General features: G+C 38.8%; 1 long non-coding RNA gene across 1 annotated transcript; it reads left to right on the top strand.

Annotated features, from left to right (window-relative positions):
* Positions 1 to 33700: 33700 nt before the first annotated feature.
* LOC140502062 (uncharacterized) lies at positions 33701 to 54846 on the top strand. Its single transcript, XR_011966512.1, has 4 exons — positions 33701 to 33789; positions 34215 to 34283; positions 46646 to 46723; positions 52275 to 54846. It is a non-coding gene; the product is annotated as an uncharacterized lncRNA (long non-coding RNA).
* Positions 54847 to 72089: the final 17243 nt, after the last annotated feature.

Genomic DNA, 72089 nt, shown 5'->3' with positions numbered 1-72089 from the left:
AAGTCTTCTATTTCATTAAAGGTTCATTTTTTTTTTCCCTGTAGGACTTTACTCACTTTTTCTGGGTGCGTTAGTCTTGGTTGTAAGCCTATATCTTTTGCCTATATTCTCTGTTTCTTTTTAAAAAAAAAAATTTTTTTTCTGAACTCAAGAAATAAAACAAGTATTTCCATAACAGAATGGGATAGAAAAACTGAGGATTGCACCCGAAACTGCAGATCCATTATGTACAATTTGCTATTCCTTTCAAATATACAACAAATTTACCATGCAACCTTTTTCCTCCCCCCCACAAAAAAAAAACCCTTTAAGATGGCTACTAATACATACAGATCTGTATATGTGTATTTTATTTTTCTGGATTCAAATAGCATCTTCCTTCATATGATCTTTGTGATTAATTTGGATATTTATAATAGAATGACTTGGTTGCTCAAAGTTGTTCTTACGACTACTGTTGCTGCATACAATATTCTCTTGGTTCTTCTCATATCGCTCTTCATTAGAAGGTCTCTCTATGCTTTTCTAAAATCACTGAGCTCATCATTTCTTATAGCAGAGTAACAGTCCATCATGAATATATATCACAATTTGTTTAGCCATTTCCCAATTGATGGGAATTTCCATCCTGCAACCCTGCAATTTCCAGTTTTTTGCCACTATAATGAGAGCTGCTATAAACATCTTAGAACATATAGGTTCTTCCCCTTTTTCCATAATCATCTTGGGAAACAGACCCAATAGTAGAATTTCAGGGTCAAAGGGTATAGGTGGTTTAATAACTCTTTGGGCATTAATTCCAACTATCTCTCCAAAATGGTTGGATCAACTCACAGATCCACTAAAAATGAGTTAAGGTCCCAATTTTTCCATATTCCCTCCAATATTTGTTACCTTCCTCTTCTCTTATTTTAGCCAATCTCATAGGTATAAAATGGTATCTCAAAGTTGTTTTAATTTACATTTCTCTAATCAATAATGATTTAGAGCATTTTCTTTTCATATGACTATAAATTGTTATGGTTGCTTCATAGGAAAACTGCCTGTTCATATCCTTTGACAATTTATCAATTGGGGAATAACACATTCTTATAGATTTGACAAAGTTGTTTATGTATTTGAGATATGAGACCTTTGTCTGAGGAACTGTCTATAAAATCTTTTCCCCCAGTTTTCTGTTTTCCTTCTGGTCTTGGCTACATTTGTTTTATTTGTACTAATCCTTTTTAATTTAATGTAATCAAAATTGTGCATTTTACATCTCACAGTGCTGTCTCTTGTTTATTCATAAATTGTCCACCTATCCATAAATCTGATAGGTAATAAGTTCCATGTTCTTCAAATTTTCTTGTAACATCTCCCTTTATATCTGGGCATGAATCCATTTCGAACTTATCTTGGTAAATGGTTAAGATCTTTTGGTCTATACTCAATTTCTGCCAGACTGCTTTCCAGCTTTTCCAACAATTTTTACCAAATAATGGATTTTTATCCCCAAAACTTAAGTCTTTACACTTGTTGAACATTAGGTTACTGTATTTGTTTGCTGCTATAGACTGTATGTCTACTCTTTTTCACTGATCTAATTTCTATTTCTTAGTTAGTACCAGATAGTTTTGACAATTACTGCCTTATAATATAGTGTAAGATCTGGTCCTGCTAAACCTCCTTCCTTTACATTTTTTTCATTGATTCTTTTGATATTCTTGACCTTTTGTTCTTCCAAATAACTTTTGTTATTATTTTTTTCTAGCTCAGTAAAATAAATTTTTGGTAATTTAATTGGGATGGCATTCAATATATAATTTTGGTAAAATTGTCGTTTTTGTTATATTTACCCTGTCTACCCATGAACAATGAATATTTCTCCATTTATTTAAATCCAATTTTATTTGTATACAAAGTTTTTTTATGTTTTCTTCATATAGATGTTGGGTTGGTTTTGGTAGGTGTATTTCCAGGTATTTTATACTGTCTAGAGTTATTTTAAGTGGGATATCTCTAGCTTCCTGCAGGAACCCATTGGTGATGTGTATGAGTGTTAGTGATGTCTATGGGTTTACTTTATATCCTGCTACTTTACAAGTATTTCAATTAATTGTTTAGTTAAGTCATTAGGATTTTCCAAGTATATCATCATATCATCTGCAAAAAGAGAGTTTTATTGCCTCATTCCTTATTCTGATTCCTTATATTTCTTTTTCTTCTCTTATTGCAAAGATTTCCAATATGATGTTGAATAATATTGGTAACAGTAGGCACCCTTGTTTCACACCTCATCTTACTGGGAAGGCTTCTAGTTTATCCTCATTACAAGTAATGCTGACGGTTTTAGGTAAATACTTCTTATCAATTTCAGGGTCCATTTATGCCTGTACGTTCAAGTGTTTTCAACAGAAATAAGTGTTGTACTTTATCAAATGCTTTTTCTGCATGTATTGATATTATCATGTGATTTTTGTTACTTTTTAAAAATTTTTTTTGTTTTTCATTTTTCATTTTTAACACAGTTCATATCACACAAAACAATTCCAACTTTTGGTCAGGTGATAATTCTCTTAAAGCATTTACAATATAGACCACAAATGAACTTTTTTTTTAACATTAACCAACCGAGACACAAATAATGCCAACTTCACAGGCCCTTGACCTGATTGTCTCCATAGTATTACTAAGAATTAAAGGACCCTAACTTATTGTTGTTGGTCTAAAGTCCTAAGCCTAATAGCTTAATTTTAGACTTAACATCGGATGTTCCCATACCAAGAATCTATAATTTTATGGGTCTGGTATTAAGCTTATAAACCTTTAGACTATAGGAAATTGCCACTAAGAGTAGGGACATTCCAGGGGACCAATATCTCCCCAACTTCAGGTCAATTTCAGGCAGGATTAGATTGTCCACTTGCATTCAGTCAGGCTTAAAGTCTGCCAGGTGTCAGTAGGGAAACTGAGTCAGGAGAATCCCACCTCAGCCCAGGCTGAAGAGCCACTCTCTTACCCTTCCCATGAGATCACATTTTGCCGTTCACACCAGCATCTCACAGGCTTACTGGCATCATGGATTGGAGGCTCAGACCACCTTTCTTGCTACCCATACCTGGAGTTAGACTCAGGAGAACAGTCACTTAATAGTCCCACAGCATTTCAAAATAGCAAGTTCCAATAATCAGGTTTCAAATATGACTATAATTTCACATTGGCTAAGGAACATCTTTTGAGGCAAGTCTTAAGTGGCTTACATGCCTTTCTATACCTGCTCTAGTTCCTGCTTAAATAGCAATCATAAAATCAAAATTACCATTAAAACCTTAACTTTTCCATCAATGACAAATTTTACCCAAGGTTCCCTGCCTCTAGGACACTTAGACTAAAATTCTTTTCCCCATACTAAAGATGTCTCTGATTTAGTCTCAGTAATTAATTGAATCAATTGTTTTAATACTAATTGCTTTTACATCACTATGTAACATGTCCTATTTTTCTCCCCATCTCATTTTTCTTCCCTCCTCCCACCCCCTAATACTTTATATTCTGATTACCCCTTCCCTAATGTATTCTCCCTTCTCTTACATCTCACCCAAATTTAGTGAGCATTTATTCCCTCCTTAAGCCATATGTGGAGAGAGTAGCTTCACTATTCCCCTCTCCCCTTCTCCCTTTTCTCCTCCATTGAACAAGATTCTTCTTATCTCTTTTATGAGTTATAGCCTACCCCATTCCATTTCTCCCTTTCTCCTCACAGTATTTTCCTCCCTTACCCCTTAATTTTTATTTTATTTATTTATTTGTGGATATTATCTCTTCTGATTCAACACAACCTGTGCTCTCTGTCTATATGTGTGTGTGTGTGTATGTGTGTGTATGTACAATCCCTCCCCATACCCTAATACTGAGAAAAGTCTCAAGAGTTACAAATATTTTCTTTCCATGCAGAAATGTAAACAGTTCAGCTTTAGAAAGTCTTTTATGATTTCTATATCCTGTTTACCTTTTCATGCTTCTCTTGATTCTTGTATTTGAAAGTCAAATTTTCTATTCAGTTCTGGTCTTTTCATCATGAATGCTTGAAAGTCCTCTATATCATTGAATGACCATTTATTCCCTTGAAGTATTATACTCAGTTTTGCTTGGTAGGTGATTCTTGGTTTTAATCCCAGTTCCTTTGACTTCTGGAATATCCTATTCTAAGCTCTTCAATCCCTTTATGTTGAAACTGCTAGATCCTATTTTATCCTGATTGTATTTCTACAATACTTGAATTGTGTCTCCGTAGCTGCTTGCAGTATTTTCTCCTTGACCTGAAAACTCTGAAATTTGGCTGCAATATTCCTAGGAGTTTCTCTTTTCAGATGTCTTTCAGGAGGTGATCAGTGAATTCTTTCAATATTTATTTTGCCCTCTGGTTCTAGAATATCAAGACAGTTTTCCTTCATAACTTCATGGAAGATAATGTCTAGGCTCTTTTTTTGATCATGGCTTTCAGGTAGTCCCAAAGTTTTTAAATTGTCTCTCCTGGATCTAATTTCCAGGTCAGTTGTTTTTCCAATGAGATGTTTCACATTATCTTCCGTTTTTTCAAATTTTTGGTTTTGTTTTTTAACTGCTTGGTTTATCTCATAGTCATTAGCTTCCCTGAACTCAATTCTCTCTTTCAAAGAACGATTTTGTTCAGTAAAGCTTTTGAAACTTCTCTTTCATTTGGCTGATTCTGATTTTTAAAGCCTCCTTCTCCTCATTGGCTTTTTGGACCTCTTTTTCCAATTGAGTTAGCCTCTTTTTAAAGGTGTTATTTTCCTCAGCATTTTTTTGGTTCTCCTTTAGCAAGCTCCTAACTTGTTTTTCAAACTCTTCTATTGCTTGAGCCCAGTTTAAATTCACTTTGGAGGCCCTGGAAGCAGGGGCCTTGACTTCTTGTGACAGCCTTGTCCTTCCTCATCTGAAAGGATGGGAGGAGACACCTGTTCACCAAGAAAGTAACCTTGTATGGTCTTATTTTTTTCCCCTTTTTTGGGCATTTTCCCAGCCAGTTACTTGACTTCTGAATCCTTTGTCAGGAGTATGGTCCTATTGCCCCTCCTCTCCCCAGTATTGCATTCAAGGCTGAGATTCCACTCAGCCTCTCGATTTCCCTGGGACTTTGGGTAGGGGTGGGGCCATCACTCAGGACTGAGGTTTAGATCAGCTGTTCCCTATGACCAGAGGCTTTAAGCTGAGTGGCCTGGATAGTGGATCCAGGTTGCTTCCCTGACACCATAGCTGCCTGCAGTCGGCTGCTGCTGTTGCTGCCATTGCCTGGGGCTATTGCCAGATGAACCCTATTCCCCTCACACCCAGTTGGGAAAGCCCTCCCACGCTGACCTTTTGAGCTTTCTTTGTGGCTTTTGGGTTGAGAGATCTGGGACCCTCACTGCTGAGAACTCTGCCCTGGAGGTCTTTTCAGGTCCTGTTCCTCCTAGTGCAGCACTGCTCAGCATCCCATGAGATAGACCTTTCCTGTCAGCCTGCTAGGTTACCTTTGCCTGGAAACCTCTTTCTCACTGCTGTCCTGTGGCTTCTGCAGCTCTAGTATTTGTTGAGAGTCATTTTTTACAGGTATTTTGTAGGCTGTGGGGGAAACGCTAAAATATATGCGTCCTTCTCCTCTGCCATCTTGGCTCTGCCCCCTTGTTACTTTTTTAATAACAGAAATATTAATAGTTTTCCTTACATTAAACCATCCCTGTATTCCTGGTGTGAAGCTTGCTTGATCATGACGTATAATCTTTGTAATATGTTGTTGTAGTCTTTTCGCTAATATTTTATTTGGGATTGTTGCATCTGTATTCATTAATGAAACTGTTCTATAATTTTCTTTTGCTGTTTTTACTTTTCCTGGTTTAGGTATTTATTTCATAAAAGGAGTTAGGTGGGACCCCTTCTTTGCTATTATTCCAAATAATTTATTTAATATTGGAATTATTTGGTCTTTAAATATTTGATAGAAGTCAGTTGTAAATTCATTTGGTCTTGGGGTTTTTCTTAGGAAGCTCATTTATGGCTTGTTCAATTTCTTTTTCTAATATAGGTCTATTTAGATATTCTATTACCTCTTCTGCTAAGCTAGGCAGTTTGTATTTTTGTAAATATTCTTCCATTTCATTTAAGTTGCTAAATTTTTTGGCATATAATTGGGCAAAATAAATTTATATTTGCTTAGATTTCATCTTCTTTAATTGAATTTATGCCTAAGCTGTATTCTTCTTTGAGTCTTTACCTGTAGATGTTTTAGAGTTGTTCTCCTGGATTTGTGACAAGTGCCTCTGTCACCATAACAGATTTTTATGGTGCGATTTTTGTTGTTACTTGACCATTCTTCTAGCCTACTTCCTGACTAAACTTGAGGTATATTTACCCTTTTAATTTTTGATACTAGTAATTTGGTTTTCTTCTGTCTTTTAAAAAATCATATTCACCAATGGTTTATCATTTTTTAAATCATTTTACCATATTTTTCATAATACCAACTCCTAGTTTTATTTATTAATTCAGCGGTTATCTTGAACTCAATTTTATGAATTTCACCTTTAATTTTTAGGATTTCCAATTTAGTGTTTAACTGGGGTGTTTTAAATTTGCTCTTTTTCTAGTATTTTTAATTGCATGCCCAATTCATTGGTCTGTCCTCTTTTTTGTTGATATAAGCACTTAGATATATGATTTTTTCTCTGACTACTGCTTTTGCTGTATTCTATAGGTTTTGATATGTGTAACTGTCAGATGTGTATTATTTTCACTTCCTTTAGTAGAATTACTGATTGTTTCTATTATTTACTCTTTATCCCATACATTCTTTAAGATTAGGTTGTTTAGGCTCCAATTAATTTGTTCTGTTTCCATGGTCCCTTGAAAATAATTTTTATTACATTGTAGTCTGTAAATGAAGCATTTAATATTTCTGCTTTTAGTTATAAAAATTTTTGTGTTCTAACATATGGTTAGCCTTTGTAAAGGTACCATGTAAAGGTATAAAGATGCATCCCTTTCTGTTTCCACAGAATTCTTTCCAGTTATCTATTATGTCTAACTTATCTAAAATTCAATTCACTTCCTTACCATATTTATTTTTCTGATTCATTTTTTGGTTAGATTTATCTAGATTTGAGAGGGGAAGATTAAAGTCCCCCACTATTACTGTACTACTATTTATTTCCACCTATAATTCATTTAACTTTTCTTATAAAAATTTAGATGCTATGATATTTGGTGTATATAAATTTAGTACTGATATTGCTTCATTATCTATGGTATGTTTTATCATAATGTAATTTCCCTGTTTATCTCTTTTAATTAAATCTATTTTAGCTTTCACTTCATCTTATATCATAATTTCTACCCCTGCATTTTTGCATCAGCTGACACATAATACTCTTGTTCTTTAACTCTGTGTGTGTCTATCATTTTTAAATGTGTTTCTTGTAAGCAGCCAATTGTTGGATTCTGATTTTTAATCCATTTCTGTTTTATGGGTGAATTCATCCCATTCATATTCAAAATTATAATTATGATTTCTGTATTTCCCTCCATCCTATTTTTCCTCACTGTTGTCCTTCTCTGCCTGTTTTTACCCATCCCTTCTCTAGTTTAGGCTAGATGGCTCAGCGTATAGAGCACCAGTGCAGGAGTCAGGAGGACCTGAGTTCAAATCTCACCTCAGACACTTGACACTCACTAGCTGTGTGACCTTGGGGAAGTCACTTAACCCCAATTGCCTCATCCTGGGCCATCTCCAGTCATCCTGAGGAATATCAGGTTACTGGATTCAGATGGCTCTGGAGGAGAAGTGAGGCTGGTGACCTGTTCAGCCCTCTCACACTCAAAACAAAGTCAAGTGCAAGTCATGTCATCATTTCTCTGATGGCATGGTCTTCTTTGGCAACGAAAGGTAACACACAGAACCACTACCTCCCTATTCCACATTCTTTTAAAGAATCTTTCCTTTATCCTCTTCCCTAATCCTCTTATTCCTTATTTGAACCCCTCCTCTAAGGGTCCCTCCCTTTTCCTCTCCCCCTGTCCTCCTAAATCTTAATCTACACACCCTTCTAACCCCTCTCCTCCTCTTGTTCCCTTACTCTTATTTCTTCATAAAATTAGAAGACTTTTATATTCTTCCAGATGTTTGTATTATTCCCTCTTTAACCCAGATCTGATGAGAGTGGAGTTCCAGCACTACCAGTTCTCCACCCTTACCTGACTTCTCTACATTGGTTCTTCCTCTTGTGCCTCATCTATATAATTGCTCTACATTCATCCTGAGGTGCTATTTTGCCTTGTTTGTGGAAGAAATTTGGAGAGCTTGGAATTTTCTGACTTACTTCTTTGTCATCTTCCCTCCATTTCTTTATAATGGTGGCTGCTAAATCTTGTTTGATAGTGATTGTGACTCTTTGCTATGTGGATTCTCTCTTTCTGGCTGCTTGTAGTGTTTTTTTCTTTGACCTGGAAATGCTGGATTCTACTCATAATATTCTCAGGAGATTTCATTTTGAAATTTCTTTCAAAAAATGACTGATAGATTCTATTTCCACTTTGCCCTCTGATTCTAAGAGATTGGAGCAGTTATCTTTTATGATTCACTGAAATATGATGTCTAGGCTCTTTTTTTTTTATTTATAGCTTTAAGTTATCCAATGATTCTTAAATTCTCTCTTTAATCTGTTTTCTAAGTCAGTTGTTTGTGCCATGAGATACCTTAGTGCCATCTTCCTGAGACTGCCCCAACTTACCCTGCTTCTATTACGCTTGTACATAGTTGTCTGTATGTTCCCTCCATTATTAGCCTGTGAGTACTTTGAGAAAAGGGACTCATTTTGGATTTGTTTTTGGCATTTATTTTTATTTCCAGTTATTATCACAGTGCCTAGCTGCTAGCACATAGTGGTGCACAATAAACATTACTTGATGGTCACATTTTCTTCTCTTTTTTTCTAGTCTTTTGGCTTTGTCTTAATATTTCTAGTTGTCTCATGGAGTCTTTTGGTCCATTCTATTTTTCAGGGAGTTTGCTATTTGAACAAGGTTTTGTAACTCTTGTGTAAAGCTGTTAAACTCTCTTTCCAATTCTTTCTTCAGTAGCTTTCACTTTGTTTCTGAATTTTCTGCTAGTGCTCTCATTTCATTTATCTCTTCCAGGAATTTTAGTTGAATTTATGCCTAAGCTGTATTCTTCTTTGAGTCTTTACCTGTAGATGTTTTAGAGTCGTTCTCCTGGATTTGTGATAAGTGCCTCTGTCACCGTAACAGATTTTTATGGTGGGATTTTTGTTGTTAATTGACCATTCTTCTAGCCTACTTCCTGACTAAACTTGAGGTTAATATCTGGCTCTGTACAGAATTATGGAGGTAACGTCTAGGTTGGTCTTGCTGCTGATATCTTGGGAATATTGATTGTTGTGTTATCCCTGCACTTCAGAGACAGCTCAGCTGGAGACCTACAGGCTTTCAGTGCTCCCCAAATGGTCTGATGCAGGGCAAAGTCTGATCACTGACCCCTGGTTAGAGATATGCAAATTTCTAACCTAAATTTAGATTTGAGCAGTAGGCCTGCAGGCTTGCTCTGTTTGGAAATTCAGTATCCTGTTCCTAGACTCAGACAGTATAACCCAGCTGGAAAGCTCTTCTGGTCCAGAGTGATAGAACTTTAAGCTTCCCATTTATTTAGGAATCTCACTGGTTATTCTCCTGTAGGCTTCAGATTGGATTTGGGGCTAGAACTGAGTCGTTATTCTGCTCCTGAGGTTTGAGTCACCCTGCTGCTATTTACTTCGAAACTTTTTACTTCTGCATTACAAAACCTAGAACCCTCAACTAATTCCTAAACCCCTCAATTCCTAACCCTTGGATGTGACACCTAGATGGAGGTCCCCTTTATCTGTGAACTGGAATAAAAGAGCTGCCAGTTGTCACCTGTTCCTACAGTCCCTATGTAGACTGCCCTATGATGAATTTGGGACCTCTACTGACTCTGGTACACTGCCTCTACCTGTGCCAGAATATTCTGTGGCCTGTACTCCTTGCTAGATTCTATCCCCAGTGTCCACAGACCTCCCTGGCTGCTTCTTTATGCCAACCTGGTCAGGAAAAATGACTCAAGACTTTTTCTTGGACTTCCCAATCAAGATTCAGTTTGGTACTTTTTCTAAATCTGTTTGTGGGAACTGGGGAGGGAGAAGAATTTGCTGTATTCTTTTTGTTACCCTACCATCTTGACCCTACTTCTTTGCTGATTAATTTTAGCACACTCACTTTCAGGGATTTTGGAATATTTTGTAAATTCTTTAAGGCTGAGCACTTTCTCATGTCATAAGCAAGTCCATCCTGAACAGTAGAAAGATGTCTGTGCTTGTTATAGTTATTCTCAGAAGATATGGCAGTCAATTGAATAAAAATCCAGTAGGAGGAAAGTTTCAATCAATCAATCAAAAAAATAATTTATTCACTACTAACCATATGAGAGGCACCATGGTATAGTAGGTAGCACGTGCATCTTCACGTTACACCTCTATCAGATTAACTTTTACAAAGATATTTACTCCAAAGATATTACAAAAACAAGCATACAATTATTTCTTCCATCACTTAGGGAATGCAATTCCCCCGTAGATCGCCTCTATCTATATATGGCGGTGGAAGGATTAGGCTTACAATTTAATTTACCTCCTATATAGCACTGTTCCCAATAAGTCCAAGTCCAAAGTCATCATCATTTCTTCTCCTGCTGCTACACCTGGCCTGGCTTCCTAGATTCTCAGATTTCTGCGGCTCATGCTCTGGGCAGAGATTAGATATTTCACTGCCTGTACCTAGAGTGGAAAAGAATGAACAAGAAGGCCAAAGCCTCAGACCTGTTTCTCAGGGAACCATGTGACAAGGAAGAGGAGGAAGAAGACCCTCAGGCCCTTTCCCCTTTATCACAACGAGTGAGTGAAGGAGTCACCTTTTCCCTCAGATGAGGATGATCAGGTAGAAAGGAGTGCTTGAGGCAGGACATGAGATGTGAGATAAGATGCAGGATGTGACCAGCCAGAAAAGTGATCAAAGACTGCTCTTGCTCCCCTTCCCCCATTCTGTAAAAAATGTATTTAAACTAGGCATTTAACCTGGCTAATGGCTCTGTCTCTCTCACAGGGAAGCAAGGTCCACTGGGTGTGTTTCTCCAATAAATACCTTTCTTTAACTTGGAGACTGTCCCAGTGAATTCTTTCAGGACACTAAGACCCACCTGTCTATTCTTCATCAAGAATGCAGCAAAACCCATGGCCAGGGTAGAGTCAGGCCATTTTAAAGACATGGACAGTTTTAACTATTCAGCCTGTCATAAAAGGCTCCTTCTAATCCTATGGTAGGCCAATGCAGAATGTCTCTACATTCTATAGGTCTCCACTTTCCTGGAAACAGTTCCTAGTTTCTCCCATATGGATGATGTTGTCTTATGAGATACGGGCATGAGCTGAAACCCCCATTGCACAATGTAAAGCAGAGTAAACATTTTGGTCCATAGCCCACTTCACCTTTTTTTGAGCCAGCACCTTGGCCATTTTCAGTTGTTGTTATTTTGGCAACCAGTTCCAACCTCCAGAAGAAAACCTGGCATGAGTCTCAACGAAGCCAGATTTTTCCAAGAACATTTGTAAGTCATATGTAATGGGTGGCCTACATACACATTGCTTCTACTGCAATCATGTGGAAACTTTTCTGGCTCAGAGTGACTGGTAATAAAAATATTAAAGAAATGTGTACCCCAGAGTTAAGGTCATTAAAGATCATTCAATTTGCTTCTGAGGTACATATTCCCTTAATATTTCTGTTATAGGAGAGACCTCTGGCCTCTTGTATTCAGCTGAGTCTCTGACTTTTTTGAAGGTATAAAATGTTTTCCTTTACATCTGAAAGGCCTTCTTTTTAATTTCAATCTCAGTGTTTTCACCTTCCAGCTTTCAGAAAATGGGGCACAGCATTCCCTTACACATAAGATTATAGATTAAGAATTACCTGGTCCAGTCCCTTCATTTTGCAGATGAGGAAACTGAGACCTAGGAAGGCTGAATATATTGGAAATGGCCATTGAGTTTTTAACCTACCCTTTCACTCTAAATCTAATGATGTGGATACAAATGGTACACCCTAAGAGTAAATAGTAAAGATTACATTCCCAGGCCCCCTGATGGTGTTTGAGGCTCATTCCATAACCTGTCTTGCAACTTGAGATCCTCTTAATGCCCTTTTCCTCTTATCTTGAAATACCATACAACCTGTACCCAAAGAATTGCCTTTTTTCTCCTTATTCTGTGTTCCCTATCCTGTCATTCATCTTCCTCATCCTGTGTCATGACAGTTTTTTCTCATCTTGCAAGCAACCATCTTCCTCATCTGTTTTTTGTTTTGTTTTCAAATAGCAGTTTTTAATCACATTCTTCTAAAAGCTCAATTCATAATTTAACAGCATAAAGTTTAAAACAATTATTGTTTTAACAGCATTTCTGATACAATGGTTTTCCAAATGTCACAGTATAAGAGAATTTAGAAATCCAATAACAAAATATACAATATCGCGTATTTAAAATATGGAACAAAACTTATTAACAGTCAGAGGATGTCAATTGTGCTGAATGCATTTCTAAATTATCTTACATAGAAAATCATTTACCTTTGACATTTATATTAATCACATCTAAAGCCTGGTATACAATTACATTCAGTTAATAACCATGGTCAACATTTACAAAGTACTTACCATATGCTAATCAGTATGCAAAGCACTTCACATTTTTTAAAAAAAATTTAATTCATTTATTTTTCAGTTCTCAACATTCACTTCCACAAGAATTTAAATTCAAAATTTTCTCTCCATTTCTCTCCCCCCAGGATAGCATGCACCCCATCCATCCCTTCTTCCAGTCTCTCCTCCCTTTTATTACTCACCCTTCTTCCATCCCCCTTCCCCTCAATTTTCCTATAAGGCAAAATAGATTTCTATACTCCATTGCCTATATAGCTTAATTTCCAGTTGCATGCTAAAACTATTTTTAACATTCATTATCAAAGCTTTTATTTACATAATTGCTCCCTCCCCACCTACCCTCCCTCATTGAGAAAACAAACAATTCAATATAGGTCATACGTGTGCAAGAATGCAAAGCACTTCCATAATAGTTATGTTGTAAAAGACTAACCTTATTTCCCTCTGTCCTATCCTGCCCTTCATTCATTCCATTCTTTCCCTTGACCTGTCCTCCCACAATAATCCCTTCTGATTATCCCTTTCTCCAATTTGCTGTCCCTTCTATTACCTTCCCTTTCCTATCCACTTCCACCTTGCCTTCATGCAGGGTAAAATAGATTTCCATATCCAATGGAGTGTGTGTCATTCCCTCCTTAAGTCAAATCCCGTGAGAATAAGACTCACTTATTTCCTTTCATCTCCCCCCTCTTCCCCTCCATTTTAAAAGCTCTTTCTTCCCTCTTTTATGTGAGATGATTTGCTATGTTCTACTTTTCCCTTTCTCTTACTCCTAGTACATTCCATTCAAAAGTAAATTTTATTTTTTTAGGTATTCTCCCTTCATATTCAGCTTACCCTGTGCCCTCTGTCTATGCGTGTATATGTATGCATGTGTGTGTATATATTTATATACACACACATACATACCGTTTTCCTTATCTTGTTTGTACTTATTCTGTCCCTAAATCTCCAGCCCCCATGAGAAACCCTAAAAATTATATCATCATCCTGAACATCTCCATATATGCATAATTCTCCCAAATATCAGAGTCTCATTTAGCTTTCTTGCTAAGGAGGTTTGTGATGTTTTTTTCACGTAAAATAAAGAGCTCCAATTGGCTAAAAGAGAAGGTTTATGTGAATTCTTTCACACCTGAACCTAGCTCTCTCAGCTCTGACCTCAACACTAACACTTTCCACTGGACTATATCCTATGGAACTGAAAGGAGGATAACAAAAACACGCCAAATGAAACAGGTTTTCCAGCATTTACAGTGATCAACAATGGTGAAGTGGAAGTGGCACCTGGGAAGATAAGCTCTAACAGTGTAGACCAGGTATAGACAAAAGAGATTCCTGCTAAATGTATGACAATGTTGAAAGAGTCTTAGGAATGGATTGATTTTCAATATACCTCAGAAATGAGAAGATATCTTAAAGAGGAGAATGGAAAAGAAATCTTGGAGGCTATTACTAAAAAGAGGTGACCAAGAAGACATCAATAATCTACAAATCCATATGCCTACATTCTCATCCTTCATGATTTAACTCAACAAACTTTTATTAAATACCACCTATGTGTGAGCAACCCCACTAGGTGCTGAGGTTACAGAGACAAATAATGAAACAATCCCTTCTCTCAAGGCACTTACATTCTGTTGGGGAATAGAACTTGTGCATAGATAAATAAACACAAGGTAATTTGAGGATCATGAAAGGCTTCACTAAGGGGGTAGGTAGCATCTGAACTAAGTCTTGATTCTTCAAGTTAATGATTCTGAGAGGTGGATATGAGGAGGGGCTGTATTCTTACTGTGTGGGAAGCCTCCTACAAATTCATAGGCTGGAGTCAAAATGACAACTTTGGGGGAACAACTGGAATGTTGAGAGAAAGTAGCATAAAAACAACAATGAGGGTGCAATATTATTTCCCACCCCCAAGGACATCATGGCTGCTACATCTTGTAGAGGAGGCCTGGCTGGATACAGAAGGTGAACACTCCTATGCTCTTGTGGATGGGCTGACTCTCCTCTTCTTTCCCTAAGATTAGGGAGGAAAAAAGGAGCCTGATTATCATTCTTCTTGTCACCTCGCACCCACCTACCCAGCATGGTTGACACCTACTATAAAATTCTTGAATCTTTTCTTCTGTTTTTTAAAACTATTGATAACTTTTCCTTTTGTATCACCTTCATTTCCCAACATATCCCTATCTTTCCTTACCAAAAGAGTCATCTCTTATAACAAAGAAGAAAAAAATTAATTCAGCAAAACTAATCAAGATATCAGCCAAGTCCAACATTATATAAGTGTTCACTCCCTCCCTCATCAATTCAAAGAACAGAAGGAAGTGCATTCTTAAATCTATTCTTTGGGGGCCAAACTTGGTCATTACAATAAATGAACAGTGGCTGGTATCAATTATAAAATCTTTATGAAAATTATCTTTGCACATATGATTATCTCTCATATTAATGAGATTTTCACTTTTCTATTTACCCATTTAGAAATCAGCCCCTTATAGGTTATTGAACCAGCATCTGAAGAACATTGCTGGTAGACAAGATTGCCCAAATTCTAGGAGTGTATTTTTCCATATCAGGTAGGACTCTATCCAACAAGGGGACCTTACAAACAGAATCTAGTCTAAATGAGATCTTGCTCTTAGGAAAAAGTTCTTGGAACTGTCTTTGGAAGCTTTCATAGGGTGACCTGGGTTTTGAAGGGGAAAATCAACCAGGGAGGTCTGGGTAGAGATGGATTCTTTTCCCTTGATTGCTGGAGGCACCTGAGTCTCATGATTAAGTCATATTTTCAGCAGGAGAAGCAGAAAGATTTTTTGCCCATCTTCTCATTAATATGTTTACCCCCTCATTGTCTGTTAACCAATCAGAGTTGATTTCTACCATCAAGTACACCCTATTTTCCAAAGGTTTTTTAAGATTCATCTTTGGTTATAAGAAAATCAAATAACCATTCTTTTATGAATTATTCAATAGCCATAATAGATAAAATTATTAAATACAGAGAAACTAAGTCACTCAAACTTTGCATTTGTCACCACATCCTTGTTTTTATTTATTTATGTTTTAAAAAATTCTGGACATAAACACCAAATAAAATGAACACTTTCATATGCAGAGAGGATTCTATATGAGAGAATCTCTTATCATTTACAACTTGTTTTTTCTATTAAGTGATAATAAATTCAGTGTCTAACTTTCAAAGATGAACTGTTTTTCAGGGTATCCTTATGATACTCTCTACTCTCTAAAATGTAAAATTTAGAAAATGCTCAGTGACCCTCTTTTCATGTGTTGTTTTTTTAAACACTGTAGTAATTATATCTTAAAAAATTTTAACTTTCATTTTTAAATTTTCAGTTCCAAATTCTCTCCCAAACCTTTAGCCCCTCCCTCACCCATTGAGAAGGCAAGGAATAGGATGCTCCTTATGTATGTGAAGTCATGCAAAACATACTTCCATAGTAACCTTGGAAGACAAAAAAAAAAAGAAAAATTAAGTGGAAAAAAAAAGGATTCGATCTGCACCTGCAGTTCATCAGTTCTCTCTCTCTGGAGGTGGACTGCATTTTCAATCATGACTCCTTTGGAGTTGCCACAAATCATTGTATTGACCAGAGCAGCCAAGTCTTTCATGGTTAATTACAGTTACAATGTCGCCGTTACTGTATCCAGTGTTCTCCTTGGTTCTGTTGGCTTCACCTCACACAGTTCATACAAGTCTTCTCAGGTTTTTCTGACAGTGTCCTGATCATCATTTCTTATAACACAATAGTAATACATCACAATCATAGACATAGCTTATTCAGATCTTCCCCAACTGATGGGCTGCCCCTCAATTTCCAGTTCTTTGCCATAACAAAAAGAGCTGCTATAAACATTTTTTTACATGTAGATCCTTTTCTGTTTTCTCTGATTTGTTGTCAATACAGACCTAGTGGTGGTATTTCTGGGTCAAAGGGGATACAATTTTATAGAACTTCGGGTAAATGGTCCCAAATTGTTCTCAAGAATGGTTGGATCAGTTCGTAGCTCCACCAACAGTGCACTGGTGTCTTTATTTTTCTGTATCACCTCCAGCATTTGTCATTTTACTTTTCTGTCATCTTAGGTGTGAGGTGGTACCTCAGAGTTTTTTTTTTAACTTTGTATGTCTAATTATTAGTAATGTAGACCATTAAGAAAATGTAACTATGGATAGCTTTGATTTTTTCTTCTGAAAATTGCCTATTCATACCCTTTGATCATTTATCAATTGGAGAATGGCTTTTTTAAAACTTTAGTTCAGTTCCCTATATATTTGAGAAACGAGGCCATTATCAGAGAAACTTGCTGTGATTCCCATTCTGCTCCGCCCTCCCTTCTAATTTTGGCTGCATTAATTTTTTTGTGCAAAACCTTTTTAATTTCATGTATTCAAAATCATCCATTTTACATCCCATGATCCTCTCTATCTCTTGCTCAATTGTAAAGTCTTCCCTTATCCTTAGGCAATTTTTTCTTATTCCCCTAATTTGTTCATATTAACCTTTATTTGTAAATCATGTGTCCATTTTGAACTTATCTTATATTTAAAGTGAGATGTTAGTCTGTTCCTGGTTTTTGCCAGACTACTTTCCAGTTTCACCAGTGGTTTTTATTGAATAGCTAGTTCTTGCTTCAAAAGCTCGGGTCTTTGGGCTAGGTGATGCATTCAATAGAGCACTGGACTTGGAGTCAGGAGGACCTGAGTTCATATCTGGCTTCAGACTCTTGTTAGCTATGTGACCCTGGGGAAGTCCTTTAACTCTGCCTCAGTTTCCTCATCTATAAAACGAGCTGAGGGGCGGAGCCAAGATGGCAGAGTAGAAAGATGCACATACACTAGCTGTTACCCCACAGCCCATAAAATACCTGTAAAGAAGAACTCTCAACAAATTCTAGAGCAGCAGAAGCCACAGAACAACACAGTTGAGGAGATTTCTAGCCCAGAGTGACCTGAAAGACTGACAGGAAAGGTCTGTCCCACCAGACCTGGAGCAGAGCCCAGCCCAGCCTTGGCCATATGGCACCAAGAGGAGCAGATCTGAACAGGCTTCAGGGACAGAATCTCCAGCTGGAGTGCAGATCCCTCAACCCACAGGTGCCAAAAGTCAATACGAGGATCCAGAAGGGAGCAGGGTGCCCCCATAACTTGGGCCTCCTCAGGTGGCAGCAGTAGAGGCAGCAGCAGATGAGACTCCCAAGGCAGGCAGTAGCCCACATCCATTGTTGAAGGTCTCATCGTATACCCCCTGAGGGAAATGAGCCCTGAGCTGTGTGGCAGCCCTGCCCCCTCCTGAGTAGCTGATCTTAGTCTCATACTGAATAGCAGCTGTGCCCCTGCCTAAAACCCCTGAGGCTTTGGAGTAGCTCATCTAAATCTCAACCCCCAGTGCTGACTTGGTGGAATTGGAGGCCAGGGAGTTGTGGAAAGGAAACTCAGAAGTCAAGTAACTGGCTGGGAAAATGCCCAAAAAAGGGAAAAAAAGTAAGACCATAGAAGGTTACTTTCTTGGGGAACAGGTGTCTCCCTCTCATCCTGAAAGGATAAGGAAGAACAAGGCATACTGTCAGAGGAAGTCAAGGCTTCTGCCTCCAGGGACTCCAAAGGGAACTTAAATTGGACTCAGGCAATAGAAGAGTTTGAAAAGCGAGTTAGCAGCTTACTAAAGGAGAACTAAAAAAATGCTGAGGAAAATAATAGCTTTAAAAAGAGGCTAACTCAATTGGAAAAAGAGTTCCAAAAAGCCAATGAAGAGAAGGAGGCTTTAAAAAGCAGAATTAGCCAAATGGAGGAAAAGGTACAAAAGCTCACTGAACAAAATAATTCATTGAAAGAGAGAATTGAGTTCAGGGAAATGAATGACTATGAGTTCAACCAAGCAGTTAACAAACAAAACCAAAAGTTTGAAAAAATAGAAGATAATGTGTAATGAGATGTCATTGGAAAAACAACTGACCTGGAAAATGGATCCAGGAGAGACAATTTAAAAACTATGGGACTACCTGAAGCCATGATCAAAAAAGAGCCTAGACATTATCTTCCATGAAATTATGAAGGAAAACTGCCCTGATATTCTAGAACCAGAGGGCAAAATAAATATTGAAAGAATCCACTGATCACCTCCTGAAAGAGATCTGAAAAGAGAAACTCCTAGGAATATTGTGGCCAAATTTCAGAGTTCCCAGATCAAGGAGAAAATACTACAAGCATCTAGAAAGAAACAATTTGAGTATTGTGGAAATACAATCAGGATAGCACAGGAAATGGCAGCTTCAACATTAAGGGATCGAAGGGCTTGGAATGGGATATTTCAGAGGTCAAAGGAACTGGGATTGAAACCAAGAATCACTTACCCAGCAAATCTGAGTATAATACTTCAAGGGAATAATGGTCATTCAATGATATAGAAGACTTTCAATCGTTTATATTGAGGAAAAGACCAGATCTGCATAGAAAATTTGACTTCCCAAGACAAGAATCAAGGGAAGCATGAAAAGTAAACAGTAAACAAAAATCATAAGATTCTCTAAAGCTGAACTGTTTACATTACTACATGGAAAGAAAATGTTTATAACTCTTGAATCTTTTCTCAGTCTTTGGGTAGATGGAGAGATTGTACGTACACACACATACACATATATAGATGGAGAGTGCTGGGTGTGTTGAATCAGAAGTGATGATATCCACACACACACAAAATAAAATAAAATAAAAATTAAGGGGTGACAGAGGAAAATACTGGGAAGAGAAAGGGAAAAATGGAATGGGGCAGGCTGTAACTCATAAAAGAGATAAGAAAAATCTTGTTCAATGGAGGAGAAAAGGGAGAAGGAGAGAAGGGAAAAAATGAAGCTACTCTGTCCACATGCAGCTGAAGGAGGGAATAACATGCTCACTAAATTTGATATGAAAATTTATATCACACCACAGGAAAGTAGGGGAGGAGGCAACAAGTGGGGTGAGGGAAATGATAGAAGGAAGGGCAAATGGGAGAAAGGAGTCACTAGAAATAAACACTTTCGAGAAGGGGTAAGGTCAATTGTGGGGGATAAAAAATAAGGGGGGATAGAGTAGGACAGAGGGCAATATAATTAGTATCATACAACATGATTATTATGGAAGTATTTTGCAAAACAACACATTTAGTCTATGGAATTGCTTGCCTTCTCAATGGGGTTGGGGAGGGAGGGGAGGAGAGAGGGAAGTTGGAATTCTAAGTATTAGCAACGAATGTTGAGAATTTTTATTGCATGTAATTGGGAAATAAGAAATACGGGGAATGGGGTATAGAAATTTATCTTGCCCTACAAGAAAAGAGAGAAGATGGGCATAAGGGAAGGGCCGGGTGTGATAGAAGGGAGGGTACACTGAGGGAAGGAGTAATCAGAGTGCAAGGTATTAAGAAGTGGGGGGAGGGAAGTAATGGGGAGAAAAATTGGATGTGTTACAAAGTGAGGTAAAAGCAATTAGTATTAAAACAATTAACTGAATTAATTACTGAGAATAAATCAATGACATCTTTAGTTTGGGGAAAAGAATTTTTGTCTAAATTTCCTAGAGGAAGGTAACCTCAGGTAAAGTTTGTCATTGATGGAAAAGTTAAGGTTTTAATGGTAGATCTGATTTTATGATCACTATTTAAGCAGGAACTAGAACATGTTTAGAAAGGCAGGTAAGCCACTTAAGAATTGCCTCAAAAGATGTTCCTTAGCCAAAGTGGAATTATAATCGTATTTGAAACCTGGTTATTGAAATTTGCCATTTTTAGATGCTATGGGTCTATTAAGTGACTGTTCTTCTGAGTCTAACTCCAGGTATAGATAGCAAGAAAGGTGGTCTGAGCCTCCAATCCATGATGCCAGTCAGCCTGTGAGATGCTGGTATGAACTGCAAAATGTGATCTCATGGGAAGGGTGGGAGAGTGGCTCTTTAGCCTGGGCTGAGGTAGGATTCTCCTGACTCAGTTTCCCCACTGACACCTGGCAGACTTTAAGCCTGACTGAATGCAAGTAGACAATCTAATCCTGCCTGGAATTGACCTGAAGATGGGGAGATATTGGTCCCCTGCAGTGTCCTTACTCCTAGTGGCAATTTCCTATAGTCTAAAGGTTTGTAAGCTTAATACCAGACCTATTCAATTATAGATTCTTGGTAGGGGAACATCTGATGATAAGTCTAAAATTAAGCTATTAGGCTTAGGATTTTAGACCAACAACAATAAATTAGGGTCCTAATTCTTAGTAATGCTGTGGAGACAATCAGGTCAAGGGCTTGAGAAGTTAGCAACATAAATATTATTTGTGTCTCAGTTGGTTAATGTTTTTAAAAAATTCTTTTATGGTCCATATTTTAAATGCTTTAAAAAGAAGTATCACCTGACCAAAAGTCTGAATTGTTTTATCTATTATAAAGTGTGTAAAAAATGAAAAAGAAAATTAAAAAAAAAAGAAAAATGGAGTAGAAGCAGGCGAACACAGAAATATTTATAAGCATGACCAACTATGAAAGACTGAGCTACTTTGATCAAGATAATGATCCAAGATAATTCCAAAGGACTCGTGATGCTCCATCTCCAGAGAGAAAACTAATGAACTCTGAATGCAGGCAGAAATATACTTTTAAAAAAATGTTCTTTATTTTTATTGTTTTGTATTTTCTTTTGAAATATTGCTCAGGTGGAAATATGTTTTGCATGAATTCACACACATAAGTGATATCACACTGCTTGCCTTCTCAAGGAAAGATGAGGTGGGAAGGAGAGAGATAATTTGGAACTCAAAAAATTTCTGAATGATAGTTAAAATTTTGTTTATATGTAATTGGGAAATATTTAAAAAAATAAATAAAAACAATTAATTAAAAAAATAAATAAAATGAGCTGGAAAAGAAAATGGAAACCACTCCAGTATCTTTGCCAACAAAACCCCAAATGAAGTCACAGAGAGTTGGATACAACTGAAAAATGACTGAAAAAGCAAAGGCTCAAAGATTTTAGGGTAGGAAAATGGTACAGTGGATAGAGTGCTGGTCTTGGAGTCAGGAAGACTCTTCTTCATGAATTCAAATCCAGTCTCAGACATTCACTAGTTGTGTGACCTTGGTCAAGTCATTTAACCTGCTTACCTCAGTTTCCTCATCTCTAAAATGGACTGCAGAAGGAAACGACAAACCACTCCAATATCTTTGACAAGAAAACCCTAAATGGGGTTACAGAAGTCAGACAAGAGCAATAGCAGGTTACCGTGATGCTTTACTTCTGTACGTTGTGCACTTAATCTATTCTGACAATCAGCCACTCTATTTCTTTTGTGGCACCAGTTTGTTTTGATGATTACCAGCTTAACGGTATAGTCTGAGATCTGGGCACTTTTAGGGTTCTGTCCTTCACATTTTTATGTCACTGATTGTCTTGATATTCTTGACCTTTGTTCCTCCTACTGTTTTTTCCTTCATAAAACCAATTCTTAATTTTGTGTATTAGTTTAATGGAGTTTTTACTTTCAATTTTGCTGGGTAGATTAGTCTTAGTTACAATTCTAGCTCCTTTGTCTTCCAGAATATCCTATTCTAAGGCCTCCACTTCTTTATAATGGTAACTGCTAAATCTTGTTCTATCCTGACTGTGGAATTGTTTCTTTCTGGCTTCTTGCAGTATTTTTTTTCTTTATTTGGAAGGTCTGGAATTTTGCTATAATCTTCCTGGGATCTCTTTCAGAGGATGATTGATAGATTGTTTCAATTTCTATTTTGTCTTTTGGTTCTAAGACATCTGGGGAGTTTTCCTTTATATATCTTGAAATATGATGCCTAGGCTTTGTTATTGATCATGGCTTTCAGAAAGTCCAATAATTATTAAATTGCTTCTCCCAAATCTATTTACCATGTAGTTTTTTTCATGAGATATTTCATACTTCTATTTTTTCATTGTTTTGACTTTGTTTTATTGTGTGTTTCTCTTAGAATCATTAACGTCCTCTTGACCCATTCTAATTTTTAATGAGTTATTTTTTTCAGTGAGGTTTTATATCTCTTTCACCAATTGGCCAATTCTGTTTTTAAAGTATTTCTATTCTTCAGTATTTTGGGGGTCTATTTTGCCAAACTTTTAATTTAATTTCAGTATGTTTTTGCATCTCTCTCTCATTTCTTTTTCTAATTTTTCCTCTATCACTCTTATTGGTTAAAAAAAATTTTTTTTTTTGCTTTTAAAAACTTTCTTTAGCTCTTTTAGGAATTATTTTTGGACTTTTTCCCAGTCTGATTGTAAATATCTTCATATCATTGTCTTCTGAGTTTGTCTTGAGCTTTCTTGTCACCGTAGTCACTTTTTATAGTCAGGTTCTTTTTTTGTTGTTTGCTCATTTTTTATTAACTTTGAATTGCTCACCTCTAGGGGTGAGGTCACTATCCCAAGCTTCAGGCTTTTTCACCCTGCTCTTTTCATAGCTACTTCTGGGGGGGGGGGGGGGTTTGTAAGTTTTTGGTGCTTCCAAATTGCTGTGATCTGGGGAAAAGTATGGTCACTACTCCCTTAGTCTGCATTCTAGTCCATACCCAGTTAGGTCCTCTGCTCTCTTCAGCCACTACTGCTTTTGTCCTTGAAACCATGAACCAGAACTAACACCCCTGCTTTCTTGCTACCACAAGCATTCTTCTCTGCCCTGGAACTGTGACTGACTCAGAACTCAGTAATATGCAATAGAGGTGCCAAATGATGCCCGATTATGTGCTCAGTCCTAGCACTGGGATCTGCTGTAATTTCTCCATTTTTTTCCTCAAATTTTGAATTCCAAACTCTCTCCCTTCCCCTCCCCCCCATTGAGAAGGAAAGCAATTTGACATAGAATATACATATATAATCCTGTAAAACATTCCTGGAATCCCTTTTTGGTCAGGTGTTTAATCCCCTTACTCTCCCTGGGCACTGAAAGATCCCAGTATTGTTGTTGATGCCACTGTCACCTCCAAGATCTACAGCTGGTGTCATAAGCAAGTTGTGTTCCCAACTAACTCCTCCAACCCACTGCCATAGGCTTTTACTCCTCAATCATTATGGGCTGGAAATATATCTCACCCTGACATTATGTTTGTTCTCCTGTTTAGAATTAGATTTGTTGCATTATTTTAAAGTTGTTTAGAAAGGAGTGAATGTTGGGTAAGTTCACATGGAAGACTCCCTTAACTCTGCTATCTTACCTCTCTGCCCACCCCTTCCTTATCTTCTTTTTTTTGTGTGTGGGAGCAACTCTTTCCTCACTTCCTCCTTCTAAATTAAAAAGTAAAATAAAAGTATTATAACAACTATGCATAGTTAAGCTAAACAATTTCCATACTGACCGTGTTTGAAAATACAAGTCCCTTTGTCCTGAGTCCATCATCTCTCTATTAGGAACAGTATGTCTCCTCATCATCTTTTGCTTCTTTATTGTTACTGGCTTGATCCCCTGTTTCAGTTGTGTTTCCTACTCTGTTTGCCTCCAGTAACTAGCACTCCAGTTTTATTTATTAATAATATCAGTTGGATTTTACAAAGGGATATTTATTTCTAAGGCACAGCAAGAACATAAGTGCAAATATTTCTCTCAATACCTTGAGGGAAGAGTCAGCCAATAAACATTTATCAAGCACATTTATCGATGTACTAGGCATTTTGTTAAGTGGTGAGGATATAAAGACCAGTGAAAGAAAGTCCCTTCATCTCATGTGCCTAAAAGCTGTATAATACCTGAAAAGAGGGTCCTCAGGACCTATAGAAAGGAGCTTAACCCAATGCTGCCCTCAATGCTATTGTCAACTGTGCTACAGCCTCATCAAAGATGCCTGCATGAAGGCCTACCTCATGACTCATGACCTTCCATATTACTTCACATTAGATTTGAAGGCTAGCCTCTGCACCACCGTCATTGCCTCCACTATGGATGTGGTCAAGACGAGATACATGAACTTTGCCACCAGCCAATATATCAGTGAACTCCAAACCTTTTACTAAGGGCTCATGCCTTCCTTCCTTGGCTTGGGCTCCTAGAATGTAGTGACATTTGTCACCTATGAGCAACTGAAATGGACCCCGATGGCCACTTGTGCTTCCTGGGAAGCTCCTTTCTGAGCCCCCCCTGCTAGCTTTCTGCCTCACAGCCCTCCCCTTTGAGTCTAGACCCCGCCCTGCCACCCACTCCTTCCCACTTTTCCCCTAGTCCTCTCCTATGCTGCTTTACCACTGAAGAATCCTCCCTGCCTCTCTTAGAGTTGGCCCTATTCAATCCTTCTCCAGCCTCTTTTTTCTTGTATTGCAACCTCATTCCATTCCCAAGTTCCTTACTTTTAATAAAGCCAGACTAGACCAAAATGGAGATAGCGCACTTAACACAGCTTTTTCATAGCACTAGTTCTTCCAGGTTCATGCCCAAATGAAGAATAAGTGACAATTAAGTCCTCATCTCCGCTTCTGCTGCTCTGAGTCCAAAATGTTATTCCTTGATCCTTGGGGCCATGATGCTGGGCTGGTGGCAAAATTTAACATGCCCTCAACTCCCGGATCCATGTTCTCCCAGTTCATGTTCCCTTGACCTCTTGAAACTCACAAGGTAATTTTAGTTCATCTAACAAAAGAGTAAAGACTAAGGCAGAGAAATGAAGCATGTATTCACTAGGTCATATGTTAGCCTTGGAGCAGAAACAGCCTTTCAAAGTGTCTCTCCTTATATTTCTGCCTTTCTTCAGATGGTGTCAATAGAATCAAACCAAGAGAAGGGACACAATCTAGAGTGCAGCCAAAGTTCACAAATATCCCTTTGAAGGCACTCCCAGGTCTGGTTCTGCCCCTGCAGCCAATCAAAAAGTCTACTGTCTACCATATGTCCAGCAGGCTGAAACTAGTTACTGAATATCTAGGTTTGCTCCAGATTCTTTTCAAGGCATTTACATGACATGCCATCATGGCTCTCCTAGAAGTAGGCTGATCCTCAGTGTCTTCCATTTCAAAAAGTCCAAAAGGCAGATGATGTTGTGGGAATGAAGCTCAAAAATGAGATGAAGAGTAGATATAATGTTCTGAGAGTTGTTTGCATAGAGAAAGTAATCTGACCCTTGGAAGCTGAGCAGGCCACCAAGAGAAGGAAAGTAGAAATGAAACAGGGCCACAGAATAGGACTTTGGAGGACACCCACAGTTAGGGTTTGTGATGTGGAGGATGAAACAGAAAAAGAAACTGAGGCCTGAGAGGAAAATCAGGAATGAACCAGGTCAAAAAAGTCTGGAAAGAGCATCTCCAGGAACTGAAGCAAGGTTACAAAAAATGGGGAGGCCCTAAGACTAAGAAAAGACCACCAGAGCTGAGAATTAGTGATCATTGGTAATCTTGGAGAGAGTTGTTTCAGTTCAGTGATGAAGTAGGAATCCAGACTCCAAAAGATTAAAAAGTAGGCAGAAGGAAGACATAGACAAAGAGCATAGACAGCTTTTTTTTCTAGGAGTTGGGCTGAGTCAGTGCTAGCCTGGATGGTGGAAACCACTGAGGGTGAGTTTCTGTTTGTTTTTCTTTGTTTTTTAAAAACTGAGGATATTTGACACGTTTATAAGTAAAGTAGGAACCAACACATAAGAAGAGATGAGAGAAATAGTGGGAACAGTAGCAGGACCAATGTGCTGGAGAAGCGGAGGGTGAGAGATTTTAAGGTACAGGTAGATGGACTGGCCTTAGTCAGGAGAAAGAGGGAAAGGAGGACAGAGAAGAAGATGATGTTAAGGGATTATAAAATGAGGAAGAAGAGAGAAACAGGAACTGATGGCAAATAGCTTCCATTTGGGGATTTTTTCAAGCCCTAAGCCCCATCCTGGGAACTATCTACATCAATTCTGTTCATCTACGGCCCCGGCCCAATCTCCCCCCACCACCTTGGAAGAAGATCAGGAACAGTAGCCCAGAGTTTCTATCTGCCATCCTGCTATCCTGGTGGGACTCCTCTGCCAAGAGGTCAAGTGAGTAAGAGTAACCAAGGCCCTATATCTATGGCTCTTGCCTAGCAATAGCATTCCTTGGCAACTCTTGCATTTTTCCATCTACCATTCCATACCACCCTGATGGCTAACCTGTTTCTCTCCCTATTCCTATAATCTATCATACAGGAGAAGGCTATGGTGTGAATTCTCTACCTCCTATTTCTCATTCCCATTCTCCTTAATCATATAGTGCATATGTCCAACTCCAACCCTGCCCAACCTTTCCATTGGGCCCTCTCAAATTCCAGTTCCATAGTTAAAAAACAAAACAAAACTGGCTTCCCATTATCATGGATCTCATTTTCTTATATTTTTTTTATCTCTACTAGCTTTCACTAAGAAAAGGATCCTCTCTAAAACACTATGTGTCCAACTCTCCTCTTCATTACTGGCTAACATTTCACCTATATTCTCTGACATATAGTTGCAGAGGGGCATATAGGTTGCCCCTTATTCCACATTGTATATTCATACTCTCATTTACCGCCATCATGGAACAAACTCTTCCTTTGAAGTTCATAGTATCAACATTTCCACCCAATCTAAATTATGGTGGCTGTTGTATATTGGCCCCAGAATTCTCCCTTCTTTTTCAAGGAGTTTAGAACCTAGCTCACAATCATTTCTATCATTCCACCTCTTCCTCCTGATAATATTTAATATAAATTTTGGACTTTAATATGGGCCAAAGCTTGAATTAAGAAGAGTCTGGACCTAATAGTCTCTTTTGTTATCTTAAGTAAACTCAAAGAATGCCTTTTGGTGTGTCAGCAAAGCAAATTGACTTAGTAATTTCCTTACCAGACCCTTTTTATGACATGTTAGTCATAAGGAAAAACACAGATGTCCTGGGTTGTAATTTCAACTTTGTCAACTGTGTTAAAGATACACTTTCTTGTGTCAACAACTTCAAGGACCTGTTTATATGATAGGAAGCCTGCCACTAGAGTGGTGGGATTTTCTCCTTATTGTATGTCACAGAGACATATGCTACAGGAAGGAAATTCACACAGCTTGGAATCATAAAACCCAATTGACTCTACTTTGTTAATTGTCTCATCTTACTAAATTTATAATTTGTTCAACTAAGAGAGTTCCTTTCTTACGGTAAAATGTATTTAAGCCAGATGATTTCTATACTGGGTCAGTCAGGTTCTGATCCTGGCTCCATGGAATCCATGTGCTGCTACTTTAGAGAGAATTTATAATAAGAATAATAAAAATGTATGCATTTAGCCTGTTGCCTCTACTTTAACCAAACTTTCAGGTTAACACTCCCCTTCTCTTTCCACTGAGGATTTTGACTCTAACTTTACTGAGAAAATGGAAGCCATTCAGGATGAGCAACCTTCACCTTCAAATCCCTTGACACCACTCGGACTTTCTCCCCCTTTCCTGATTCTCTGACAATGAGGTGACTCATTCCTGCTAAGGCCAACCTTTCTACAAGTGCCTTTGATCTCATCCCATCCTGTCTTCTCTAGTAGATTGCAACCTTGGTCATTTCCTCTCTTTAATTTTAAACCTTTTCCTATTTACAGGTTCTTTCTTGACTGCCTTAAAAGAGTCTTTAAAAAACCACCACCAACAAAAAACCTAGACTAGACCCAATCCTGCCCAGACATGTTCTCCTTAAAGCTCTCCCCACTTTCTCAGCCAAACTCTCAGGAAAACCTGTCTATCCCCAATAGAAAAGAGGTTGATCAATATAAATGAAAAGTTCTCAAAAGAATTGCAAGCTATTTTTTAAAACCACATGAAAGAACACTCTAAATAGCTAGTAATAAAGGAAATGAAAATCAAAAGAAGCCTGAGGGTTCACCTTACACTTAGCAAAACTGCAAAGATGACAAAAGAAAGGAATAAATAAATGCTTAAATACTGGAGGAGTTGTGGAAAGAGAGGCATTGTAATGCATTGTTAGTGGAGTTATAAATTTGCATAACCCTTCTGGAAAGTCATTTGGAACTATGCAAATAAAACTTCTAAAAATGTCATACCTTTTGACCCAGAGATTCTATTGCTAAGCATATGCCCCAAAAGAAAAGGGGCCATAAACACCAAAATATTTATAGCAGCACTTCTTAATGATAGCAAAGAATTGGAAACAGAGTAGATGCCTATTGATTGGAGAGTCACTCAACAAATTGTGATACATAAATCTATTAGTTTGTACTGGCTCATGAGAGTTCCATCTACCAGAAACTGGCAAACTGTACACATCAGGGCTTGGTTTGTTGTTTTGTTGACTGTCTAGATTTCAGAAAGAGATGAAGAAAATGTTAATAGTACAGATTAATCTTAAAAGTGTGGCCTGTGTACATTTTGCATGGAGTGGATGGAATGGAAGGAGGGAAGAGTTGACTGCTACATTTTACCAGAATACTCTTGAATGCAATATTGTGCTGTAAGGAACGGTGAACATGATGAATACAGAAAAACATTAAAAGACTAATATGATATAAAATGGAGTAAGTAGAGCCATGAAAGGCTTCAAAAGGTAAATGAAAAGAAAAACCACAAAGTAACAGCAAATGAACATTATGAAACTCTTGAGAACAATCTTGTCTCCTGTCAAGATATTAGGAGACACCCTGTTTTCCAGAGCAAATGCCCAGCATGCAAGCTGTGCCCTGAGGTCTAGAACAGAAATTCTTTTTGTACACCCTCTGCTGTACACATGTTCTGGTCATGAAACCCTGCTATGAATCAAACTTGTCACACTTTTCCTGTTACCCCTCATCGTCAGGGCAACAGCTCACTGTGCAGTCACTGGTAGAAGTACTGAGATCTGGCCACACTAAAGTGCATCCCCCCACTAGGGGCGGAGCCCTGGCATATGTGTCCTTGCTTACAAGCTGTTTCCTTCACTTTGAAATTAAACTTCTGTTTGATTCCAGATTCTCTTGTCTCTAGACTGCTCTATTTGGCTCTGGCCATCCATAGATTAGAGGCTGGTTCAGTCTGGTTGAGACTCAAAAAAAGATCCTTCTTTGTAGTAGTGGGAGTCATAGGATATAGGACATCTATATGTAATGTTCTAATGGAACACACACATATACACACACACACACACATACACTGATAAGTTCAAACCTGAATTCACTATTGTCTTTTATCATAAAACCCATCCCTCTTTCTAACTTCCATATTTCTATTGAACATACAACCATTCTTTTAGTCTCTCATGTTTGTAACTTTGGGGTTCTCCTCAACTCCCCACTTTTCCTCACCTCATACTTCTAATCAGTTGCCACATTTCACCATTTCTTTCTCCACATTTCTTGCATCTGATACCCTCTTTTTACTTATACAATTATTTTATTAGGACAGACCCTTACCAATCCTCATTTAAATTACTGCAACAGCTTTTTAATTGGTCTTCCTGCCTCAAGACTCTTCCTACTTCAGACCATCCTTCACACTGAAGTCCAAATTATTTTCCTTAAATGAAGACTAACCATGTTACTTCTCTACTTAATTCTCTTAAATGGCTTCTTGTCACCTCTAGAATCTAATATAAGCTCTTCTGTTTTGCCTTTAACACAATATGACCTCAACTCATCTTTCTAGCCTCAGTGGATGTTACTCCCCTTCCAAAACTCTGTGATCTCTCCAGACTGGTCTCTCTTCCTTACATATGACATCATGTGCCATTGCATTAAGTACCTTGCATACCCAGATTGCACAACCTCCTATCTCACAGAAGTCTTCTCTTCTCTTAGACCTGAAGTACTACCTCCTTCTACCTGAAGTTTTTCATTGATCCCCTCAACTGTCAATGCATTCGCCTGCAAAGTACCTTGAACTTAAATACTTTATTTGTATTTGTTCTGTACAGTCACACACTCACACATACATATTATATACATACGTATGTTCATACACATACATAATTCTTGTTGTACTTCTGTTAGAATGTACTCTCCTTGGCAAGAGAAATTGCTTCATTTATTGTGTTTATATCTCTGGAGCCTAGTACAGAGAATGGTCCATTATAAGCATTTTTGATTGATTACTTTCAATAAAGTATGAGGGGAGGGCCCAAGCTGATTGGGTAGGGGCAGGGAGACTTAAGGAAAAAGGAGGTGGTTTGGGTTAGTAGTTAATGAGGAAAAAAATAGATTGCCTTGCTGCAGAGAAGGACCCATTGCGATTAGATCATAAATTCATAATGGACCCAGTCAATATATAATGCAGTCAAAATATTTCCTTCAGCTCCTGCTAGATTTCTCCAACATGTGAACAAGACTAAAGGAGGCACTTGATAGGAGCAGGAATCCAGGTTTGGGGTTTGTTTGGAAAGGCACAAACATGACAGAGAGGACAAAAGAGCAAGGAATTTGAAAGTAAAGTATAGTGTAGAGTTGAACAGGTTCACCAAGGGGTCAAGACTGGGAAGCCTGGAGAGTATAGCCAGAACAGGATGAAAGCAGGGATGGGAAATTGCTTTGGCTTGATGATAACTGACAACAAAGAGAAGGTAGAGCTCCTTATTTTTTCCCGTTTTTCTCTTCGAAGAAGAATGATCTTTATGTTAGAACTGATGAAACAAAACTGACTAAGAGGGAATTGATAGCCAAAATAGTTAAGGAAATAGAGAACACCTACTACTCCTTGATGAATTCCGTTCTCTTGGCTTAGGTGAACTACACCCTTGGGCCCTGAAAGAACTGGCAGGTGAGACTGTGGATGGAGCTCTGAAAAATGGAGAAGGTTCAATTTTCTGATTTTCAAAACCAAGACAGAACAAAGTAACACACTATAAACTATGAACTTAACCGTGTTTTCTAAGGAAAAATCTAGAAAGGATCATTAAAGAGAGAATTGATTGAATTATATAGAAAGGGGAGCCATGATTCAATTGAACCAGCATCAAGATCATGAAGTTCATGGCTGACTAATCTCATCCCCTTTTTTGAATAGGATTAAAGAGGAATGCTGGGAATACAGTTGGCTTAGAGTTTAGTAAAATGGGAATTGTCTCATTCTTTGCATTTATATCCCTAGCATCAAGCACGATGCTTGGCTCATAGTAGGTGCTTAATAAATGCTTGGTGATAGATTGAAAACTTGACAAAGTATCTCATAGTATTCTATGCATAAGATGGATTGATGTGAGTTGGATGATAATATAGTCAGATGGATTCAGTTCTGGTTGCATGGTCAGACTCAGGAGTAGCTGTTAATGATTTAATATCAACATGGCAGGAAGCCTCCAGGGGAGTACCCCAGAAATTTGTGGTTGGCTCCCCTGTGCTGTTTAATGTTTTTATCAATGACTAGAATAAAGGAATAAATAGTATACTCATCAAATACACAGATGACACATGCAGCTAATAGACTGGTTGATAAGTTAGGAACCAGTATGATGTGGCAATGCAATCTGGGGCTGTATGGAGGGACCTCGAGAAATAGAGGTGATCATTCTACTGTTTTCTGCCCTCATCAGGCCTCATCTTGATTACTTCAGTATTTTGTTCCCAGTGCAAGCATTTAAGAAGGTTACTAATAATTTGAGTTGTGTCCAGAGGAGAGCTGGTCCAGGATGGTGAAGGGCTTTGAATTCATGATATGAGGATCAGAAGAAAGGCCTATGCCTGTTTAATCCAAAAAAAAAAAAAAAAACTGGCAGAGGATGGTGGGGATGATAGCTGTCTTCAAGTATTTGAAGGTCATGTGGAAGAGGAAATAGACTTGTTTCATTTCGCGTATGAGAGCAGAGCCGGGGGTATGGTACTGGATGAAAGAGACAAACAGGCAAATTTGGGCTCGATGTCAAGAAAATCTTCTTAATAATTAGAATTGTCCAAAAGTGAAATAGGGCATGCAGCTTTCCTTTTTATTATTTCTTTGAAGCATTTTTTTCTTTTTAAAGTCTGAGTTCTAAATTCTCTCACCATTCCACCCACTGAGAAGGTAAGAATATATCAATTAAATATATCATGTAAAATGTATTTTCGTATTAGCCATATATTTTTAAAGCAAGAAAAATAAAGGAAATGAGAAAATTATACTTCAATTTGTACTCAAGAGTTCATCGATTCTACTTGTGGAGACGGATAGCATTTTTTCTTCATGAGTCTTTGGAATCGTCTTGCATCATTGTATTTATCAGAGTAGTTAAGTCGTTCACAGTTGATTATTGTCAAGACACTGCTGTTCTGCATGCAATGATCTCTCAGTTGAAGGCACAGAAAACACCAATCTCCACCTAAAGGGAAAGGGCATGGCACAGGAGGGGGAAAGGTTCAGTAAAGGCAGGAAAAGGACAAAATCCCTCCTGAAGAGGAGCAAGATGAGGGCATTCTTTTCCCTTGGGAATTGCTAGTCCACAAAGATAGGGTGGTTTGTTCATTTGCAAGGGACCCAGATGCACAAGCAGTTTCTCAGTCTAGCATAGACTGAATGGCACTGTCTTGACTCCCAGGGACACACAAGGTGTCCAGTCTGGCATGCAAATATCAAATTATGTCAGCTGGGGATTGGGGGAGGGGGAAGGGTTCATCTTTGACACAATCAGGGTCTCCAGCATACTTTGGGTCCAACAAAATGTGGCAACTCAGAAAGATAAATTTAGGGGACCCTTACTAATGTTAGTCTTGCTGTGTTTTTCTAAAACCACCTTCCTCCTCATTTCTTACAGCACAACAGTTCTCCATTAAAATCGTATGCTACAGTTTGCTCAGCCATTGCTCAGCTGGTGAACATCCCCGTGATTTCCAATTCTTCGCCACCACAAAAAGAGCTGCTATAAATATTTTTGTACTTGTAGGTCCTGCCCCTTTGTCCTTTGACTCTTTGGGATACAGACTCGGTAGTGGTATTTCTGGGTCAAAGTACGCACAGTTTTATAGTCCTTTGGGCGCTTGTTCCAACTTGTTCTTTGAACTAATTGAACTACTTCATTACTCTACCAGCAGTTCATGATTGTAATTAATTTTCCCTCATCCCATCCGGCATTTGTCATTTCTGATAGGTGAGAGGTGGTATCTCAGACTTGTTTCAATTTGCCTTTCTCTAAACAATGGTGATTTAGAGCATTTTTTATTATGTTTATGAATTGGAGAATGACTCATATTATATATAAATTCGACTCAGTTCTCTATGTATTTAAGAAATGAGGGCTTTATCAGAGAAACTTGCTATAAAAATTTGGGGTATTATTTCATGGTCTATGGTACCTTTTAGCAAAATGGAGTTTTCCTGATAATCCCTTTTCATTAGATTTGTTCTTGCTTTGACTTTGTCTGAAATCATGATCACTGCTCCTGCCTTTTTTACTTCAACTAAAGTATATTTATTCTATATTTTATGTATAAACTATATGTAATCTATATAATAAGTTTATTACATAAACTCCAGCCATTTATTTTAACTCTCTGCGTGTCTTTCTGTTTCAAGTGCCTCATACAGAAAACATCATTGGATTCTGGTTTCTAACCCAGTCTGCCATCTGCTTCTGTTGCACAGGTGAGTTCACCCTATTCACATTCATATTTATAATTACTACGTATTTCCCTCCATCCCATTTTCTTGTTTCTTTTTCTTCTTCTCTCTATCTTTTTATACTATTTCTCCTCAAAAGTATATTTTGATTCTAACCACTGCCTCCCTGAATAAGCTCTTCTTTTTATCATCTCCCATTTTCCATTTCCTTCCCCTTCTATTTCCTTATTAAGTTACATTTCTATACATAACTTAATTGTGTATGTATATACATATATTATATATATACAGACACACATACACACACACACATTCTTTCTTTCTTCTTTGAACCAATTCCGATGAGTGAGGTTTAAGCACTGCCTACCATTGCCCATTTTCCCATCCACTGTAAAAACTCTTGCTTGCGTGCCTCTTTTATGTGAGAAAATTTTCCCCATTCTGCCTTTCCTTTCTCCCACTGCATCCCTCTTTCTCATTCAGTTCACTTGGCAATCATAACATCACCTCCTTGATGTCATGGTCCTCTTCAAGAATGAAGAACAAACAACAAACTTTCTCATCCTTCCATTTTGAGGATGCAGCATCATTTCCCTGGCAATTTCCTTCTCTGTTGTGCAAGCAATCTCAGCTACTGGAGACTATGGATTCCTGGGGAAATGATCCCCAGTTCTTTTCCTTTCAGCACCCTTGTCTTGAGTCCAAAGTTTCATGGGAAATGCATCCTGCTGCCATTATTCCAAACACATTCTACACTCATACCCTACCTCCATTTTCTTCCTCTGTGCAAAGGGACAGGAAGGGATCAGAAAGGTTAAGACTTCTGCCTAATTTGTCTGATGCCAAAGTGGTCTTGGGAGCATTCCTCCACTTGCATGTTGTTCCCCTCAGACATAATACCCCAATTTCAATGGCCTCTTCAGGTAGGTCCATTTATTCGAAACTATAGTTTATGAACCCCTAACAATGTATTTACTGTTATTAGTTGACCAGTGGAGAAAATTCATCCAAAGAAAAGGCATTTAATGAAGCAATGTAGTAAAGAAATTCAATCAGTTCTTCCTTAAACTTGGACCAATTTTTTCCAAAAATCTATACACCATCGGGAGAAAAATGGACATATCTAGCGGACAACAGGCAGTGTTCCCTACACACGTGGGAAACACTTACGGCAGTGGTAATCATGTGGATGGACAAGTCATGTCTCCAATGATATAAGGATGCTGTATCTTTAGATAATATCATTGTACTTATTTCATGAGGACTACTTATACCTCTTTCCCTGTAACCCCCACCCCAGCTTGGGTGTGTTATGCAATTTCTGTAAGATGTGTAGTCTCTGCCAAATGGGATATAGTATCTGCTGGATGTTGCTCCTTGCTGACCTTGAATGGTCATTTTATAATAACCTGTACTGGTCCCATAATTACTGCTGTTCATGTAAGGTGAAGCTCCTCTGAGATCATTGCAAAATTGGTCTGTATTTCAAAATTCTGATTTCAGAGACACCCTCAGCTAATGCACTACTTTTTCCCTATAAAAAAGAGGTTCTTTCATCTCTCTTTTTAGCTTAAAAGATAGAGGGGGAGGGAGACTGTTACTTTTCCTTCCTTTTAAGAATGAATCACTTGCAATTTTGATTCTTAAAAGATCCAGGTTAACTGTTGCTTAGCATTCCTATGAGGACATTGGCATTAAAGGAGGTAGGCTTTTGTGTCAGTGAGTAAGTTGGGGTAAATGATAACAGTGCATGACATCTCAAATGCAAACCACCTTCATCCTATTCAATTGTGGGTCCAGCTCACAGTCCACCTGCAGTGCTTGGATAAGATATACGTATGAATGGACCAGTTCTACAGGCAATCCTTCCACCAGCATGTCACAGCCTAGGCAGCAGGCATTCTATAGATATCTATTTGAATTTTCCTGGGTATATTTTGTTGTAAGTGCTGTTGTTTGGTCGTTTCAGTCATGCCCCACTCTTGGCGACCCCATCTGAGGTTTTTGTGGCAAAGATGCTGAAGTGGTTTGGAATTTTCTTCTTCAGCTCATTTTATAGGTGAGGGACTGAGACAAACGAAGCAGGGTTAAATGACTGTCCCAGGGTCACATAGGTAGGAAGTGTCTGAGGCCAGATTTGAATGGAGGAAGATGACGCTTCCTGACTTCAGGCCCTACACTCTATGCATTGTTCCATCACAGGTAGATAGAAAGGTCAAACTCTTTTGAGTGATCAGGAAGCCAATTTTGGAGGCTCTGTGGTGTTCTAGGGCTGGATGTAATCAGCATAATATCATCTACGAAGAGGAGCATCAGGAGAAGCTTTTTTCCTTCTTCCATTTGACTTTCATGTTATATATTTTCCATGGAAGTATTAAGTACCTTTAGGGGGCATATGTCCTCCTTTTTGAGCCTCCTTTGAGATCTGTCATAAATTGTGTGCATCAGTGGGAGAAAATGGTGGCTCAGAATGTCAAAAGCTGCTGAAAACCGAGTACACGTCATGGAATTCCATATGCTGAACAAAGGAACTATCATGTGCCTGCACCCAAGGAAATGATATTATTTAATAACCAGTGGCTATGATTACCTAAGATGAGGGTTGTTAGTTTTTATTTTTGTTGCTAAGAAAGAGAAGCATCAGGGCACAATGGATAGACAGCCAGCCACAGAGTCGGGAAAACCTGAGTTCAAATCCCACCTTGGATATGTTCTAGCTTTTGTAACCCTGGTAAAGACATTTAGTATCTAGGTGCTCTATGGCCAGGATTCTCCAGGAGTGATCTGCACATTCCTGGGGTTTTCTTGGGATCTTTTCTGAGGGTCCAGGAAATCAAAACTCTTTTAATAACAATACTAACTTGTTTTAATATCTAATATAGTAAATATTGAAAGATATAAACCATAAATAAATGAATATAAGCTCTTTGGGAGGGTCCTCAATTTTTTAGTGTAAAGTGTCGTGAGGACAAAAAATTTGAGAATGGCTGCTCCTCTAAGAAACCATTTAAGACTATCACTTTCAGAGAAAGGGCTGACCTATACTGGCAACTGAGAGTTCTCAGCTGAGAGTCCCTTGTACCAACGATTTCATAGTTTCTGCCCCATCCACCCCCCTCCTTTTTTTGTTGCTATCAAAAAGAAAAAAAAAGATGTTACCAGATAACAGGAAGTTCAACAAGAGATAATTAAATGAATCTCACAAAAATGAACAGGCAATGAAAAAGATATTTAAAATGTGCCTTTAACGTACATTCACAGTTGAGAAATCTAGTGGCAAAAGTCTCCATGTTCCTGTTCCAAAGACAAAACCCGCAATGACTGTTTGCGAAGCATAGAGCTGTCCCCTCCAGGCCTGATTCCTTTACCTTCCATCATTAAAGAACAGGAACTCTTTGTTGTTGCTTAGTTGGGTCTGGCTCTTATGACCCCATTTGAGGGTTTCTTGGCAAAGATACTGGAGAGGTTCGCCATTTCCTTCTTCAGCTCATTTGACAGATGAGGAAATTGAGGTAAATAGGGTGAAGTGATTTTCCCAGGACCTCTCAGCTAGTAAGTCTTGGGGCCAAATTTGAGCACAGGAAAATGAGTCTTCCTGACTCTAGCCCACCTAGCTGCCCAGCAAGTTACTACATTCTAGAAATAAAATACTACCAGAGTATGGTAGAGAAAATGTTAAATAATAAGTGACAGTGACAGGGCATTCTGATGTTGGCAAAGCATTTTATAGGCATTACATCATTTGTGCTTCACAACAACTTTGGGATGCAGTCACTTTTTTATCCCTGTTTTACAGACAAGGAAGCTGGAGCTCATTGGTTTACCCATGGACACAGAGCTAGGAAGGTTTTCTCAAAGGCAGGATCTGAACCTAGGTCTTCCTCCAGATTGTCTGGGGGAACATTTACCTTCTCTGATAGCAGATCAGACATAACCAAAAAACAGAATTTAAGGGTGACCTTAAATATAAAAGTAAAATTACTTCATCCAAAACAGGAGTTTATTAGCAACATGTCCACTTGTCCAACTAATAATAATAATTGACATTTATATAATACCACCATGTGTCAGGCACTATACTAAGCACCTTGTAATTTTGATCTCATTGGATTCTCACAACCTGAGGAGGTAAGTGTTATTATTATCCCCATTTTACAGATGAGGAAACTGAGACGAATGAGGTTTAAGACTCCACACAGTTCCATAACCAGTAAGTGACAGAGGCAGGATTTGAACTCAGGTCTTCTTGACTACAGACCTACTGCTCTATCTGCTGCATGACCTTGCTACCCTAACTACACATAGAATGGGTGAGGAAAACCACATTTATTATTTCCGAATTAAAAATCGCAGTTAGGGAAATATTTGTGGCAGTGAAACTATGCGAATAAATATGTTCACAGGGTAAGGATAGGTGTTCTGCATGGAGCTCTGTGAAGCTTTACTGTGTTTCTCCTGTCTCTTTATTTTTCTTGACTCTTTCCAAAAACAAGGAAGCAGGCAATCTATTATGATCTTCTTACCTCTTTGGTGTTGAAATGGTTATTGCTTTTGCCTTCTGTTCTTTGTCCAGTTTTTGTAACATCTTGAGTAACTCAGTCAGTGGTTGAGTAAGAAGTTGATGAGGAGGGCTGCTCAGCGCCAGCACAGATGCAGCTGCCCAAGATAGCAGCTGGATCATAGAACATAACTAGAGAACAAGAAGGAAGCTAGTGATCACCCAGCGCAACTCCCTCATTTTACTGCCAGGGATACTAAGGGCCAGTGTGGTCAATCCACTTGTTCAAGCTTATGCAGTGAGTGGTAGAGCTGAGATCAGAACCCAGATATCCTTATTCACATTCCCATGCTTTCCTGTCCTATACTGACACAGAATGTGTCTCAAATGCACTCTAGTACTAGGATTTTGAAAGCGGGGAAGATGTCAGTCTTCTTGCTGCAATTTCTCGCCTTCTTAAACTTCACTTAATTCATGTAAGTTTGAGAGAAAAATTCTCCTTTAACATTGCATCTTCATTCTTGGGCAGAATGTCTGCTCAAAAGACCTGTCTTCTTTCCTATCCTGATAAACAGGGCTAGCTTAGAAGGAAATTCGAAAGTCCCTTGTTCTGAGAAACTCCCAAACAGACTAGTCCCTCCTCACCCCCACTAATGTACTAGGTTAGCCCCTCTAGCTCTTCAGAGTCACAGGTGTCTCCCACGGGCAAGGCAGCCTATAATCCAAATGCCCAACAAGCTCGATGATCCTCCCCAACCCATGTCCCATCAACCCCAGCCCAAAAATTCAGTTTGCTCCAGCTTTCCTGGTACACATTTTTCCCTTTTACTAAAAACTTCACCACCAAGGCTTTATGATGTCTGGACAGGGCAAAAGGTGGGTTGGGAGAAGGTACTGCCATATTTCCAGCTCCTCAGTTCCCAACTTCTGTGTTATCTCCCACTCCTCACTCTCCCTCACCCCTCCTATCCAATAGGTTGCATCCAACACACAGTCACCACTGTATTTCATACCTTCTTCACCTGTGCCCTGGACTATTGCAATAACTTCCTCATTGGCTTCCCCAATTCAAGTCTCTTCTAATGTAACTCATCTTTGAGACAGTTGCTGACATGATTTTCCTAAAGTATCAATTTGATCATGCCACCCACTCTCCTCAGCAAACAACAATGACTCTTTATTGCCTCCAAGATCAAATAGAAACTTCTCTATTAAATTCATCAGCGCCTTTGCCAATCTGACCCTAACCTAGACACACACATTACTCCTTTTCCCATGCTCTGTGGTTCAACCAAAGAGACTTTCTTGCTATTTCTCATACATGGCACTGTACTTCCCATCACTGCCTTAACACTAGATGCTCTCGCTGCCTGGAATGCAATCCCTTCACACTACTGTCTGGGAGAATCCCTTACTTTTCTCAAGACACAGATCAAGCACCATGTTCTACCTTCTACCTTTCCAGATCCTTCCAAGCAGGAGTATTCCAGTAAATGTTTAACAAGTAGATCTCCAAAAAGCCACGATATACTTTTAAATTTGACCTGCATTATTAACATCTTCTTCATCACTTTCTTAAGTCTACACAGTGAAAAAACCCGAAGACAAAAACCAAAAAAATCAAATCCTGATTTACAGTGTTTGATTTCCAAGGTATAAGTGTTCACATGGAAAATTTAGCCATCCACTCTCTGATCCTGGCTATCTGGCTCCAGCATATTTCTTTTTTTTCAACTTTCTTTCGTAAATTACCTTGTCTTATTCTCTGTGTACTTATATTTGTATGTATTTCCCAAGAGAATTGGAAGCTCTGGGACCCCAGGGACTGTTTCAATTTTGTCTTTGTTTTTTTAATTGCACAGTATCTGACATGTAGTAATTACTTAAAAAATGTTTGTTCATAGATGTCAGGTTATTACCATCTTGCCTTAAGGTGGAGGATTATTCCAGCTCCTTTCAAGCTTCTTTCCAGTTAATAGGATTACTGCTTTTAGCATTTTCCAGCCTGATTGCACCATCTGACTCCTTACTCAATCCTCCCACATCTCATTTCCCATGAATATCCCCATCAGTGATTTGGAGGTGAGTGGAATAGGCTCAGAGTATTATCCAGCAATTGGGCACTCTTGGAAACAGCTGCCTGGATGAGTAGTCAACTGGGTCAGGCAGAATCCTGACATCAACTTTGTGATTCATGTTATGAAAATAATATTTTTAATTAAGAAAAACAAGTTATTGAAAGTAGAATCTCAGAGCTGAAAAGGATGTCTGAGGTCATCTAGTTCATCTTCTGAGATTTGGGCTCCCATGCTGAAAACACTCTCAGAAGGGCCTCAATGAGGCTGCCTTCCTCTTTCATTCACCACAATGAATGGAAGGTAGTACCATGATTACTTAGCAATTAGGTGGCTTAGTGGTTAGAGATCTCGATTTACAATGAGGAAGATGTGGGTTTGAAATCTGCCTCATTCAGTTTACCAGCTGTGTGACCTTGGGTAAGTAGCTTAACTCCTAGGCTCTGTTTCCTTATCTCTAAAATGGAGGTAACAGCAGGGCCTACTTACAGACTTGTTATGAGGATTAAATGAGAACTTATGTTATAGTGCTTTGCAAATTTTAAATTGCTACCTAGATGAATGCTAGCTATTATTACTATTTCTCCCTAGGAGATGTGCCACTGTTTTTGGCAGAAGGGCAGGAAAAAGACTTGTCTACTCAGAAAGGAAGCAGGGAAAGAGAAGCCTTACTGAATAGATGGGATGGGGTATGGCAAACTAGAGATTTCTTTTATGGGAGTGGGAGTGGGAGCAGGAGCGGAGAGAGAGAGAGAGAGAGAGAGAGAGAGAGAGAGAGAGAGAGAGAGACAGAGACAGAGAGAGAGAGAGAGAGAGAGAGAGAGAGAGAGAGAGAGAGAGAGAGAGAGAGAGAGAGAGAGTTCAAAAATTAAAGGTTACTAAGTGCCAAGCACTGTATTAAGTGCCAGGGATACAAAGAAAGTCAGAAACACAACCTCTAGCCTCAAGAAGCTCACCCTCTAATGCAGAAGAAAATATGCAAACAACGATGTACATACAAGATATATTCAAGATTAACGAGAGGGAATCTCAGAGGAAGGGACATGTAGTGGGAGCATCTTGCAGAAAGTGGGATTTGTGTTGAGTCTTCGACAAAGCCAGGGAAATCCAGAAGAGGAAGGAGAGTATTCTAAGCATCGAGGATGACCAATTAAAAGTCACAGAGTCAGGATATAGAGTGCCACATATGAGAAACAGTGAGAAGCTTAACTAGGCGCTTCTGGATTGTAAAGTAAGTGGAAAGGAGCCAGGTGTAAGAAGACTGAAAGAGTGAAGAAATATATCAGAAGGATGATCCCTAATCCCCATAGTCACTCAGAACCCCAGGCCCCCTTTCTGCATACCTTGACTTAGTGTCTGAGTTCAGGCTCCTCTCACCTCCTTCCACTTTCTTATAAGAATGTATAAGTAAAATTTTTGTGAGTTTGCACCATCTAAATTTCTTGCCCTGGGGCAAAGTCCTAGTGGCCCCAGACTTGTGCAAGTTCTACATAGGATAAAGATCCTTCACTATAGCCTTGTTATTTACCAATAATTATCCATGGTTGGGGACGGGGGTAGTAGCAATACAGCTCAAAAATACATGGGGCCAGTGACAAATGATATGGCTACATCCACGGTTGAGAGAATCAATAAATTGGGTTGCTACTCAGGTGCCAATTGCCTTAACTTCTGCGTTTTAAGGATACTTTCTCCCTTATGGGAGCACACACTCCTCTGGTTGGATGAGGCATTCCGTTATGGATTGTAGGACCCAGATCTCATCATGCTATTGTACCTACCAATTTTTCACAGGACAAATTATGAGTACAATTGCTAGTCACCACCCGTGCCTTCAACAAGGACACAGTTTCAGCTTGCTCCTAACACCTGATAGATATTTAGAGAAGAATCCAGAATCTGATTTATCAGATTATATATCTGATATCAGATTATATCAAACAAGGCACAGTCACAATTAGTCATGTGACCTGGAGGTCATGCCCAAGATTAAGAATATTGACTGTGATCTTGGAGTAAGGATATAGGGAATTTGTTCTCTTATTTATCCCTTTCTCCCTATTCTCTCCAGTGACAGATCTTGAGGTCACGGATTATTTCATTGTTATCTTTTTATTTCCTCTATCTGGCATAATGCCTTGAACATCAATGAATGTTTTAAAATCATATTGAGTAAGGATACCAGGTTTTCTTCTGGTCGATAGGCAAATTTAAAAAAGTAGATCTAAGGGATCCAGCCCTATGGGTACAGAACCCTAGTGGGGCATACCTTGCCTGATCTTTAGTCCACTTTATTGAACTTTCTTGGACACTGACAGGGTTACTCATTGCTTTGCTTGCTTCTTCCAGTGCTAGTTCTCTGCTGACCTTTTGTTGGGCATCAGTTGCCTTTGCATAAGTAGTATGGTCCTAGACTTGTAGGATTCCCTTTGGGGGAAACACAATCAAACCAATCCTGATGTTCCTCTCTATCTTTGCTGACGGAAAGTTCCTTTCTCCTCACCTGTGACCCACTCCATTACCTCAGAGCAATTTGGTAAATATGGGCCAGCCTAGAGATGGTCAGTTAGTCTATTAACCAGAACCTTTTGCCACTTGGCTGCACTTCACAGCCTGAACTTCATGATTGGACTCTGAAAAGGAAGTATTCTTTATACCAGGTGTGATCCTTCTTTTAGTCACATTGTAATTGTGTCTGTTATTCAAAGACTGTCTCCACAGACTAAGAGATAGAACTCCTAAAGGACACGGCCACATCAAAGGTTTTCAGTGTTGCTCCCAAAATGACTTACTATTTGACCAGGTTGTTTCAGAAAATCTCAGGCAGGCTCCTACCTACTATTGCCCATTTCCTTACCCTCATTTGAAAGGGTATTACCTTGATCTTGTGAGATCATTCTCATTCCTTCCTTGTTTTCTAGGTAAACCACATCTACCTGTGTGGTGCTACTGTAGGCTGCAGGGTCAGGCCTCCTCATTAACACTAAGGGCTGTACTTAGCTTAGGGTAGTGGTTCTCCTTCCTGCGCCTATTTTAGAGCATTATGCAGTCTTAAAGTTCTTGGTCTCTTCTCTAAGAGATACAGTAGTACTCTTTTAAAAGTCCCCAGGAGAGGTAAGTCTGTCATACATTGTGTTAATTATACCTCCCAGCTTCGCATCCTCTGCAGATTCATAGAGCATACCAACTATGTCTTTACTTAAATCACTGACAAAAAATGCTTTACAAACTAGAGTCAAGCATGGATTTCTGGAATACTCTAGTAAAGACCTCCTGCCACGATGTTAGTCAGTCCACAGGCATTTTATCAAGCATGTTCTATGTGCCAGTGAATACATAGTAAGTCCAGGTAGTGCTGTGTGCCAATGTTGTCCTAGGGAGCACTCAGTCAGGTCACCAGCCCCTAGACTTCTGTCCCAACTCTAGTGCTGAAGCCCCATTTCAACCCTCATTGAGACTACTCATCTTTCTCTCTTCAGAGACTTCCCAAAGAACCTTGCATCATCCTGGATCTAGATCATTCAACAAGGGCATCTTTGTTTCAGAGACTTCTCCAGTTCCCTAGAAGCCTTTCAGGACCTGACCCACCTTGACTACCATCTCTTATCTATTGTAAGATGGCCCTCCTGGTCCTCAACACACAGAACATGCTACTAGGTTGGATCTTGAGAGTCCTGCATAGTCTGTTTATTTACCTTCCTCAGTGGAACTCTCTCTAGACACAGCCACATTCTGCTCAGAATCATTCCTTAATAGTTACCGTATTCCTATGACTTATACTCTCCTCATCCCATCTTGAAACTTGAAGCTATAGAATCATGAATTCCTACTTTTTGCATCCAGTCATAAAACCAGGACTTAATCTATCTGTCTAGGTTATTGTCTAATCCAGCTTTAGGTAAACTATATTAGGGCAAAGCATTGTCTTTATTTCCTAGTTTAATAATCCTATCAAAAATGGAGATGGGATCAGTCTTGTATGAGGTGATTTTCATGAAGCCATGTTGGCTCCCCTAGCTACATGTTCTAAAGTCAAACTCATTGACCTATAGCATGCAGATGCTTTACTTTCATTTTTTGGAAAATCAGTACATTTATTGTTGTCCAGTCTTGTGGTGAACTTCCATTTTGTGTAGTGTTTCAAGTATCACTGACAGTGGCTTGGGAATCCCACTTGACCAGTCATAATGGATTCAGTAATGGAGTTGATCTGGGCCAGGTGACTGAAATTCATCAAGGACACTTGGATACCTTCTTTCCTTGATAGTTTCTTAATATATGATGTCTAGGTTCTTTTTTTTTTTTTTTGATCATGGCTTTTAGGTATTCCAATAACCCTTAAATTATCTCCATTGAATCTATTTTCCAGGTCAGTTTGTAGTCAATATTTGAAGTATTTAAATTTTAATTGTTGACATATTTCAATATCCAATGAGATATTTCACATTTTCTTCTGATTTTGTTTTATTATTTCTTGATGTCTCATAGAGTCATTAGCTTCCACTTACCCAATTCTAATTATTAAGGAATTATTTTCTTCAGCGAGCTTTTGGACCTCTTTTTCCATTTTGTCAATTCTACTTTTTAAGGAACTGTTGCACAGTATAGCTCACAATTTCGCTGAGCTACACAAGCTGTTCCTCCACAGTAAGGCAGTGGGTCAGGGTATCCCACCCCTACTTTTACTGATCTTATTTCTTTTGAATAAAGTATATCCATGCATAGCTATTGTCCAGTCATGGCTATTATCCCACTAAGTCTCAGTGATACCTATGAGAACAAATCTGCTTCTTTGCATTAGGATCCACTACTTTTGTTGCTTAAATTTTGGGCATTTGTGTACAGACATCTGAGGCCATAGGTTTTGCTATTCTCTTGGTGCTTAAATTTTGTCTCTTGTGAATTTCTAGGTGTCTTTTTGGCTATTCTTCTTTCTTTGGGTCTACTTTCAAGAAGATTTTAGTTCAAAACCAGCTTCAGACACTTACTAGCTGTGTGATCTTGGCAAGCTGCTTAATCCTTGATTATCTCAGTTTCCTTACCTGTAAAACAGTGATCACAGTAGCACCTACCACCCAGAATTGTTGTAAGGATCAAAATGGATAACTGTACAGTGCTTTGTGCAGTCCCTGGCAGAGAGTAAACACTGCAGAAATGTTAGCTAGTATTGTTATCATTAGCTATAGTTTCTAACTTAAAAGATATGCACAGGCACTTCTCTTCGTCCCTTATTCTTTCTAGTTTAATCCTTTTGAGTAGATTTACAAGACACCTGTCAAATATATTCTTAGCAGTCTTTGTTTAATATGCCAACTCTGGTCAGCAATCTGTCAACCCTCCAATATAAGCCCTGAACAAGCAATACAATTGCTATTTTCAGACTCCAACATCTTAGGCAGTAGTGGAATCATTGTGCTTAGGACCTCCACCCCTTCTTCAACCCTTTTCTTTCACCGTGTGGTTAGCTCAAACTACAAACAGATCAGCTATTTCACTTAAGATAATATCTGGCACGGAAACCCTAGTGACTCAGAGAAGTCGAAGTCACCACGCAATGGTGTATAGGAAAGCACCTTGTTCTAGTCCTGTATGAGGCTTACTGCTTTGGGGTGATACGGAACATGATGATATGCATTAAGGGACAGGGGGGCATAGTAGATACTATACTTTCCTTCAAATCAGGAAGACCTGGATTCTAATCTTGTCTCTGACACTAACTAGCGGTATCACCTTAGATATTTAATTTAATCTTTCAGCCTCAAAGCATTTATTTGTATAACAAGGTTAACAATACTCCTACTACCTATTTGCAGAGCTCTTGTGAGGCTGAAAGGAGGTAATGCATATGAAGATGCATTTCGCAAAATTGTAGAGGAGTCGTCACACAGCTGGTGAGTGTCTGAAGCAGCATCAAAGCCAGGTGTTCATGCCTTCAGGTCCGAAACTCCATCTACTGTATTGTACTCACTATTTCTATAGCCTAAATGTATCTGAAACATCTTTAATGAGCTCTTTATATTAAGGTAACAAAACAGCAGATAGTCTTCTTCCATATGATTAGGTAAAAGGAGCAAAGCACTCCTTCAAACAAGGGTGCTTAATCTGGGTTCCACAGACCCCAAAGGGTCTGTGAATGGATTTCAGGTGGGCCAATGAACTTGGATGGGATTACAACTTTCTTCAATATAATTGGATTTCTTTGTAATCCTATGTATTTTATTTTAAAACATTATTTTGATAATGGGTTCATAGGCTTCCCCAGACTGCCAGAGAGGTCTAGGACACAAAAGTTAAGAACTCTTCAAGGGAGTGTAAGAGTCTTAAAGATCTTTTCCTTCTGGTAAAAGTTATGGCATGCACCTTGCTAGGAGCTCCAACAGTTTCCTTGAAGATGCAGGACACAACAATCAAACAAGACAGAGTAAGCTACTCACCAGTGAATCCTTTCATGGATGATTCGCTGACCAGGGAATAGCCCATCTCTCCTTAATGCAGGAGGAGGCTTTGTGAGCACATGTGTTGGAACCCTTCTGATTTATGGACTCAGTTGAGGGATAGTGGAATATGTCATAGCTCATCCTTTCTCAAAGCTCTACCTAAACTTCTTGGACTGGTGCTACCATCCTGAATTAAAGTTCTGAGCAACCAAAAGCTCACTGCCATGTTGGCCCTGAGTCTCCAACTTCTGATGCCTCAGGCCTTTTCCTGTTCTCTGGGTATCTCTGGCTCTAACATCCACTTTTCCTCCTGGAGCCTTACCCCTCTCTTTTCCATTCGTAGGCAACAATATGAGCTAAGAAAAGGTTTGGTTATAAAGGAGGAGTAAAATTAACGGTAAATATACCTATCTATCTATAATCACCTTCCCAGAGGGTACCAAAAATTACACACTCAGGGTTTACTGGGCAGCACCAATGCTCCCTCTACAGGGCTTAGCCCAATGTCTCATGTCCATGATCCAAGGTCAAACCAGGGAACAGAAGCTTGTCTCTGTTGCACCAACAATGGCAACTTTTCTTCCTCAGATCTGACTCTGGACTCCATCACTTGCTCAAGCTTCTGATTTTCTAGATTTAGCTCATCGGTATACCACTACAGATTTGTGGTGTTAGAAGGAAGGCAGCAGCTATGGTCTACAACCTTCATGAGGTCATCACCTTCTCTCTATTTTTTAAGAGGATCTTTGAGTATCTTTTAGTTAGTTTTAAACAAGCATTGCTAACCTAAGCTTCTTGACTGATGTTCTTAAAGTGGTCTGTCTTCTCCAGTGCTGACATTAGGACAAAAGAACAAGATGAGACTTCTTTGGAGAACATCAGTATAGTTCTGGGGAGTCTGGTTATTTCTGTGGCTTCCTGGTTTGTCTGTCCTTGAGGTACCATTTTGTGGTTACTCTGGGGGAGAGTCTTGTGAAAGTAGGCCATGCTGCAAGCTCTTAATAGTCTTAAGGCCAGTGGACAAGCCAGCCCCAGTGGATTAGTTAGTAATAATGCTGTTATTGATGACATCTGGGTCACTCCTTTTGAACTCTTCCCTTTTTTGGAGGTTTGCCTGTGTCAGAGGTTGAGAAACCCTGACAGAAAGAATCGTTACCCTTCCTGGATCCAACTGGGAAAACACCTGCTGCCCTTGTCAGTCCAACTGCTCCAGTCACATCCCTTGTATCATCAAGAATCATAGGCTTAGAGTTAGCGGGGACCCTAAAGGCCATCCAGTCCAACTCTGTCATTTTATTAATGAGAACACTGAGGCCTTGAGACATTGAGTGACATACCCAAGGGTACACGGCTAGGCAGCTGAACAGACATCCTTTGATTTCAAATCCAGCGTACTTTCTATTATACCATACTTCTGCCCTACCTCACAAATCTCAGGAAGGGAAAAATTATTCTTAACCTATGACTACAATTACATCATCAGATCCCATCACAAATGAATACAGTTTGTCATGTTTTACTTGTTTGAAGTTTTCAGTCACCTCATCTCTTCCCACAAGGGCAGTTTTTGGTATTTTAATTTGCTATAGAGGGTAAAGAGAAATTTCTCATAATGCATTTGCCTCAGTGGTTAAGAATAACAAATGATAGCTGATAGGGAAGAATTTGAGGTGGGAAGTGGGATAAATGACCACTTCTCTGGACAACAACATGTGAACACTGCCCTCCTGAAAGAAACAGTGCTAATAACGGTCTCGTTGAACTTTATGTGAAGTATGTGAAAGTGCACCAAAAAGTTTCCAGCTTCTCAGTTGCTTCTAAACTCTTCTGTTTAGTAAAACATGAAAGCAGCAGGAGTAAGCTATAGGAAGAACTCTTGAAGCTTGGGGAGCAGGTGGAAACGTGACGCAAGGTTCAGTGTGACCAAGTATACTTTGGTATACTTCAATGAATCTGTGACCCATCCATCCAATGTGAATTCCTCCCTACAAAGGTGAAGACTGCAGCTCTCTCGTCCTGCATGATTCCTACCCACGTCCTTCTGACAAGTGTAAGAATGTAAGAAGTGTATCTCGTTTTGCTCCCACCGATGTCCTTGAGAAATAGTAAAGCTCCCAGAATGATAAGAGCTTGTGGTGAGCTTACATATTCTGTTTTTCAAGGATGATGGTCGAGCACATCCTACCTTCAGGGAGAACTAGAAAGGCTGGGACGTAACAAACTGTTCAGACCCTAGGGATCATGTCCTGGTCACAAGTATCCTCACTACTATTCCTGCATAATTAAAGGAATGCAGTGGGAAGATAAGGAAGATGTAACCCTGAGGAGTCTGGACCAATCCTGACTCTGAGAGGAAGAGTATTCACGTTTATTCTTGCTTCTGTACTGATGTTTGTGTTCTTCGCGAGCAGCACACCTGCCCATGAGAAGTGTAATAAACCCCTTCTTCCGCCCATTCTGTTTCTGAGTTCTTTCCATGAGAATGGGTCTATCATGTAGATCTTCTTGAGGGCTCACAACCAGGGAAACAGTGGGCAGCAGCAGCTCGCCCAGGCTTACTCCCTGACCTTGGCTGGGAACTCCTGTGGAGAGAAATTTCTAAGGTCTACAATTAGAGAAAGAGAACATTGGGAGAGAACTCCCCCCTTAGGCTTTCAGTGGGAGACTAAGATTCTTTTCTTTTGGTTCCCAACACTGGCCAAGTTGGGATACCAGAATAAAGTTAGATAATAAGTAATGGGATTAAAAAGCAGGGTGAGCTTATCCTAGAAGGTAGCTGGATGATGGAAACAGCTAGCAGAAGCTTTAGATTGATAAGAATCTAAACCATGCAAGGGCTTGGAGGGAAAAGAAAGCTGAGGTTTTATTCCAGGTCTAATTACATCCCAAAGCTACAGCTAAAGTTTGTACAATGGGATCACTTTAGGATTTCAGTGTTTTGTTTAAAATGCATTATAAAAAGCTCTTTGCAGAAGATGGAGGAGAGAAATTCAGCTTTTTTGGTATGTAAATTGTTAAGTATTTTACTCATTTTACTTTCTAAGATACAGAAAAGCAGGATGAAATCAGCTATGATTTTTTAAAATCTGTTCGAAATGTAAAGGAAAATGGAGATAGTCTGAGTAAGGGGTTTCAAAGACTGGGGAAGAGGAATAAAGCTTTGAGCGAAAATATGAAAGGTAGAGGGAAAAAAGTGGTTTGGGGATGGATGGGGGTGAGCTGGGCAGCAACAAACCTATGTGCTCTAAGTGCCTTCCACCTTCCATCCTGGGCCAGGTGCCCTTGTGACAGCTTCAGACGGCTGAAGCATGCTGAAAGGGAGTGAGGAAGCTTGTTTTATCCTAAATGGAAACGTTGAAAATGAAGATTTGTAGCTTGATTGAAGAAGGAATTATGTCCAGCTGCCATTCAGGATAAATTTGTAGGAAGGCCTTAAGAAATCTAATGCTACATAAATATCGGTGATGGTAAAGATATTGTTATATAAAATCTTAAAATGAGGAATTATTACAAAAGTATTTTTGTGAAAGGAAACTGGGTAATTATACAAAGAAAGAACCTTGTAAATCTCCTTGTAATTAATTTATTTTGTTATAGTAACATCAGGATAAATTGTACACAGTTATTAATGAAGGGAAAATGCTTTTATAGAGAAATGTTTTGCAAAAATCTTTTGTCTGATTTTTAGAAGGACTACCAAATTTCTATTTGTAAGCTAATTTGTTGTAATAACTTGACCCTGAAGTCTATATTGAAACCTGTTGCAAATTATATTCATATCAACGCCTTATGGTGTTAAAAAATTAGGGACAGGATGAGGAAGATAGATGGAACAAGATAAGGGAGACAGGGAGAATTTTATGACCCAGGACAGGGGGAAACAAGGAATTTTATGATCCATGATAAGGTGAAGCTCTGTGGTATTTGAAGATAAGGGGAAGAGACTTTAGGATGCCTTCAGGTTAGAAAATAAACTAGGAAACTGTCCTAACATTCTCCTCATTCCCTATCCCCCCTTCCTTTCAAGGTCCAGTCATTCTTCACAAGGACTTTCAAAGATCTAATCTCAACTCACAGAGATGCTAGGACAGCTCTGGGAAAATGTTGATTCCTCCCTATTTGTTGAGTGATATGGAAATTGATGTCAGGATCAACTGACCGAGGTCACTATTCAAGACCTCATTTTAACATAGCCCGCCTCCCAGTATGTGGGCCAGTCAGAGCTGATTGGCATCCCTTGGAAACACCTACTCTTTGGACAGCATATAATGTTTTATAACTGCCATTTAGGAAACCAGCTATTTCCACCTGTGCCTGCAGTTAAAGAGTTTACAGAAAGTTGTAAGATTGTAACTAAATTATTTGGGGTTACAGTTTTAATGCTAAACCCTAAAACTGTTAATTGATTACTATGTATGGAAATGAGGGGATTGAATGAAAGCCTTATCCAGACTGGTTCTTGCTCACTCCTCCTGTATATATGGGGAGTTGGCAAGCAGGGGCACTCAGATCAGCTGCTTCCTGGGGTCCAGGTCAGTCCCTGTTATTTTGTAAACTTGCCCAGGTCCCTGGAAACTGTGTGGGCAGAGTCATTAGCCCTAGGAAAAAGAATTTGTTTTAGGAATGGAGTTCTAAAAAAAGAACTTTGTCAGCTGAGAATTTGCAAATTGATTTCTAGTGATTGATTTTTAGGACAAATTTAAATTTAAGATATGTCATGGTAGTTTTGATTAATGAGACTTGCCATCTGATATAAAAGATCCCACCATCTGGGGGAGATGCCATTAGCTGCTCAGAGAGAATGGGTAGAGGTTTGTAGAAAAAGGTGAAAGGACAATCCCAGCCTCAGCCTGGGAGGGGATCCTTCTGATTCAGTTTCCTCTTGTGTTCCCTTGAGCAGGAATGTTTCCCACCTCACTATTCCTAAGTCTGGTTAAAAGGTGCATGTGATACTGTGTGTGGATGCTTTATCTAATCATGTCCTTGCTTTTCATCTTTATGGCAGATTTCTGTAATCAAAGCAAGTCGTCAATGAAAAATGTGAGTCTAACGAAATTGTGAAATCTTGCTGTTTTCAATCAAATAACTGGGTCAATTTGTACTCCGAAAGATAAGATCCCCTGAATGAACAACATTCTTTCTCAATGTTATGGGAATAATTAGATAAAAGGGAAAAGAAACAAACATAATGCTGAATCATTATCCCATGGACTAGGGTTGGGATACATTTAAAGTTCAAAATGAAGTAAGAATAATTTGGGGCATTAATACAGTTGACTGAAATAATTACTGCAACTAAATCAGAGACATCTGCAGTGTGGGGAAAAGAATTTCAGTGCAATTTCCTTAGAGGGAGGTAACTTGTAGAATACTTTTGCATTAATGGAAAAGTTCAATGTTTTTGTTTTGATCTGAATTCATTCCATGACCTACACATAAGTTAAAGTTGGTGTTTGAACTAATATGTATATTGCATTCCTTCAGACTGAGCATGGCTAGAGAGAGAGAAGCTTGGGAAACAGATGAAAATCTGCTAGAGCAATACCTATGCTCTAAGGCAATTTGCTCTCACAACTACATTGGGCTGGACTCCACTTTGGGAATCTGAGCTCTGTTTACCCTGTAAGCAAAAATAACTTGGGCCAGTCCCAGCCACCAAAAGTGACCCAAGTGCCCTTGGCCCTCATGGGAAACTTTGATTTTCAGGAACTAGAACAAGTGTAGCAAGGCATGCAGGGAACTTAAAGCTCATTTTAAGGATGTTCCCTAACCAATGTGAGATTACAGTCATACATGAAACTAATTATTGGAATGTGCTATTTGAGAATTTATGGGACTGTTAACTATTGTTTTTTAGTCTAACTCCAGGTGCATATATCAAGAAAGTCTGTCTCAGCTACTGATACATGCCAACAACCCTGTGAGGTGCAGGTATGAATTGTAGGGAAGGTTGGGGGAATGACTATTCCTCCTGAGCTGAGGTAGGATTCTCCTGCCTCAATCTCTCCATTGATATCTGGCTGAATTTAAGCCTGGCTCAATGCTGTTGGCAATCTACCCAACTCCTGCCTGGAACTGATGTGAAGTTAGGGAAATGTTGTTCCCTTGCTTAAACTATGTCCCTACTCTGTAATGGCAAATTTCTATAATCACAAATTTTGTAAGCATAATACCAAATCTATTACATAATAGGTTGGCGCAGGAACATTTGAGGTTACCATGTAAGTCCAAAATTAAGATAATAGGCTTAGGACTCTAGCCCAAACAACAACTATTTAGCCTTGACATCTTTTACTAGTGTATGTATGTGTATGTGTGTATATACATACACACATACATACATATATATATATGTATGTAAGTATTCATGTATAAGTTAGGGTCCTTTAATTCTCTGTAACAGAATGAAGACAATTAAGTCAAGGGTTTGTGAGAATATTGTTCTGTTACTTAGTTAATATCATACCTGTCCCAGTTTTTCTATAATCAGTTAATATTAAAAGAAGAATTGCTTGTAGTTTATTTTGGAAAAGCCTTAAAAGAAGCATAACATGACTAAAAGTTAGAATTGTTTTATGACTTGATATGTTCTGTGTTAAAATTGATTATGCAATATATTCATGTATGTACTGGAACCTGTTATTAATTCCTTAATGAACTTTCACTCTCTTGATGGGGGGATGAAGAGTAGATTAATGAAAAATGTAAAAAACTGGGGTCTAATGTGAGTTTCTTAAACATGACAATTGGCCTTATCATTTGGAAGAATGATAAGGATATAAGGTTTAGGAACGGTAACTTAAAATTGTGCCAGGGTCAGTTTTATAGGAGAATGGACATAAATAAGATAAAAGAAGGTTTTGAAGATGGAAGGAAGATGCTGTGTGGAAGACGACTGAGACAAGTACCAAGGACCGGAAACTTCATCAGATGATGGTCCCCCCCAGACAGCTGCATGAGACGAGACTTCTGAATCTTCAAGAAATAATTGATAGTTCATTATTGTTTTCCCTTAGGTCTCTGTATCTGCATTTGTAAATGGGACTGCCCCCTTGTAATCTGTCAATATGTCACAGCAATGATGAACAGAAAGTGTGGAAGCAAAACTCTTATTAAAAAGGAGAGGAGAGAATTGTAAGAATGAATATTATTGTATCTTGCTTTGCTCCCACAGATGTTCTTGAGAAACAGTAAAACTTCCAGACTGACGAGAGCTGGTGATAAGCTTGCATATCCTCTTTTGCAAGGAAGGTGGTGGAGCACATCCTAGATTCAGGGGGAGCTAGAAAGGTTGGAAAGGGACGAACGGCTCAGACCCTAGGGGTCATGCCCCAGCCACAAGTATCCTCACTACTGCGCCTGCATAATTAAGGGAATGTAGAGGAAGAGTCTGAACCAATCCTAACTCTGAGAGGAAGAATACTTAGGCTTATTCTTGCTTCTTCACTTGCGTGTGTGTTCTCAGTGATCTGCATACCTGCTTTCTCACAAGAAGTGTAATAAATCCCTTCTTCTGCCTACTCTGTTTCTGAGTTCTTTCCATGAGAATGGGTCTATCATGAGGGTCTTCCTGAGGGTCACAACCAGGGAAGCAGTGGGCAGCTGTAGCTTACCTGGGCTTACTCCCTGACCTTGCCTGGGAAGTCTTGTGATCCCTCCAAGTGTGTTTCTCACACAGGAAAATTAATTTTAATATTGTTAATAGCAAATGTAATATTGTCTTCCCTGTCAAAAGGTCATTCTGACAGTAGCTTAAAGAGAAGCCCTATATAGTCCTAGTAATTTCATTGCATTCCTTTTCTTAAGGCAATTTGTTCTCAAAACTAGGTTGGACTGAACTCCACACTGGGAATCTGAGCTCTGTTTAGTCTGTAAATAAAAATAACTTGGGCCAGTCCAAGCTACCAAAAGTAACCCGAGTACCCTTGGCCCTCTCATTAAGGTTTGGGGCAACTTGGATCATCAAGGAGAAAACAACCAGAATGAAGTGGGTTTTCTTGGTCAGGTTGCCAGATGCAGCTGGAATCCCATGAACCGGCCTCACTCCTCATACGACTCCCTCTCCCCCCCGCCCTTTTCTCCTGAATATATAAGAACTTTTCTGTAAGTTTTCTCTGTGGACGCTCATGTATTCAGATACATGGCAGTACCCCACCTCTTTATTTCGACTAAAGATACCTTTTCCTCTATACACAAGTTTATTTCAGGATGAAACACTTTCATAAATACTCCACAAAGGGTCCACCTATTTTAATAGGAATAAAATGTTAACTTAGGATGAGCAACCTCATTTTTTTAAAACCTCCACTTTGTGGCTAGTTACAGCACGGCTCAGCATGGCATGCCCTCATCAAAGAAGGTGCTGTGCACTATGAGCAAAGCAGAATTGAAACAGCTCAAAGAAAATGCAGGATGTGCCAATTAAGAGTATCTACTCCAAATGTTCACGTGAACTCTTTGTGCCTGACCTGCGGTAGAGCATTCTGAGCTTGGATGGGTCTGATCAGCCACTGCTGGACACGCTAAAACTTGACTGTGGCATAGTGACGTCATTTTGTTCCTCTCCAAGCATGAAAGCAGCCAACAACCAGGTAACCCATCACCAATCAGAACTTAGATGTAACATGTAAACACCCTCAGCCACAACCACAGAACCTCACTGGAGGCCCTAGCTGTCCACTGCAGGGTCACAAATGAGGATACAGTCATGGGTTCTTCCTGTGCTTAGAAATGTGAACATCCTGTGTTAGCTTGAGAGAAGTGCTGATTAGTGGAGACTTGCCAGAATGTCACCTTAGAGGAAGGCACCTAGTTTTCAGCTGGGCAGGGAAGAAATCCTGTCATGAGAGCCAGTAGGAGACAGGCTTCCCAGTGCCTCTAGAAATCAAGTTGGTGGTTTGTTCCTCGAAGGTATGATGTTTGTACTATTGAATAATCAGTAAAATTTGATCGTATACATTATTGATCGAAAACTGTTTTAGTGTACCTGTCCCGGCCTAATTGCAGTGGGCTGCCCGACTCATCTTACCTTAGTCCAGGTCTTCAGTGGCCAGCCAGATAAACGTATATAGAGAAGAGACTTTCCAGAGTCAAACAAGGGTTAGGCTTTAGGATCTTGGTTGCATGTCCATATGCAGGCAAGTTCTTCCCCAGGAGAAAGGCACCCCCCTCCTCTTAAGGAGCAAGGATCACACAGCGAGAGGATGGGGGTGGAAGAGAGGAGGGGCTCCCGGGAGGGACCCCCCCTCAGGCTCTCCTGTCTCCACTTAAGCTTTCCCAGCCACATAGTCCACACGTGGATACCGTGCATGCTCTCAGCCCCTAGCAAATCAACAAAAGGTGTGCTCAGAACACGGACCAATCTCAAGGGTGGGATGCTCTCCCCAGCAAGTTTCCACTGAGAAGAGGTGGAGAAACAAGAAAGCTCGAGTCTCACTCCTCAATTCACAGCTGTTCCCTGGGGGGCCTCATGAGAGCTCGCAATCAAGAAGCCCTCATTTTTACCTGCCCAAAACCATTCATGTGAGAACTGAGCTTACACCCCAACATGTACCTTTAGTCCTAATAAACATATGTAATAGTAGTATGTCCTTTTGTTCTCACATACATGTCTGGCAAGTACCAGATAATGAATTTAAGACAAAGCAATCAACTTAAATGTAATGGATGACAGGTTCAGGGCTAACAATTACAATTTAGGAAGATATGGCCCTGTCCCCTAAAAATACTGATCTGATGTACTAAGACAGAGTCCACTAGAGTGCTGGCTGATATCAAGAATGAAATGGAAAATAAAGCAGAATGCATTATCTTAAATTTGTACTGTGCAACTCAATTCAGGAAGCATTGATTAAAGGCCTGTGGTGTGCAAAGCACTGCTGCAGTTTTAGGCATTTAACTTCAAATTCAAATGTACGAATTCAGGGGAGGGGAGGTAGGGGGAAATAAGGATGGAGGAGGAGAAGGAGGAGAAGGAAGAAGAGGAGGAGGAGGAGGAGGAGGAGGAGGAGGAGGAGGAGGAGAGAGAGAGAGAGAGAGAGAGAGAGAGAGAGAGAGAGAGAGAGAGAGAGAGAGAGAGAGAGAGAGAGAGAGAGAACATGATTTAATAATGTACTGACTCACCTGTCTTTCACAATTCCATTTAACCTTCTGCTCAGAGAACATCTGTCCTGGAGTGAGGATGATAGTATGGGAGACATGAATCAGTTGTTCCTTTAGTTGATCTGGCTCCTCTCTGCCTCTCATAGTGTGAGCCTCCCATATGCTGCATGTGATTTAAAGATCTCATCTTACTCTTAAGTTTATTCATTCTGCTTAGGTTGGTAGAGTCTAAGAAATGTATGGACTTAAAAGACCTTCTTTGCATTCCTGATTAAAACAAAATTGAATGGCTTTGTTCCCTTTGACTTCTTTGTGTTCTTTCTTTTCTCATAGTAAAGGAAAAGGGGGAAAAATCCATCATATGTTGGTACAATAGCCTGCTAATAAAATCATTCTTAGATGCAAAGAGCATTCTGTCCCACACCCTCCATTTTTTGGTTTTTCTGCCAACTGAGTCTTTGCTGTTTTTATTTGCTTCTGTTTGTTTACATGGCTCCTGCCTTTTTCCTGTGTGGTGTAGAGAAAAATAGCATTTACATGTAAAGTAACTATCCCTTCCCCGCATCCGAAATCTGCTTTCTAGCATAAATTGCCTACATTTAGAGAGATTCCCACCCCCTTCCAGACAATTAAAAACACTACACTGTATTTTATGGACAATTTAAGGAATTTTCAAGGATAACTGACAATGTCTGATTTTGGCTTACATATTGACTTTAGAACTTAATCCCTTTCATGAAATGCAACACTACTGTTACTAAGTATTGTTGGTATGCAGTTTAGATAAGACATACTCCATTAAAATCATATCATAAAAAATTAGAGAAGAAGATAATATACATTTGACAACTATGGATAGGACATGTATTTTTAAAATTGATTTCTAGTTTTCAACATCCACTCCCATAAGATTTTGAGTTATAAATTTTCTCCCCCTCACCCTTCCTTCTTCTTCCCAAGATGGCATGCAAATTGATATAGTCTACCTATACATTCATTTAAACATGTTTCCACATTACTCACACTCTAAAGAGAAATGAGAAAGAACAAAAAGAGGGAGAGAGCAATAGGATGCTTTTATCTGCATTCAAACCACATAATTTTTCTGTACGTGGATAACATTTTCCATCATTGTCTTTTGGAGTTGCCTTGGATCCTTGCATTGCTAAGAAGAGCTAAGGCTTTCCAAGGTGGTCACAGCACAATGCTGTGATTACTGTGTACATTTTTCTCTTGGTTTGGCTCACTTCACTGGACATCAGTTCATCTAAGTTTTTCCAGATTTTTATCAAGTAGGACATGTATTATTAACCAAACAATGTACAGTGGTAATACAAAACATAAAACAGATTACATGAAATTGAAAAGATGCCCCACAAAACAAAATAAATGCATCTAGGATAAGAGAAACAGCTGAATGTGGGAAAATCCCTGTACCAAATTTCTCAGATAAGGATATGATATCTAAAAGATATGAGTGTGTGTGTGTGTGTGTGTGTGTGTGTGTGTATAAAACCAAAAACCACTGCCTAGAGATAAAAGGTCAAAGGATATGAACAATTAGTTCTCAAATTCCAGACTACAGATGACAATATGAAATAATGCTTTACATCAGTATTAGTAATAATTAAGAGAAATGCAAATCAAAACACCCCTAAGGTTTCACCTTATACCCACCCAAAAGACACCTTTTGATAAAGATGACAAAAGATGATGGCAATACTAAATGTTGAAGTAGCTGTGGGAAAATAGGCACCCTAATGCATTGTTGGCGGAGCTGTGAATCAGTAGAACCCTTCTGGAAAGATATTTGGGATTTTTAAAACAAAGTCACTAAAATGTTTATAACCTTTGATCCAGAGGTTCTACTACTATATACGGTAAGAAAAAAATTCCCATGTATGCCAAAATGGTTATATAGCAGCACTTTTTATGATAGCAAAGAATTAGAAGCAAATTAGATGTTCATTGACTGAGGAATGGCTCTATAGATAGTGGTGCATTAATGTAACAGAATATTACTGAACTATAGGAAATGATAGATATGATAATTACAGGGAAATGTGGAAAGATTTACATCATCTGATGTAGAGTAAAAACAAAATACACAATGGTGGGCCAAGAAGAAATATGCACAGCGATGAAAACTCTGTAAATGGAAATAACAGTTATAAAATAATCAAAAGTGAATGTTGCAAAATGGCAAAGAACAAGCATGGCTCCAAAGACGAGAAGTGAGAAGACATTCCCATCCTTTGCAAAGGTGGGAGGTCAATGGAGGTGGCACATATTTTGCCATTTCTATTTTTTTCCTTTAAAATATCTGTCCTATGACTTGGAACTGTACCCAAAGGGTTCTAAAACTATGTATATTCTTTAACCCAACAATACCAGTACTAGCTCTGTATCCCAAACAGATCAAAGAAAAAGGAAAAGAATCCAGCACACAAAAACATTTTTTAGCACCTCTTTTTGTGGAGGCAAAGAATTGGAAATTCAGGAGATACCCATCAATTGGGGAAATGGCTGAACAAGTTGTGCTGTGTGATTGTACTATAAGACATGAGGAGCAAGATGGTTTCAGAAAAACTTGGGAAGTAAGCAGAACCAGAACACTGCACATCATAACAGCAATTTTGTAAGGATGATCAACTGTGAAAGATTTAGCTACTCTGATCAAGATAATAATCCAAGACAATACCAAATGGCAGATGATGAAAAGTGCTATTCACCGTCAGAAAGAGAACTCTGAGTGCAGACTGAACCATACTTTCTTTTTTTCTTGTTTTGTGTGGGTTTTTTTGCAATAGAGTTAATATAGAAATATGTCTTATATGCCTTCACAGCATAATCAATATCATATTAATTGTCTTAAGGAGTGGGGGGAGGAAAGGAGAGTTTGGAACTCAATTAAAAAAATGATTGTTTAATTTTTTTACATGCAATTGGGAAATATGTTAAAAAATTTTAAACTGTTCTATGGTTTGAGCAGTGGGGAAGAAGAGGAATATTGAAAGTCTGGTGATGTAAAAAAAAGATATCAATAGAAAATGTATTAAAAAAAAAGATTTGATCCATGATCTCATGGGAGTGCATGATGCATACCTCATGCAGTGGAAAGAGCAAAGAAAATTCTAGTTCAAGTCTGAATTTACATCTATGTGTCCCTTTGGCAAACCACTTATCTGCTCTGGAACAGTGGTGTCAAGCTCAAATAGAAATAGATCCTACAGACCACATAGTGACTTAGGAAACCACAAATTAGCATCATCTGTGTTGTATTGCCTTCTATTATTTTGTGTATATTTCCTGATTAAATTTTAATCTGATTGTAGCATCAGGAGTCTTTGCTCAGCACAACTGTTTCCTTCTCTATAAAATGAAAGAATTTGGTACATGGATATAGTGAAACATTACTGCATCATAAGAAATGATAAATATAACAATTTCAAAGAAACATGCAAAGACTTATATGAACTGATACAGAAAAGAATGAGCAGAACCAGAAAAACAATTTACATGATGGACAAAATGATGTAAAAAACAAACAAGCAATTCTCAAAGACTGTAGAGTTCTGATTAAAATGGAGACTTCAGAGGACAAATGATGAATGAGGCATGATATAATAGAGGAATAGATGTGGCACTGCAGATAAGATCACTGTGCATATATGTATGTGTGCTGATCACATATGTGTATATATACATACATGTTGCTAATTGGGACAAGGGAGAGTTTTAGCCAGGCAAAAGGGGTAGAGTTAGTAATAGAATGCAAAAAAAAAAATCAAGAAAACATTTTTTTTAAATGATAGGAATGGCCTAGATAATCTTTATGTCCTTTTCCAGTTTTAAATCTTAAAATCTCACAAACAGCACAACAGGAACACATACAGCGTTCCTTGAAAGAATCAGCAATCAACAATCAAATGGAAAGAAGAGATGAGATGTTTGTGACAAGAGGACATAGGATAGAAAAATGTGGCACGGAAGGAAAAGGACCAATTAGCTCTTGGAGACATGTAATAGCTCTGAGTCTCTTTATCTTAAATTAAACCCCCTCGGGAGGAAGACATTTTTGTGTTCCAAAGAATGATGATGAAGACATACAGGTGCCACCACGAAAGAAATCATTGAATATTGGACAAAGCAAGAAGAAAATCATGTTGTTTGGCAACTCCTTTCTGAGGGGGCTTTCTGCTCATCTCACAGGGAACAAGAGGGAATTACGCTATCTCACTGGGGCATGATGTGACAGAGATCCCCCTCCAAGATTTGTCAAACGTGGAAATCATTAGACCCAAGCAACGTTGCATGTACTATCAGATTAAGGCTTCATGTTGGTTTGTGTTGTTTGATTTTTTTTTTTTGTTTTTTACTAAAGGAGATTCTAAGGGGGAAGGGAGTTATGTCAGAAAATGATTATGGTATAAAAAATCAAAAACAATAAAGTAAATCAAAGTGTGCATGTACCTATCTATATGCAAACTATGAATTCACTTATATGGCATGTTTTCTGAAATAAGATTTTTTTTAGTATCTTTTGTTTTCTTTAACTTAAGGGATGTGAGTAAGGAATGACATGCAGGTTATTGTGATGGGGTAACAAATAAATCCCTGTTTTCCTTATCCCCTTCTCCCCAACTAAAAAAATGTCTCAAGAATTACTATCCTTCTTGGTGCTTCCCTTAGGAACACATGTTTAACACCATAAGGAACCTAATAATCTGTGCTAAGGAAGATGAAGTCCTAGGCAACACAAGGCATATTTGATCTCTCCTGCTGACTACAGCTAAGGGCTTCAGATGAGATGAGTGGATCTAACAGGTCCACTAGTCTGAGAAGAAGTGATAGTCAGTAGTGAAATGAACAGAATGGACATACACACAAAATTGGAAGGGTGGTTTGTGAACGTTTAGAAAGGGAAGTACTAAGGACTAAAAGCCCATATAGATTGATAAGAGGGTGCAGATTCGAGTCATTCTTGATTTGCTTTAATAAGAATAACATAATTTTAAAGGTGGAAGAAGCAATGAGGAGGCCTGTGACTCTAAATCTCAAACTGGCTAATATGTAGCAACTGTTTGTTAAAGCAGAAAAAAAATGGGAACACTGGAGGGTAGTGACCACTCGATCTTGGAGGTAGTAATAGAGAAAGGGAAAGTCAACCACAGTCTTTTTTTTACTATCTCAGATTGATGAAGAATGGGTTTCGAGAGTCTCAGAGAAATGAAAGGCAGCACCTATTCCATGGCCTACAGAAGAAGTTGTCCCAAGAGGTCTGTTTAACTCTCAAGTTAAAAAAAAAGCTGATGATAGAAGCAGAAATTCTGTTGAAGAAAACTGGGAGCTGTTTAAGAATGCTGAGATAGGTGCCTGATGGACTTACTAATTTGGATTTGAAAAACCACATATAGCAGATGGGAGTCAAAAGAAATAACTAGAAATTAATACAATGTCATAACAAGATCCTATAAGAATAATGTTAGGAAGTTTAAAACTTGTGAATACTAAGTATACAAAAAATGGTTTAAAAAAACAACATTGGCAAATAATAGAGGTTCACTGGGGAAAGAGGAAGATCAAAAAAGTGACAGGCTGCTATTTAGAGTTGATGGATGAATGATAAAGACAGTGGAGAAAACACTATGTCCTATTCCCTCCAGAAGTAAGATTAAGAACTGAGGCCACAGAGAGGATTCTGGACAGATAGCAGAGTAGGTTAAAAAATTCTAAGCTTTCCAGATTTCCTCAACAAACAAGACAAAACAGTGCCTCAACGTGAAGGTAGAGGGGTAAAAGCACCCAAGAGTTGGGGCAGGACAGTGGTCCTCTTGGGATAGTTGAAAAAAAAATCCTAGGAGAGTAAACACCTCTAGGCTAGTTCCACTAAAACACCAAGCATTGAGCTCTGAGCTTAGTTGGTTGGGAAGTAATCTGAGCCCCAGTCATAGGAAGTTTCACCTCCTGGACAGGGTGGGGAGTTGGGCATCTGAGTTGGAGAAGATTGAGGGAACCTCTCCTGATTAGGGTTGCTAGCCCCAGCTGCGTTGCTGAGATGTGGCCTTGGGTGAAAAGGAACCAGTACACTCCTGGTGAGTGCAGAAGCAGCAGGGCAGGACTCTGTTGGCTGGGGACACTTACGGGAGGGTGGGGGGGGGGTCTTGATTTCTGTCCCAGGTGAGAGGGGAGAACTGAAGGAGGATCTGAAGCCAGAGACACCATCCCTCACACACCAGGACTAGAGGTGGTGACAGTAACAAATTCCTATAAATAAAGAAACAAATGAGTAGGCAAAGAGGAAAGAACCTAAATACAAAAGGTTACTATGGGGATAGAGTAGACCAGGGTTCATCATAGAAGCAAAACAAGTCTCTCCTATCCCAAAGAGTAAGGTCAAACGGTCACCTGCCCAAAAAAAATTTATAGAAGAACTTTCAAAAGACTTTAAAAATAAAATTAGAGAGATTGAGGAAAAATTAAAAAGAAAAATTAGAACAACCCAAGAAAAACAAGAAGATTATGAAAAGAAAATCAACCAACTAGAAGAAGAAATCCAGACTCTAAAAGAAGAAAACAACTCTTTGAAAATGAGAATTGGGCAAGGGGAAGCCAGTGAAGTTATGAGACGAAGAAATAACAAAATAATATAGAAAGACCGAAAAAAATAGAAGAGAAAGTGAAACATTTGAAAAGAAAAACTAATCTGGAGAACAGATCAAGAAGAGAAAACATAAGAATAATCAGACTACCTCAAAACTATGATCAAAAAAAGAATCTTGATATAATGGCACAAGAAATAGCTAATGAAAATTGTCCTACAGTGTTAGAACAAGAGGGGAAAGTAGAAATAGAAAAAAATCCATCAATCACTACCTGAAAGAAATCCTATGAGGAAAACCTGCAGGAATATCATGGCTAGATTCCAAAACCCCAGCTCAAGGAGAAAATGTTACAAGCAACAAGAAAGAAAAACACAATCTGAATATGGCAGTGCCACGATTGGAAACACACAAGACCTAGCAGCAGCTACACTAAAAGATCACAGATCATGGAACACTATATATCAAAGAACAAAAGAACTGGAGTTGTGGTAAAAAATAATCCTGAAAGAAAAAATGGATATTTGATGAATTATCAGACTTTCAGGATTTTGTTGCAAAAAGACCTGAAATCAATAGAAAATTTGACATACAAAATTTAAGAGAAATATAAAGTAAACATCAAAGACTAACTTACAAGGGACTCAATAAGGGCAGACCGTTCACTATTTATATGAGGAAATGTAAATTGTATGTCCAAGATTGCTATTAGTAATTGGGTAGTTTGAAAGAGTGGGGTAGAGTTGAATATAATGTAATACTGAAAAGTAAATCATCAAGGAAAAGATCAGAAGAGTAATTTTTCTTATGCAAATGAGGTGCAAGAGGAAGAATTTACACAGAGAATTAGATGGGGGACGGAGGCTGACAGTCCTGGAACCCTACTCTCATCAGGAGTGGGTTAAAGATGAAATAATACATATATATCCAGAAGGTCATAAAAGTTTTCTGAATTCAGAAAGAAATAAAAGGCTTAGGGGATAGGGAGGGAGAGAGGATAAGGGAATGATTTTAGGGTAGAGGACAGAAGATAAGGAAGCAATCTTAAGTTGGGGGGTTAGGTTAAGTAATAGGAATGCAAAGTAGTGGGTAGAAGTAAAGGAGAAGAGTCAACAGAGATAGGAAATAGGTGATGACACACAAAATAAAGATCAGAAGTAGAATTTGTTAGAGAAAAAAGCAAGGGTTGTAATGATGATCTCAAAGTTAAAACCAAAACAGATTTAATCAGAAGAGAAAAATAGGGAAACTACACTATATGTCAGTCATATTAATCAATATTGTTGTAGACTATTTAAAATAGCTAGACAGTATAAGGTTGGAATATTGTTATGGTATAGGAAACAATAAGTTGGTGGACTTAGAAAAAACAGGGAAAGACTTGGACCTATGAAAGAAGATGTTATTTACCCTCAGAGAAACAGAGGTCAAACAAGTATAGTATGGTCTTACATAGATGCATATGATTCATTTGTTATAGCTTTGAGTATGATTATAGATACCTAAATATATGTATATATATTTGTGTATAGGTATGTATGTTTGTATATATATGTATATGTGTATGTACGTATATATATAAACCATACACAAACATACATACTTACAGATTTATACACACAATCACATACACACACGTATATATATTACATATATAATATATATGTGAGTTTAATGGTAGTCTTCTTGGGGGAGAATAGTGAGGAAGAAGGGGGACAGAATAAAGTAAAAAGTATACAGCAGAGAACAAAAGAAAACTTACAAGGAAGCAAAGAAAAGATGGACAGTTCAGGACACAATGTGCAGTATTTATTATATAGGCTTTCTTGAAATGGAAATTGTTGTATAATTTGAATCCTCTCTCACATTCTGCTGTGCATATGGCAATGTTTTTTTTCTTTTCTTATTTTCTATCTAAATTTTAGTATTTAAGTTTATAATATATTTCTTTTTCTTTTCTTATTGTGTATTTAAGTTTCAGTATTTAAGTATAAAGTAAATTAGGGGAACCTTCCATTGTAACAAGGAAAAACCATCAGATAGGGCACGTGGATTTGGGAAATGAATGACTGGCAAAGACTATGATGAACAAACATAATAGAATTTTAAAAAATAACAGCATAAATTTTTAAAATTTAAAATTTATTTTTATATTTAAAATTTATTTTTTTAAATAAATTAAATAAGTAAAATTTATTTAAATTTAAATTTTATTTTCTTCTTAAAGGAAAATTATCTTCAGATTAGGAAGGAAAAAGCAAAAATGATCAACAAATAATTGAGGAGATAGTCAAGAGAACCTCAGTGAATTCCACTCACCATACCCAGATCAAACAGTCAGCAAGTATTAAGTACCTCCTGTATTCTGGGCACTGACTGTACAAGTATGATGAATGAAGCAATCCTTACTAAAGCAAAGACCTTACTTATCTTCCAAAGAGGAAGATAGCAAAGGTAAATACAAAGAAAATAAACACAAATAAATATAAAGCTGTTTAATACAGGATAGTCTTGAAGGAGAACACTAGCAATTGAGTGGATTTGGAAAGGCTTTATGAAGAAGAAGATGGGACTTGAGCTGTGCCTCAAAGGAAGACAGAGATGGTGTAAGGTAGAGGGAAGGTGAGAATGCACTTCAGGCATGGAGGATGACTAGGGCAAAGGTGTAGAGATTTAAGATGGAGAGTCATGTGTGAAGAACAGAGAGAAAGTCTATTTGGCAGAAACACAACATTCAGGAGGTTGGTAGCAAGGTTGTGAAGGGCTTTAAAAGCTAAACAATAGATGAACCAAATCCTAGGGAACAGGCAGTACCATACAGTTGATTGAGGTCTTGAAGGAATATTTCATATCCCTTGAATAAAGTAAGTTCACTCTGTCCTTTTGGTGACCTCTCAAGGAACATAACATGCGCAAGTTGGCCATGCCTTAACGTTTTGGGAACTAGCCACTCCCGGAACACATAGACAATACTTGGAGGATCTGGCTAGTCCTCCCAGTATATGATTAATTAGCTTATATCTTGTGGCCCCCGTATGATATGTCCTTGACGAACAAACACCTGCATTCCCATGGCCATGTGCCTGACCAGCTTAGAACAGTGTGTGGAGCCGTTGGCAAAAAGCCTTCTTTGTCTAGGTCCCTATAAACTCCCCTCACTTAGTGCAAGTCCTCAGAATCTCACCCATGGAGAGGACGCTCTGCCTGGGACCTCTTTGCTCCCAATTCAGACCCTGAACGCTGTAACCCGGGATTCCCCAGCTGATGTAATTCAGGTGTTGGTGCTCCTCGAATTGGTGATGTTTTTCTATTTCCTCTTCTATCTATATTAATATTGCTATAATTATATTAGTATTAGGCTATATTAATTATTTCTGCTGTAGCTCTAAACTGTTCATGCATTTGCCTTTTCTGTAAATCAATAAAATATCCAGCTTCTTCTTCTCAAATGTGTCTTACTGTAGGTGCGAATCTGAACCATAAATTTCCTTAATCATACATAATTGGACGAATCTGAACCCCTTTTGAAATCACAATACAGGTCTGGATGAAAAAATCAAACCAGTAATCCTTCCTATGGCCCTTACTGTATGATCATGGTTAAATCACTCCCAACCTAAATTTCATAATCTATAAAATAGGAATACCTTAGGGAAAAAGATCTAAGCATATGTAGGTATATGTAAGTGAGTATATATGTGTATAGGTATGTATATATGTGTGTATGTACAGGGTTATTTGAAGATTTGAATGAGATAACATGCCAAATGCTTTGCAAACCTATATACATTATCTATTATTAGGGTAGTGAGAGAAACTAGGGGATGTTATTGCCGAGTCACTTTCAGTGATCGATGAAAAATCATTAAGAGGGGGGCAGAGCAAAGAGGGAGGAGTAGAAAGACTGACCTACTCTAGCTCTCCCCACATAGCCCATAAAATACCTGTAAAAAATGACTCTAAACAGATTCTAGAGCAGCAGAAGCCACAAATTGACCGAATGAAACAGATTTCCAGATCAAGATAACCTGGAAGGCTGACAGGAAAGGTCTATCACACTGGGCTCAGAGTGGAGCACAGCCCAGCATGGGCCTCATGGCACGATCAGGACTGGAGACAGTTTCAGGGTGCAGAATAGCAGCTGTGGTTCCCAGATTTCTCAACCTACAAACTCCAAAGACAGCTTCAAAAGTCAGTAAGGAAGCTCTTTCATGCAGCAGCAACTACTTTTGGAGCCCTTGGCCTAAAGACCTTGGGGAAATTGAGCAGCTGATCTGGGTCTCAGTCTTGAGTGGCGGTCCTGGGGTGAGGAAGAGCACTGGCGTGATGGAGCTGGTGGCAGCTGTGGAGAGGGAATCGTACTAGCAGATCCTGGAAGAAAAGAGTGCTTGTGGTTGCTCCCAAACCAGGCTGCAGGCCAGGAAAGGAGTAAACTCCTCTCCCTTGATTGTGACACCTTGGAGGAGCTGAGAACTTACAGGTCCCTAGAGTATACCCTCCACTTGACAAAGGACTCAAAAGTCAAGTAACTGATTGGGAAAATGCACAAAAAAGGGAAAAAAGTAAGACTATAGAAGGTTACTTTTGTGATGAGGAAGAAAAAAGTATACCATCAGAGGAAGACATCAAAGTCAACACTTCTACATCCAACACCTCCAAAAAAATATGCAATGGTCTCAGTCCATGGAAGAGTTCAAAAAGGATTTTGAAAATCAAATAAGAGAGGTGGAGGAAAAATGGGAAAGAGAAATGAGACAGATGCAAGAAAATCATGAAAAGTGAGTCAACAGCTTCCTAAAGGAGACCCCAAAAATGTTAAAGAAATTAATATCTTTAAAAATAGACTAACCCAAATGGCAAAAGAGGTCCAAAAAGTCAATGAGGAGAAGAATGCTTTAAAAAGCAGAATTGGCCAAATGGAAAAGGAGGTTCAAAAACTCACTGAAGAAAATAGTTCTTTAAAAACTAGAATGGAGCAGAGGGAAACTAATGATTTTATGAGAAACCAAAAAATTACAAAACAAAACCAAAAGAATGAAAAAATAGAAGACAATGTGCCAACTGATCTGGAAAATAGATCCAGAAGAGATAATTTAAAAATTATTGGTCTACCTGAAAAATCATAATAAGAAAAAAGAGCCTTGACATCATTTTCCAAGAAATTATCAAGGAAAACTGCCCTAATATTCTAGAAGCACATGGTAAAATAGAATTGGAAAGAATTCACTGATCTCCTCCTGAAAGATCTCAAAAAGAAGACTCCTAGGAACATTGTAGGCAACTTTCAGAGTTCCCAGATCAAGGAGAAAAAATTTCAAGCAGTCAGAAAGAAACAATTCTAGTATCATGGAAATTGCAATCAGGACAACACAAGATTCTGTAGCTTCTACATTAAGGGATCAAAGAACTTGGAATATGATATTCCAGAGGTCAAAGAACATAGCATTAAAATCAAGAATCATCTACCCAGAAAAACTGAGTATAATACTAAAGGGGAAAAATGGAATTTCAATGAAAAATCATGAATAGGAGAGCTACAAGAGGCTGAGAGATGGGTACATATTGTTCCAATTTTCGAAAAAGAGAAGAGGGTACAGTATTCAAACCATAGGCTGGTGAACTGGGCTTTGATTCCTAGAATAGTTCTATATATCTTTTAAAGGTATAGTAGAAATAAGGTCTGCCTGAGACTCAGGACGATGTAGATTTCAAGCCCTGCCTCTGGCACTTACTGCCTGTGTGACCATGGGCAAAACCCTTAACCTCTCAGTGTTTTAGGAAACTTTCTGTGAGTATGACTTACAGAGGAATGGCTGATCTGATTTGGGAGAGGTGATTTCCATACTGGGGATTCCCTATAGTGATTTTCAGTTCAATAAGTACTGTACCAAGTTCTGTGGATACAGATAAGATAAAAAGAAAGACAGTTCTTGCCTTCAAGGAGTTTATAATCAAATGGGGGAAGACAACAAAAGAAAGCTGGAAAGAATAGGGAAGAAGATATACAAGCATGACAATGGTAGAGTCAAATCCAAGGAGTGCAGCTGGTGGGGAGTAGCCATCCTGGAAGCCCCCTTTAAATGGAAGCTTTGGGAGGAGTTTTTTACTCCTTCCTGCAGCCTTCTGATGGAGGTACAGATACTACTAAGGGTACTGATGAGGTGTGAATACCAAAGCTGATGTAATTTCCAGGATGATGATGAGTTTGCTGAGAGTAAGCCCCTCCTGGGAGTATTATGATGGTGGAGTAGAATCCAAGGAAGACCACTAGTTGAAAATGATATGATGATCAGGGATGAAATGAACAAAACAATGTTTACACATAAAGTTAAAAGGATGGTTTGTGAATATTTAGAAAGGGAAGTAGCAAGTACCAAAAGTCAACATAGGTTTGTCAAGAACAGGCCATATTTAGACTAAACTAACTTCTTTTGAAATTTTCTTTTTCTTTAATAGGATTAGTAGATCACTAGAGCAAGAGAATTCTGTAAACATAATATACTCGTACTTCAGTAGGGTTTTATCCGATAACGTTATTGATATGATTGAGACTGGGGGTGCTGTGATAGATCAGATCTGTTGTCAAATAGATATGCTATCCCAGGGGACCAGAGATAATATGTACTTCCCTAGAAGGCCGTAGATGCTCCCTATGGTTTTCCTCTTAAAACTGACCTCCACAGCTTAGAAACCCTGTTTCTGCACCTAGCTTCTTACTCCAGTCTGGCATGTTGTCTTTTGTTGAAACCCAGATCCTGATTTTGGAGCCTACACCTTTTTTTCCAGGAAGAAATACATTCCACTCCTCCTTCAACAACTGAAAAGGGGGGCGGAGCCAAGATGGCGGAGTAGAAAGACACACATACGCTACCTCCGAACCCATTGCCCATAAAATTCCTGTAAAAAAAAAGAACCACTGGCGAGCAGAAGCCACAGAACGGAGAGGACGAGATTTCTGCTCCAGAGAGCCTGAAAACCTCTCGCAAAAGGTCCCTCGCACCCTGGACCCGGAGCAAAGCCCAACCCTGCTTTGGCAGTGCAGCGCCAAATGGAGCAGATCTGAGCAGGCTCCAGGGAAGGAATCTCCAGCAGCCGCGCAGGTCCCTCCACCCACAGGTGACAAGGGTTGGTGAGAGGGTCTCTTTGGTGGGTCGAGAGGGGAGTGGGGTGCCCCCATAACTCAGGCCCCCTCGGGAGGCAGCAGCAGAGACGGGAGCAGACCAGGGCTCCCCAAGCAGGCAGGACCCCGGATCCATGGCTGAAGGTCTCTGCATAAACCCCCTGAGGGAACAGAGCCCGTGAGGCGGCCCTGCCCTGACCTGAGCACCTGAACTTAATCTCACTCTGAACAGCAGCCCTGCCCCCACCCAAAGCCCTGAGGCTGGGAAGCAGCATTTGAATCTCAGACCCCAAGTGCTGGCTGGGAGGATCTGGAGGCAAGGTGGGGGTGGAGAGGACACTCAGAAGTCAAGTCACTGGCTGGGAAAATGCCTAGAAAAGGGAAAAAAAATAAGACTATAGAAGGTTACTTTCTTGGTGAACAGGCATTCCTTCCTTTCTGATGAGGAAGAACAATGCTTACCATCAGGGAAAAACACAGAAGTCAAGGCTTCTGTATCCCAGCCCACCCAATGGGCTCAGGCCATGGAAGAGCTCAAAAAGGATTTTGAAAATCAAGTTAGAGAGGTGGAGGAAAAACTGGGAAGAGAATTGAGTGACATGCAAGCAAAGCATGAAAAACAAGTAAACACCCTACTAAAGGAGACCCAAAAAAATGCTGAAGAAAATAACACCTTGAAAAATAGGCTAACTCAATTGGCAAAAGAGGTTCAAAAAGCCAATGAGGAGAAGAATGCTTTCAAAAGCAGAATTAGCCAAATGGAAAAGAAGATTCAAAAGCTCACTGAAGAAAATAGTTCTTTCAAAATTAGAATGGAACAGATGGAGGCTAATAACTTTATGAGAAAGCAAGAAATCACAGAACAAAGCGAGAAGAATGGAAAAATGGAAGATAATGTGAAATATCTCATTGGAAAAACAACTGACCTGGAAAATAGATCCAGGAGAGACAATTTAAAAATTATGGGCTTACCTGAAAGCCATGATCAAAAAAAGAG

This window comes from Notamacropus eugenii, chromosome 4 (genome assembly GCF_028372415.1).
Source record: "Notamacropus eugenii isolate mMacEug1 chromosome 4, mMacEug1.pri_v2, whole genome shotgun sequence".
Classification (NCBI taxonomy): domain Eukaryota; kingdom Metazoa; phylum Chordata; class Mammalia; order Diprotodontia; family Macropodidae; genus Notamacropus; species Notamacropus eugenii.
Note: the sequence above shows the minus strand (reverse complement) of the source record. Positions and strands in the feature narration are given on the sequence as shown.